This window comes from Pongo pygmaeus, chromosome 12 (assembly GCF_028885625.2).
Source record: "Pongo pygmaeus isolate AG05252 chromosome 12, NHGRI_mPonPyg2-v2.0_pri, whole genome shotgun sequence".
NCBI classification, from domain to species: domain Eukaryota; kingdom Metazoa; phylum Chordata; class Mammalia; order Primates; family Hominidae; genus Pongo; species Pongo pygmaeus.
This window is the reverse complement of record NC_072385.2, coordinates 65,706,083-65,778,171: the sequence shown is the minus strand read 5'-3', so window position 1 is coordinate 65,778,171 and position 72,089 is coordinate 65,706,083.

Here is a 72,089-nt window from a genome sequence, read left to right as displayed (position 1 = left end):
ACATTTGAATCACTTGGGTGGGTAGCTTCGTGTTCTCAATCCACTAAGAAGGAACCTGGTCTCAGAATCAACTCTTGTCTCTAGCAGTAATTTCATTATTTGCACAAACCAATTAACGGTGTTACAGCAACCACCTTTAACACCTAACCATGTGAATCCAACTCTGAGACAATGAAATCCATTAAAATTCACTCAAAGGAAAAATACTTAGTACATTCACAAGTTGAGTTTTTGTTTAGCTTTATCTGTACAAGTTTGTTAATTTCGACAGGGACAGTAGCTGACATTTAGTTTTTACATAATACATAGATGTGCTAAAGCATTTCCAATAAACACATGAATTTATTTCTGTACCTTCCTCAAATCAAGCTAAAAATATAAAAGGAATACATTCGCAAGAAAAAAGTGAAAGGGAAAAGACAACAATGGGTAAGAGATGTCAACACATTTTTGGAAATTTTGAGAGGATAGAGGAATTGACTGAGAAATCAGACTGAGAAATGATGGAGAAGGATACAAGAGGAGTGTCATGGAATAACTCAGAGGCATTAAGTTATGTGATACACTTTACATTTAGGAGCTAAACTACATCAAAAATAAAAGCAAAAACAGAAATTATAAAAGAAAGAGAGGAGAGAAAAAATACTACATGGAGCCTAGAAATGGTGGATCTTGTTTGCACATTTGAGGGAGATAAACTGACAGCTGGCAGTTGGTAAAGAGGCAAAGTTGGACCAGCCCTACTAAATTATGCAGTAGGGCAGCTAAGGTATTTAAGAAAACAATCACAGTTGGTTACGGGCTCTCCAGAAGATCTTGAGTATTACCTGTGGAGTAAATGTGACTGGCTCTCTGATGGGTGCCCTTCACATAGCTCCACCACCACAGTTAAGACAGTTCTGCCCCATTTTCCTCATTAGGATTTCTCGGAAGTAAGTCAGTTTCCTCTGCAGAGCTGCGAAAGGAAAGAGTCTCTATGTTGCACACACACACACACACAAAAACGTTAAATAGAAGTTAGACTCCCAGATTTTCCCCATTATCCTCTGCATTGAGACAACTATCTCTCCCCAACCTCTGAAGAAATTTCCTCAGAGAGAACCCAGACTCAGAAACATAATAATAAATAAAAGTCCCTTTCACCACTTTTCTGTAAGAATGCTGGCCATCAGTCCCACACCACCATAACCTCCAGCAAAAGATTGATGGACTCCTCTCTAGAGAAACTTACCCATGTATAAGACCAATATTTACCGGCAGTTGGCATTTCCCCAACAAAATGGTCAGATCTTTCTGACCATTCTAAAGCAAAACCCATCAGTTGACCAAAAACAAACAAAAACTATAAACACACCAAGCAACCAATCAACTTGGTACTGACTCATTCCCGAGTGTGACTGGACACCAAAAACACCCAACGAGTAAGGAAAGCCTCTAAAGTGGAAAACACAGTTAATACAAATAAACACAATAACAGGAACTCAAAGAAGCAGACAATATGAGGAGCAGAAAAAAACTGAAAACAAAACTGTAATTGATATCCCCAGAGAAGCAAGATATATTCCATCCCACATATAAGAGAGGTACAATCAAACAATAAATGCAAGCTCCTGAAAGTGAAAAATAACAGTAGAAAATTTAAAAATTCAGTAGAAGGGGTGGAAGATCCATTTAAGGAAATCTTGTAGAAAGCAGAACAAAGACGAAAAGTGGAAAAGGACAGCCAAAAAAATTAGAGAATTGGGTTTGGATGCACAACAGTAAAATAATGAAGCAACAGAAAGAGAGAACAGGGAAAATGGAAGAAAGAAACTATCAAATAAGTAATAAAGAAAAAATTACCAGACAAAAAGATCCAATTTTCATACTGAAAGAGCCTGCTGCATGTTTGACAAAATCAATGAAAATGAACTCATTAAATCACATCGTCATGAACTATTAGAATACTGAAGACAATATTAAAATACTTTATAGAAGGGGGAAAGAGCATGTAAAAGAATTAAAACTGAGAATGACATTAGACTTCTCAACAACAACACGAGAAGTAAAGACAATAAAGAAATGCCTTCAAAATTCTGCAGGAAATTTACATCAAAGCTATAGCAAGACATCAAAGCTCTAGTAAAGGAAAGGCCTTCCCTTCTTGATTCCAAGGTGCCTCTTTCTATGACAGGGTTGAGGGGAGCATACAGAAGACCCACTGGCACTTACCCTTCAGCAAGTTTTCTCAGCATCCCAGTAGATAGCATCCTAGGCACCAGCTGCAACCCATGGCACCCAGTAAACTTCTCTGCCACCAGCAGGCCAGGCCACAGCCTTGTCTCCCATGAGATCTCAATCTGAGCCTTGGAGAGGGGAGTACCCTTCCAAATTCATTCCTTCCTTGGGTGCTCACCCTCAGCCCTAGAGGTAGCAGCTCCTCTCTATACTCTTTAGCTCTGTTATCCCTTTTTCAGTTAGGCATCTTTTACTTGGTAATATTTCTTTATATTAAATTTTTCCTGTTTGAAATACTGATGTGGTTCCTGTCTCCTGGCTAGACCCAGAATGATATACAGTCTCAACTAGTTAGCTCCCATGCATCCTTTCTCAGGAAACTTACAGAGGATGTATTCATGGAAAACAGGTAGAAAACCACAAAAGAAAATGGTAGCAGATTCAGGAAGCAGAGGCTCCAACACAAAAGAAAACTTAAGAGGTCTCAGGACAAGGCCAGGGGGGCCACCAGCCCAGAAGGAGCAGGGGCACAGAGCCCTCCAGGTTGTATGTCTCCAGGGAGGGAAAAATGGAACTGATACATCACCTACTGTGTTTGAAATAAGTGGCCGGGCACGGTGGCTCATGCCTGTAATCCCAGCACTTTGGGAGGCCAAGGCGGGTGGATCACGAGGTCAGGAGTTCAAGATCAGCCTGGCCAAGATGGTGAAACCCCATCTCTACTAAAAATACAAAAATTAGCCAGGCATGGTGGTGGGCACCTGTAGTCCCAGCTACCAGGGAGGCTGAGGCAGAGAATTGCTTAAACCCGGGAGGCGGAGGTTGCAGTGAGCCAAGATCAAGCCACTGCACTCCAGCCTAGGCGACAAAGCGAGACTCCGTCTAAAAAAAAGAAAGTATTAATTCTAGGAAATGGTACCAGAAAGGAAAACATAACTGAAATATAACTAACACATCATTTGGGTTAGCGATATACAATATTTACGTGGTCAAAATAACATAAACATTATTTTATTTATAGTGTTGATTTAAAATAAATTTTTACCTATTTTAAATTAAAATTAAATTTAAAACAAAATATTAGGATCAAAGTAAATACATAAAATTGATTTAAATTATACATACATTTTTCTTTATAATACTCTTGATTTAATTGAAAGCTTTGTTATAACTGTATTGAGATGCTTGTGGGAGAGGAAATGTGTGCAGGTGTGAGTGTGTTCAAGTGTGTATGAGAGTACAAAGGCTCTAAGAGACTTAAATCTTACATTAGTAGGAAGTCAGCAGGTAATGTCTACATTGGTAAATCAAAAATAGCCCCTAATGTATTATTCATCAATATGGTAATAAATACCAGCAATGACAGTTAAACAGTTGAAAGCAGTTTTCTCTGGAAAACGTGACTATAGGCCTGGAGTGGGAATTTGCTGCTTTTAATCATAAGTCTTGTATGACTATCTGACTTTTTAAATTATGTACATTATGACTTGCTTTTATTGAAAAAACAAGAGAGACTGAAGGATGCCTCAAAATCTGAACAGTGGCTACTTTGAGGTATAGGAATAATTTTTTTCTATTGTTATTCTGCATTTTTCAAGTATATATTATTCTGTAATTTAAAATAATATAATTAATATTTAAAATATTTTAAACAAATAAGGAGATAACATGACCATACGTGTCTGCTGCACACACACCTATACACATGTGTGCATATGTAAAAGCACATATACATATACACACATATAGACACATAAGTTTATCTCTTATATACAAGCATTTTAGATGTTTCCCCTATCATCTGGCTTGATGTTCATTAAAACAAATTTGAAACTTAGGAATATTTGTCCAAATAACTCCATTTTCTTTGCACACTTTCTCCTGGCATTCCAAGATGTATGCAAAAGGAAGGGTGTTAGAGGCAGGTGGCCCTCCTGGGAGAGATGCCCCATCCCTCACTGTGGCCCAACACTCAGCTGGACTAATAGTGGCCAGTTGTGAATTGTCTCTCCTCCCCTTTTCACCTCACTAAGACATGCACTTCAAAGACTCTTTGGTACATTTTACAGCCTAAAGCAGGTTGGACAGGAGGGAAGAACTGGAAATCAAAACCTTCTAAATGAGCCCCTTATGAGTCAAATTCAAATGTACTTTAAAGGCTCATATGATAGATAATAGATAGATAGATAGATAGATAGATAGATAGATAGATAGAAAGAAATAGATGGGTAGGGATAACTAGAGATAAAAAGATATCAGTATGACCCCTTTTTCCCAAGAACTGATTCCATATATGTTTTCTACTGCTCTGAGACAATACAGAAGGCCTATGGCTTCTATTCTCCTTCCAAATATGTCTCTGGCTATTCATGGGAGACACTGATCATTTTACTGAGATGCTGAGCAACCTGCCCAGAGATGAGTGGGGCAGGGTAGAGTGGTGGTGAGTGGTTTAGGGGTTGGTTTCAACAATCACTGTTGCCAGAATTAGTCATCCACACTCCCTGGTTCTGGGGCAGAGTAGGCACTGTGGGCAGAGTATTACACTCATCACCCTCTATGAAATGGGTTGTTTGGATTGGTATCCATCATACACACATTTCTCCCAGCATCATCCAGACTAGCATGCATAGGAATCAGAGAGAGGTATCACAAAACCACTGGAAGAAAGCTTGGTGATAAGGTCTTTCACATTCTAGTGTGTGGTTCAGAGCACATACTCTGGTTGTCTTAGCGTGAATCCAGTGCTCACTTTATTAGATGAACAATCTTTGTTGTATTAGGTAAGTTCAGTTTCCTCATTTATAGAACTTGCCTAATGGCATTGTTTGAGGATTGGATGAACAAATGTATCCAAGGTGCCTAAACAGCACTTGACACATGAGAAATATTCAATGAGTAATTGTTGTTATTTTATGTTATCCTTTGTATAAATCTATTTGGTTGTCAGAGTTGTCATAAATGCACAAGCTCAGCATGAAAGGCCTGAGATGTAGGCAATGAAAGTATTATTACCATCTCCATTTGACAGATGAGGAGTCAGAGGCTCATACCAGTAAATGAGTTGCTTGGCTTAGCACACCATAGAGCCAGAACTTGACCCCAGAGCTTCCAAGCCCACTGCCACACTTTTCCTGAAGCTGAAGAGGCACCTCTACTCCAACTTAACATGTCATGATATTGCTATCAAAACTTCTACTGATCCACGTGAAATTAAAATCACTAAGGATCTTTCCATTGACCAAAGTCCAGTCTTCTGACAAGCCTGAGTGTTGGAATTATGGCCCAAAAGCAGGTAAGCTGAAGTTGGGTCTAGCTCTGTCACTGTGGCCTTGGGCAAGCAACCTACCCTCTCTGGTCCTCAAGTTCCTAATCTGTAAGGTAGGGGATTTAGACTCAAAGTCCCTAGATAATGGTTAAGACTCCCTAGATAATGGTTAATCAGCTCTGAAATTCATGATTCTTTAACTTCTTTTTCCTCCTTTAAACAAGTTGGCCTTTGAAGGACAGAGATGCCCAGAATATATATCATCAAACCTAGGCAGTTGTTGTACCCTTTTACAGGCAGCAGAGTAGGGAGTAGGGAGCTAGTAACCAAATAGGATCAATGGCTATCCCTGGAAAGCACTGTGGATTTTCTGTTCAGAAAACCAAAACCCCAAAAGCAAGATAGCATCTATTCCTAAACTTGAAGAGTTTTCCTATTCAATATGAGAGAATCTTAAAGGAACTTAGGAATCAATCCAATCTCCTTTTACAGACCAGAGAACTGAGACAATGAGAATTTCATGCCTCACCCAAGATGACATAGTTAATTAACTACAGAGATGTGACTTGAACCCAAGGCTCCAGGCTCCTCTTCCGTGTTGCTTCCACCATATTGTGCTTCATCCTCCAGGTTTAGAAAATCTGCGTCAATGGTTCAGATGTCTCCTTGTCAGGAGACAAGCCATATTGGGATCAAAGCACATCTGTGAAGTTAATGACAGTCTAATTCACTATTGGCAGAAACATGGGAGATTTAGGGAGAAAATTGCAACAGACTGTTACAGACCATTCTGCAGCACATTGCTGAAAACAGAAAACACCTCTTAGATCACAAAGCATCATTGAGAAGGGGAGCCAACAATCCCTGCTCATTTCACATTCGGTTCCTTCTGATGGTTGGTGGGTCCCCCAAACCAGCATGCTCCAAATGCATATCTGCTTCCATGCTGGAGAAACAACAATCAGAGCTCTACTGAACTCACAATAAATTTATTTTTTCAAAAGCAGAGTTAAGAGCTTAACTGGATTAAAAAAAAAAAAAAAAAAAAAAGGAAAATCAAGTGAGTATGACGCAATCAGCCCTTTTGTGTTCCAAAAAACAGCCAAGGTCCCTGACATCTAGATAGCTATCTTTCCAGACTTTTCCCAGCCTTGCCAGCTGTCATTTGAGTTTAAACTCACTTCCTACAAAGGAAAAACACACCACTATTTCTCTTTCATTGACTGAATAAGTCTTCACTGAGCACTTTCTAGATGTCAAGAGTGTGGTAAATCATCTCAGGGGCTAATTTTATTGCAATTCTAGCTTCTAGACTAATTATCAAAGCCCCCAAAGACCTATTGACCAACAATAAACAGAATTCAGGTGTGGTGTCCAACAGCCCCAAGGGCCAAACCTGAAACTTCCCTCCCCTTCCTAGTTACAATACTTTATCCTCAGAGTATTAAAGACCACATAGTATATATTTTCCTTTAAAACACCATCATCTGAATTGGATACACACACACACACACACACACACACACACACACACAGTGTGAAATTTTTAAAAAGTTATATATATATAAATTTATATATATATACACACACAAAATTAAAAATTAAAAAAATTAATTTCAATTTCAGGTACTTCTTCTTATTTAAATTTTATTATGAGAATTTCAAACACAACAGTAGATAGACTAGTATAATAAAACCCCACATATCCATCATCCAGATTTGACAATTATTAACATTATTCTCTTGTTGTCTCTTCTATTTCCCTCTTATTTTAGGAAAAAAAAAAAAGTAAGCATTTCTTAATGATGCCATAATCTAGGGTAACCATACATTTCCATTTGCCTGGGATAATACTTCTTTGTATTAACTAATACCTATTAACTAATTTTATAGCCCCTTTTGTTTTTAAAAATGACCTGGTTTGTATAATAAATTCTGTGGTCACTTCACCTATAGCCGATATTACTAGTCTAAGGCACTGAAGAAAATGGCGATGTCTTATACTGTTTGTCATTACTCAGTACTATCCTGCTCTTCTAGGCTCTTCTCTGAACCTCAAGAACAGAAAGCCCGAGTACTACAATTCACAGATTCCCTGGCTAAATTCCACCACTGAAAGAAATTGACGTAAGCTTTAGAAGACAAAAGAGAAGAAAAGCATCTTCTCCAGCTTCAGCAGACACATAGGCTCTGGAAGCTAGCAGACAGCAGATGTGGACTTTTGCCCATGATTTACAAGGCTACAGGCAGCCCAGACCATAGCTGGTGGTTTCCAGCAATCCCTGAAATTTACATTTCTTGAAAGCATTCTCACCTTTGGTCCCCAGACTCCAATCTTTACATAGACCTCCAATCCCCCACATGAAACCTCTTCCATCTTGAAATACTTAAAATGTCTTCCATTTTCCTAACTAAATACTGACTAGAACAGTGACAAAGTGAATCCCTACTTTTCAGGTTTGCTTTGGCTCTGAGTATTGCCTGCAGGAACTCAGCAGCAAGCAAGGCCCTCCACGTTCTCAGCTCCATTCACACTCCAGCCCCAACTCCTGCCACTCTAGCCACGTCAAGAGCTGATAGCTTACCAGAACATCACACTAGGTCTCATTTCCATGTCTTCTCTCATTCTGCCTTATAGTTCCTTCTTCCTCTTACTCTCCCTTGGCTAACTCATGCTGCTTGTACAAAGAGCTACAAAAAACTTCTTTCCTTCTCAATGAAGTTTTCTCTGACCTTTCCCCACACTGTTTGTGTGTCCCCACTCTGTGCTCCCACAGCAATCCAATATCTCTATCATTGGACTCATCGCAGCGTATTTACGTTTTTAAATGTAGGCTTACATATGCTAATGTATGTATGTTCTCCTCGGGTGCAGAAACCTTGTTCTCTATCCCCAGTGCCTAGCACAGAGTAGAAAGCACGTAGTAGAAACTCACAGAATACTTGGTAAATAAACAAGTGAAAGAGCAATTCTTCCCAGCTTCAGCAGCTTAAGGATAAAGAATCTTGCATCTAAAGAGGACAAAGTCATTTCAGCATCTGACGCTATGTTCAGGTCTAGACCTGCACTGCCTAATACACAGTGGTCACTATCCCCATGTGGCTATTTTAATTTAAATTTAAATTAATTAACTAAAATTAAATGAATTTAAAATTTAATTTCTCAATTACATTGGCCACATTTTAAGTGCTTAACAGCCATAGATGGCTAATGGCTGCCATATTGGGCAGCCCATTTCCATCATTGCAAAATGTTCTACTGGACTGTGATGGTTTCTAGAATTAGTAGAACAGAAGAACCACTTTCCAAGGCAGAGCTAGTAAAAGTTCTCTCATCTGCATACATGTGTAGATGATACATTTTTACAGCTAACTCAGAGACAAAATGACCAGCCAGAAGACTCAGAGATAAACACTAAGGAAGTGGGTTCTAGCAAGGGAATAAGAATCTCAATGGTAGCTAACTTTTATTGGGCAGTTAGTGTGTAAAAACCCTTGTAATAAGTACTTCACACATACCTTATTTAAGAAGAATATAAGTAAATACAGATCTGCTATCCCTTATCTACAATTCCAAAATCCAAAAAGCCCTGAAAACTATTTACTTTTTAGATAAGTGTTGCCACAAACTCACTTGGCAGTAAAATCTGACCTGAATTTGAATTGCTGTGAGCCTATTCCTAATCTTTATTTAGCATGAATTGTCATTTTGCTGCAGAAATATTAATAGGTTACAGGATACCACCCAGACCTCACATTTGCTGGTGGTTTAATGTAAAATAGGGCATATGTGCTATTTCATTTATCTAAAATCTGAAAGAATCTCAATTCTAAAATACATTTTGCCCTAAGTGTTCAGAAAGCAATTTTGGACCTGTATTTTTATTTTCTTATTTTACAAATGAAAATACAAAACTCGGAGAAGTAAAGGTATTTGCCCCAATTCACAGAGACAGTAAGGGAGAAGCAGGGTCCGTCTATGCCCAAAGCCCAGCCCTTAACCACTAGTTAACACTGCCTCTCTCAGCTACAAATGCAACCAGTGTGCCTCTGCTACAAACGTATAGCAAAGGCCAAGCCACCAAATCTGGAATTAGGGTAAAAACTACACATTCCAGAGAGTACCTCAGGACCCTAACCAGGCCCTATAACCACAACCGAAACTGACTGAATTAGAGTCACCATTTGCCCAGCACAAATAGAGGCAATGTGGGTTTAGTATTTGTGGTATTTCAAAGGAAAATGAATCCCGATATCAAGTTCTCCAATATATTGCAGTAATTAAAATTTTCAGAATCTAGCTATTTAATTTAAAGCACCTCAGGGTAGGGGATCCTCAATAAAAGCGAAACAAAGGAAAAATTCCCCATCCGGAGAAGCACTGCTTTCTTAATCACAGCTGAGAGCAAAGGCTCCCTCGTGCTGAAAGAGGCCAACCCAGTTTCCTTTGTCATGATGATGCTAAAAAAGAGGACGCTAGGGAAACCCTCAGGGATCCCTAGAGGCCTGGCTGTCAGCTTCCAGAGGGCAAACTCTGGGGGCCCATCAAACCACTGGCATGAATCAGTAGCCACACCAGTGGCATGGCTCATAGGCAGATCAATGATCAACAATCCAGGATCCAGGCATCCTTGGGTTTTGTTAAGAAATCACTATAAACCTGGGGAAGAACACCAGTGACTTCAGCAATATAATGCAGCATGGGTAACTCTCTATTTGGAATTGTTTAATTAGTTAATGAGTTTGGGGAGCAGCTTTTCCTAGGGATAGTTAGTTAAGGTTTAACATATGAGACTGCAGAAAATTCTCATTAGTAGGAGTCAGCAGATTTCCCTTCTCTTTGATGGCCAAGCAGAAGCCCTTACAGCATGCTTACGAAGTGCCCTCCTCAATGCTCACTTTAGCAGTATGTTTCCAAATTCTCAGGCGATTAGACTCTGAGACAAAATGGGGAGTAAAAGCCCTTGCAATGGGGTTTAATGCATGAACCTAGGTAGGGGCTGGTTTTGGCTGAACTGTCTGGGAGTTAAACTCCATTTTCACTACTTACATCTTGGGCTTCCAGGGATGAGAGCACAGTAGACTCGTACTCCTTGACACCTACTACTGTAAAAGCATTGGAGAAAATTGTTGATCCACGCTTATCATAGAACAAAGGAAGTATGTCCCTGTGGCCTGGACAAAGAGAAAGGCTGCCTGATTCTCATTTAACCAGGTTGGTGCCATAATTCCAGGAAAAGATCCAAAAGCAATTGCTGCCGCCTCACACCATCTGGAATGTCCTTTACCCCAAAAAAGCATCGGGAAGACCCACAAATCACTCATATACATGCCCTTGGGTGCTCTGCAGAGGGAAATGACTTCAAAAGATTAGATCAGCTGATACTTCAGAAAGCCATTTGTTCCAGATAAATGCAAATTATCTACCCCACACAAAAGGTTCACACTCAGACATGAAGATAATAACCATGGTTAACTCCAAGGAAAGAAGCTGTATCTCTCACCTGTAAGGACTATCCTCTTATGGTCAACAGAAGTCAGTTCTGCATGATTCTGTACAAGGGCCTGTCTCAGAGAGCTGCCATCATCAGTGATTCTGCCTGGTGTCAGCCAAAGTGAGAGCCCCAGGAGAGAAAACCAAAGTCACTGCAATGAACTCATGCTTAACTGGCAATATCTTATTCTAAGCAAGGCGAAAATTTTTAAACAACACAAAAACTAAGGGATATGTACTTTTAGCCAATAACTTCTTTTTTGCGTACAAAGTTTTTGAACTTCTGACACCATACTGCTAAGATAAGAAAGGAGAAGTTGGAAGATGCTGGGGCTTTAAGGTTCAGATCATGTGGTCTATAGAGTGAGATGTCCCCCATTTCTATCCTTCCAGCCTTCCCAGTAACACCATAGACCCAGGTTGTAAGCTCTTTTGAGCCAAAACCAAAAATTTAGAAACATTCAGGTACATAGTGCTTGCAACTATGGCTTTCAAATGGTGGTGTATAGAATCTCCTGGTGTAGGAATCAGAATCCACTGAAGGATCATGGCAAGTCTCCCAAGCTCTCCAGGTCTCAGGTTCTTTATTACACAAGGAGTATGCATGATTAACAACACAAACTTTGCAGCCAAATTTCTTAGGCTCACATCTTGATTTTGTTACTTACTTTGTGACACTGGACATAGAACAGTGCCTGGTTCATAGGTAACTGCTATATATGTGTTGCTATTATTGTTATCAGTAAAATGAGAAGGAAAACATTGGTCCTTCCTATACTACAGAGAAGTAATAAAGGAAAAACAGAATGAGATGTTTGAAAAACAAGTTCAAAAGAGTGAAGAAATCACTACATAAGCAAATTTCTTATTATGTTTCTTTTTTATAACACATCCTACTATTATGGTATTTCATTGATTCTAAGACACAGATTTTTTGACATTTTAACATCTCTGAAGTTGGATGTACCTGACAATTAATGAGGGGACATAATTAATTGGCATTTTATAATTTTTGAATGATACATAAAATATGTTTTATAATTAATTGTATCTTAAGTTCAATAAAATATGATAGTATATTTCCAATAAATGTGAATCATTTGGTTATTTCTGGGTTCAGACATCCAATCCTGCTCTAATCATAATTTTACTTCTTCTTCAGATGCCCTTTTTAAATTTCAAGCTAATTTGGTCTAGGACTACTGGACTCTGAAGCAGAAGGACTGGGATCCAATCCCGATCAAAACAACCACAGGTGCAGGCTGGGGGACATGATAAAATAACAATGACAATAATAACAAAAACTTATTTTATGAAAAACACCTCTGAAAAAGAATAGTTCAAAATAAATTTAAGTATGCGTTAGGTGATAAAAATGGCGTTTTAAATCCTTGGTGAAAGAATGGACCTACCAATCAATAAACTGGTGTACAACAAAAGGCAGCAAATTAAAGGGGGTGGGGAGGGCACTTAGAGTTGAAGAACTACCTTACTCCTTACAGCAAAATCAATTTCAGGTGCAGAGGGAAAAAAAGTAAAGGGAACTGCGTCTTGCACTTTAAGTACCAGCACAGTCACAGGCGGGTAGAGCACTAACCAGGTTCTTGGGGCCCCCGATTCCAGGATTTCACTCTTAGATGGCATTTTTGGACCTCCCTGGGCCAGAGAAGAGCCCACTGCCATGAAGGATGAGTCCAGGCCAGGCAGCAGTCAGCACAAGCTGACTGAAGGGCCCTTGGGCCTTACAGGAACATCAGTAGTAGTCTGGCAGTGCTTTGTGGCGTAGGGGGCAAGGGCTATGGAGCAGGGCTCCTCTGACTTTGGAAAAGGGAGGAAAGAGTGGGAAAAACTGTGACCTGTGGTGTGAGTACCAGCTCAGCCACAGTACAGTAGAACACCAAGTAGACTTCTAAGGTTTTTCACTCGAGTCCCTGATTGCGGCACCTCTGGACCCACCTGGAACCTGGAGAACCTCACCACCCTAAAAGGAAGTTCACAGGCCTGGATGGCTTTGCCACCAGTTGATTGTAGAGCCCCAATACAATAATAGCTGGAGACTTCAACACTCCACTTGCAGCATTGGACAGATCAGATCGGAAGATTGTCTGGAAAGACGAAATTCAACAAAGAAACATTTGACTTAATCTGCACTATAGGCCAAATGGATCTAACAGATATTTACAGAACGTGTCATCCAATGGCTACGGAATACACATTCTTTTCTTCAGCACATGGATCATTTTCAAGGATAGACTATTACATTAGGTCACAAAACAAGTCTTAAAACATTTAAAAAATTGAAATAATATCATCCCAGCAATTTGGGAGGCCGAGGCGGGCAGATCACAAGGTCAGGAGATTGAGACCAAACTGGCTAACACAGTGAAACCCTGTCTCTACTAAAAAATAAAAATAAAAATAAAAAATACAAAAAATTAGCCAGGCGTGGTGGTGGGTGCCTGTAATCCCAGCTACTCTGGAGGCTGAGGCAGGAGAATGGCGTGAACCCCGGAGGCAGAGCTTGCAGTGAGCAGAGATCAGGCCACTGCACTCCAGCTGGGTGACAGAGCAAGACTCTGTCTCAAAAAAAAAAAAAAAAAAAAAAATTGAAATATCAAGCATCTTCTCTGACCACAATGGAATAAAACTAGAAATTAATAACCAGATAAATTTTGGAAACTACATAAATACATGAAAAACAATATGCTCCTCAGTGACCAGTGGGTGAATGAAGAAATTAAGAAGGAAATTGAAAAAATTATTGAAACAAGTGATAATGGAAACACAACATACCAGAACCTATGGGACACAGCAAAAGCAGTACTAAGAGGGAAGCTTATAGCTAAAAGTGCCTACATCAAAAAAGAGGAAAAACTTCAAAGAAACAATCTAATGTTGTATCTTAAAAAACTAGAAAAGCAAGAGCAAACCAAACTCAAAATTAGTAGAAGAAAAGAAATAATAAACATCAGAACAGAAATAAATGAAATTGAAATGAAAATAATACAAAAGATCAGCCCGGGCACAGTGGCTCACTCCTGTAATCCCAGCACTTTGGGAGGCCGAGGCTGGGGGATTGCCTGAGCTCGGGAGTTCAAGACCAGCCTGGCCAACATGGCAAAACCCCGTCTCTACTAAAAATACAAAAAATTATCTAGGCATGGTGGCACATGCCTGTAATCCCAGCTACTTGGGAGGCTGAGGCAGGAGAATTCCTTGAACCCCAGAGGCAGAGGTTGCAGTGAGCCGAGATCATGCCACTGCACTCCAGCCTGGGTGACAGAGCAAGACTCTGTCTCAAAAAAAAAGAAAAGATCATTGAAACAAGAAGTTGGTTTTTTGAAAAGTTAAACAAAGCTGACAAATCTTTAGCCAAACTAAGAAAAAAAAAAGAAGATCCAAATATACCTTCAGTATTGAAAATGATGCAAAGATAAAATACCTAGCATAGCAAGTTGGCATTATATGTGAAGGAACAGAAGCCACACATGATTAAATTATTTGCCAGAGAAGATTTCTTGTATTTTGGGCTGGTGTTTTCACTATTATGATCTTCAGAACACTCACTGAACTTGTATTTGGAGAGTGGTTGTGGTCTACAAATTTTGTAAGTACATGCTGTCCATTTGGAAAACAAAACAAAACAATCACAAGCAAAGGAGATATAGAATGAAAAGAATTTGCAATTTTTGCAGGGCACGGTGACTTACACTTGTAAACTCACACTTGGGAGGCTGAGGCAGGTGGATCACTCGAGGTCAGGAGTTTGAGACCAACCTGGCCAACACAGTGAAGGCTGTCTCTACTAAAAATACAAAAATTAGCTGGGCGCAGTGGTGTGTGCCAGTGATCCCAGCTACTTGGGAGGCTGAGGCAGGAGAATTGCTTGAACGTGGGAGGCAGAAGTTGCAGAGAGCTGAGATTGTGCCACTGCACTCCATCCTGGGTGACAGAGGGAGACTCTGTCTTTAAAAAATTGCTATTTTTATAAGTCCTTTCTATGGGACATAAATACATTAAAGAAAACATTTTTCAAAAGAATCTTGGAATACAATAGACATTCCTAAGTATGACAAAAATGCACATATGCCATAAAGAAAAGAACTACTAAATTTAACTTCATTTATATTTTTACATTTCTGAATGAAAAAAAAATCAATAGATAAATAACAATGAAGGGTGGAGGTGGCAACATTTATAACAAATAGCTAATTTCCTTATAAGTACATGGTAGTTTTACAATTTTCAAAATCCAGCTCAGAAACAAGAAACAAGGCCAGGCACAGGAGCTTGTGCCTGTAATCCCAGCACTTTGGGAAGCCGAGGCGGGAGTATCACTTGTGGCCAGGAGTTCAAGACCAGCCTGAGCAACGTAGTAAGACCCCCATCTCTACAAAAAAATTAAAATATTAGTGAGGATGGTGGTGCACACCTGGGGTCCTAGCTGCTTGGGAGGCTGAGGTAGGAGGATCACTTGAGTCCAGGAGGTTGAGGCTGCAGTGAGCCATGATTGCACATCCAGCCTGGGCAATAGAGTGAGACTCTGTCAAAAAAAAAAAAAAAGAAAGAAAGAAAAAGAAAAGAGAAACAAGATTTCAGCTCTGACACTGACTAGCTTTGTGATGGTGGGTAAGTAGGTAAGAAGCTAGGGTTCCACTTCTGCTAGTGAGAGCTGGGCAAGATTGTCCACAGAGTCTTCCCAGTTCCCATACTGTGTGATTGTCCGCAAATCTCCAGGTTTGAAAAAGAGGAAAATTATGCATGTAAATGAAATGGAATTTTATAAAGGATACAACACAAAACAGATTAAAAGACAGATTATTTGGCTTGAATTCCTAAACAATTACACTGCAAAGTACAAAATGAGACTTCTTGTAACTTAAAATTTTTAAAGAACTTTTATGGATGAAAAGTACCAGAGAATCTCATGATTAGCCTGTTCACAAGCTAACAAATTATAAAATGTCTGCCTCCTTTTCTAGAGAGAAATAAAGGATCATTCAGGGACTACCAGCCCTAGAGTTAAAATTAATTTCCAGTAAATCTGAAAGGAGAGCAACATGTCCACTGAGTGATCCCAACACCTACAAAAACCACAGAGGAAGTGAGAGCAGACAACAGTTTTCCTTCAGAACAGTGGGGTTGTGAGGTCTTGGTAGGTTTGCTGTGCACAGAGCGCCCATCACCTTCCCACTGAGCCTGATTCACAACTTAAGTGACACTGGAGGACTGAGCAAGGAAGTAGATTGGTCCCAGCTGGCTCCTAATAGTTCACAAATCTCTGATGCTCTGCTTAACCCAGAGTCTGTCATTTTTTTTCACTCCCAGGCTTTTCTGCAGACGCCAAACTCTAGGAGAATCTCTTTTCTCCCACTGCCCCACAGCCTTGCTAACCCATGACATCATTCCCACAGCCTTCTATGGCTCCCTATAGCTGCTCCTGTAATCTGCTAACCCCACCGTTCCAGAACAGTGGCACATCAATAAAACCCAGCAGTTCTGTTATTTGGGTTTCATTAAGCTTTTCAGGAAAATCTTTTGTGGTGGACAGTTAGTAAAGGAAACAGAACAAAGAAATAAAGCACCAGCTCATTAGACCTGAAGCGGAGCATAGAACCAAACTCTACTCACTTGGAAAGTGTTGGCTAGGGGGTCTTAGAAGTCTGCAGGCTCTATAAAAAGGAATGTTGCTCTTCAGACACTGAGCAGGGAAATTTGTTGGTGGCATTTAGTGGTCTATTCCAAGCCCCAGGATATGGAATTTAGGACAGAACAAAATTGTTCTAGGGATGTGAGCGCCTCCTTACCTGAAAACAATCCAAACCCCAGGGACTGACTTGCTCACTTGAGGCTGGCTGCTTTCCAAGCCCAGAACCTCATCCAGCTTGCCTTCCCCTTTCTCCAAGAAATTCTTCCTTGAAAGGAGATACACTTAAGCGTAATAACTCTTTAGACAGATATTTATCAAGGGTCTATTCCTCACCAGGTATCATGTACAATGCTTTGGTGTCCTCTACCCTATTCCACAGGGATCTACTTAGAGGCAGAAGCAGAGAATTTGCTGAGACCTTACAAGAGGCTGCAGAGAAGCCTCTGAGATGGGAGGTCCCAATTTTACAAGTTGGGGCTCAGAGCAAGAGGACTCATCCTGTTCAGGACTTCTTTAAGGGAAGATCGTGTTAAAACGCAGACTCTCATTCTACACATCTGGAATTGGGCTTGAGATTCTTCATTTCTAACAAGTTCCTGGACCACTCTTTGAGCAGCAAGGCCCTGACTCCTGGAGAAGATGCCACCTCCTACGGGTCATCCCTGCTTTGGTTCTGGTGGGAAGGGTAGGGCATTGAGGGAAAGGGTGTGACTGCTGGAAATGGCTGGTGCTCTTAGAGGATCCTGAGTGAACACATCCAGCCCCCTACTTTTTCCCAATTCAATCTCCTAAAGAGATTTTTTTCCTTTTTAATAAACCCAGTGGTTAACAACTAGCTTGTGAGTTAAAGGCCTGAGGGACACAGAGGGAGGCTCATGCCCTACTACTCAGTTCATTAACGGGAGTAACAACCAATTTCAAGGTGATTATTGCTATTATAAGCTCTGATCAATTTTTTAAACATGTTTCCAGGTTTTAAACCTAAAGCGGGAATATTAGAGCTCAGAGAGCAGCCGTATTGAGAATTAGTCATATCCCCAGATTAATATCTGATCTCTCCATCAAAGAGAATACAGGACACATTTAGTTAGGGTTCTAATTGTACCTCCAATAAACCTCCACCACAGTGAAATATGAGTGCCCATAATTTTTAGTTTCAACTTCCTATACATAATCCATCTGACTGGATGGTCTCGAGCAGAGGCAGTTAAAGCAATTTGTTTCACTTATATAAAGAAATAAATCAGTGCTTAATTATGTGAGGTTTATTATTAACAGTGCTGGCAATCTGACCATATGCCATGACTTCATCTTTTTACATCAAGAAAAAATATGAGAATATACTGATTGCTTTTTTGATGGCTGTGCCCACTCCAGAGTGACACTTGTGGCACACAATGTGACCCAATGAGGAGGAGGAGGTTCTACGTGTTCACACTGTTCTCAGTACCCAGCTGTGGGCCTATGATGCATGCATAATGGTCAATGAAGAGTTGCCACTGAGAAGAGGCAGGAAAACTTCACGTCATCCTTAGTACTGCTTCCCATCATGAGAACAAGTCCATCAAATCTTTTTTTCTCCAGAATCTCAATGTCTTCCCTAGACCAGCATTAAATCACCAGCATGCAACAGAAGAGATGTCGCAGATTTGGTGTCAGAAATGTGAGTCCAAATCCCCACTCTTACTAGCTGTGTGACTTGAATAAGTGATCTAACCCCTCTGACTTCCTGTTTATTTCCCTAGCATGGGATATTGATGCCTCCCATGCCAGTTCACATGAGGATTAGACATTATGGATGAGTAACACCTGGCCCATATTAAGTGCACAGTAAAAGGTAGCTATTACTTTGGAAACTCCTATTCTAGGGATAAATTGGATAACTAAAACTTAAGCATGTCTACATCCTATGGTTGTTGATGAACTGATGACATCAGTGACAATATTTCAAATTGGGCTTTTAGTTTGCTCTTGCCTTTGATGTCTGTTTCTAGTGGGCCAATTTCCAATTTCTATTTAGATTGCTGTGTATCCAATAGCAAACTAGTGAGCATTCTGAGCTTCATCTGTTTTATAGATGATCCAGTTTTTAGGGAGTTAAAGCCTTCAGGATGGGAGCTGTGACAGGCAGGCTTGCACTCAGGAAATACTTCACAATGGCCCCTCCTGCTGTGGCACACAGCTGGTTACCCAGTCAACATGCATTCTCCTGTATTCCTTGGTAAAAGAATCCAGCTGTAGACGCCCAGCTAAAATATGTCTGCAGGTCAGGATGGCCAACGATACACAAATGGAAATTGTTGAAGCAGATTTCCAGGAAACCTCCTTGAGGGAGGCACAGACAGCTGGCATCTCCTCCTGTCACCCTTTCCTCTTCCCTGTACTCCATTCCTGAGTATGGAAGTGATATTGGAACCCCAGCAATCAGATGGAACCATAAGGCAGCCCTAGGGATGAAAGCCATGTGCTGAGGATGAAGGGACAGGAAGATGGAAAGAACCTGGGACCCTGATGACACCATATTAGCCTAGAGACTGCTTTTCTCTGGTCTTCTATTGCATGAGGGGCAAAAAAAAAAAAAAATGTAAGTTATGTAAGTCACTGTTATTACCAATCTATGTTACTAGTAGCCAAATGCAACTATTTTTTGCATTTTTATACACATCCCAAGTAGACTTGCACTATGCACAAAGGACCCTGGAAGGACAGTATTCCAGATCTGTGCTAAAAATGCAAAGGACTAAGCTTTATCTACCCCAAATAAACCAGTATGTTACTCATACATGGCTGAAAATGTGGATATTCCTTCCAGAGACAATAATTTATTTAATTTTATAATATTCTGAACTTGCAGTAAATACCCCAAAGGCATACTTTCTACAAGGTCTCTAGCTTAATTGGGTCCATGTTCTGAAGCTTATGAAGTCACCAGTCCTAAAATAGCTCTGCTTTTCATCCCTCACCAAGACAGTCTTAAACTCTTTACTAGACACTGTAGCAAAATAATGTGCTTGAAAACATTAAGGGCTGATGAACTGGCTTGGATTTTCTCCAATCCTCTAGACTTTCTCTCCTTCCCATAGCTCTAAAAAAAAGTCCAGCCACTTTGAAATGAAGACATTTGATTTGGGGCCACCACACATTGATTTATCTAGCAGAAGGTGCTTGCATTTTTCAAGCCAGAGCAAAGAGCTTCCATACCACTCTACTATCCCTTTGGTGAGGTATGATAATTCTTGGCTGCCAGATTAAATAGAAATACAGTGTCCCATTTCTGGTTCCCATGAAGAGGCAACTGAGATGGGCTGACCTGAGAAAAGAACCATTCTGCAATAGAGAAATATATTAACCAAGAGAAATTCAAATCCCACTTTCCCTCACCATATCTCATTTTAGGTACCTAGAATGGAAAAAAAAAAAAGAATTCATCTCTTTTTTGGGGGGAGGAGGCACTGTCTTGCTCTGTCATGCAGGTTGGAGCATAGTGGCTCAATCATAGCTCACTGCAGCATCGACCTCCTGGGCTCAAAGGATCCTCCCACCTCAGCCTCACCAGTAGCTAGGACTACAGGTTTGCACCACTATGCCTGGCTTTTGTTTTTTTTTTTTATTTTTTTGTAGAGATGGAATCTCATTGGGTTACCCAAACTGGTCTCAAACTCCTGGCCTCAAGTGATCCTCCTGTCTCAGCCTCCCAAAATGCTGAGATTACAAGTGTGAGCCACCATGCCCAGCCTCACCTAAACTTTAATGAAATATTTGATACCATTCTACACAGCATTTCTGTCTTAACTTTGCTTACCTTATATTGCTGACATAACATGGATTGACTAACACTTAACAAGTGGAAATTAATTGTTCAACAACCCTCAAGATAGTAAACAGGCTAGTCTTCTGAAGTTTGTTCTCATGTTATTTAAAATCTTTATAAAATAATAAATGAATAATTGATATTTTACATATATAGATGCAATCGATGGGTTGGAATTGTTCATATCAAAAAAAGTAGAAATAAAATGTAAATGCCTTCATTTAATTAGTAAATATGGCTCATTTGAGCACAGGTTGGTATTTAACAGAGAACGTGCAAAGAAATGCACAAAATAAAGACACTGACAGAAAAGAAACACTTGGTTGGAGGGAGAGGGAAAGGGGACTATTAGCTTCTCTGAATTCTCCAAAGATAATATAAGATTATGGTAAATGAACTCCACCAGCTAGCTAGCAATCCTTTCCCAGCAAAAGTGACAGGTTAATCATTCTATTTAATATCAAAAGCCCACTCTGAAAGCTCAAAGTTCCGAATCTGGGAGTGAGCAATGCAGAACTCCATTTCCTAGCTCTAGAACACCAAAAGGTAATCCGTGGGACTAAGTAGACCACTAGCAAAGAATCCCAATCCTGCCTGCCACAGTCTCCAGCCAGGACTTAACGGGGCATGAATTTTCACCACAAAGTAAATTTCTTCATTAAATAGCTAATTAAGCTCTTTTGAAAAGTTACTTTCAACAGAGCTGATAAATTCAACCCAAATTGGAGCATTAACTAATCAAAGCAAGAGACTTCTGCTCAAAAGTACAAACTGAAAGGCTTACAATTCCCACCTCCTCACATACCTTCATTCATTCATAGATAGACCGATGATAGATAGATAGATGGAGAGAGAGAGAGAGAGAGAGAGAGAGACAGACAGACAGACAGACAGATAGACAGACAGTTAACCTGTTCCTAAATGTGATTAAATAAGGACTTGGAACCTGAAATCATGAATTTAGGAGAAGCTATCTCAGTCCAATTCACATCGGAGAGTATGGAAAGAACCCAGCCAACCTCTGCTTCCTGGGCTGAGTCCATTTCCAGGTCAGCTTAGCACCTTGTTAAGTTGTCTAGTTCTTGATATTCATGGGATCAGTAAATTAGTAACCCCCTGCCTTCACTTAGAAATCACAAAGTAGGACTTCCATTATATTCATCTTTGTGTTCCTTAGAAATCCTGGATTTTCCAAAACTGTAATTACGTGTTCAATCATATGCTCAGAAATGACAGCAAAGGCTGGGCGTGTGGCTCACACCTGTAATCCCAGCACTTTGGGAGGCCGAGGCAGGCGGATCACCTGAGGTCGGGAGTTCAAGACCACCCTGACCAACATGGAGTCTCTACCAAAAATATAAAATTAGCCAGGTGTGGTGGCACATGCCTGTAATCCCAGCTACTATTGAGGCTGAGGCAGGAGAATCACTTGAACTCGGGAGGCAGAGGTTGCAGTGAGCTGAGATCACTCCATTGCACTACAGCCTGGGCAATAAGAGCAAAACTCTGTCTCAAAAAAAAAAAAAAGAAATGACAGCAACAATTTGAAATGATGTATTTTCTAGCACTAGATTCTTAGCCCTGTCCCTACACACAAGCATATTATGTCTTACCAAACTACATAGAAAATAGGCAGTCTACCTTTTAACACCATTTTGTTTTAGATTACATATTTTGTGCATATAATTTCAAATTTTATGAAAATTATAGAAATAATTTGCAAATTATCGGAAAACATACAACAAAGGAAAAAAAAAACACAATTCCCTTGATCAGAGAGCTAGACCCTAGACCCTATTAATATTTTGGTGTTTCTTTTGTCAGTCATGTTAGAAACGGTATGGACATACATAATTTTTAGAAAAAATGTATACTACTTTGTAGCTCACTTAAAAAAAAAACAGTTTCACTCTTGTCACCCAGACTGGAGTGTAATGGCGCAATCTCAGCTCACTGCAACCTCTGCTTCCTGGGTTCAAGTGATTCTCCTGCCTCAGCCTCCCAAGTAGCTGGGATTACAGAGGCCCACCGCCACACCCAGCTAATTTTTGTATTTTGGGTAGAGACAGGGTTTCACCATATTGGCCAGGCTGGTCTCGAACTCCTGACCTCAGGTGATCCACACACCTCAGCCTCTCAAAGTACTAGGATTACAGGCATGAGCCACCATGCCCAGCCTATAGCTTGCTTTTTCACTAAGGAATACATACTGAACATTATTCATGGCACTAAATATTCTACAAACTAATTTTGAGTAACTGAATAATATTCCATCAAATATGTTTACTCTAGCCAATCTTCTATTATTGAATATTCAGGTTGTTTCTAATTTTTACCAGTAAAACATTGCTTCAGCAGGCCGTGGTGGCTCACACCCATAATCCCAGAACTTTGGGAGGTTGAGGTGGGAGGATTGCTTGAGTCCAGGAGTTCGAGACCATCCTGGGTAACATGGCAAGACCCTGTCTCTAAAAAAACTAAAAAGATATTAGCCTGGCATGGTCATGTGTGCCTGTGGTCCCAGCTACTCAGGAGGTTGAGGTGGGAGGATCACTTGAACCCAGAAGGTTAAAGCTGCAGTCAGCCATGTTCATGCCACTGCACTCCAGCCTGGGTGACAAAGCAAGACCCTGTCTCAAAAACAAATTAAAAACAAGCAAACAAAAACAAAACAAAACAAAACATTGCTTCAATGCCTGCCCTCAGAGAGAAGTCATTGCTCACATTCATATTTTCTGGGACAAATTGCTAGACACAGAATTGTTGGGACAATGGATGTGAACAAATTTTAAATGCTCATACGTGTTGACACATTGTCCTGCAAACAAATTGCACCAATCACAGTCTACCAGTAATATATGTAAATGCCCCAAGGTATGGTCACTTTCCTTACATCCTCACTAACTTTAGTATCATTTTTTCTCTTTGCCAACTTAAAAGACCAAACAAAGGCATATCAATTTGATTTTAATTTCTCTTATTGCTAGTGAGATTGAACCTGTTTTCATTTGTTTATCATCCATTTGTGTTTCATCTTTCAAATTATTTATTCATGGTCTTTATCCATTTTTCTATTAGGATATTTGTCTATTTGATTAGCAAGAATATTGTATGCATTAGGGATATGCACCTTTTAGGTGACATATAGATTATATATGTTTTTCCCAACTGTTTGTCTTTTAACTTCCCTCATAGTGTTGACATATAGAAATTTTAGAAGGTTTTTATAGCCAAATCTATCCCTCTTCTCTCATATTTTTATTCCTCTTATAAAGCCCTTCCCTGCCTCGAGTTATCGTTTATTCAACATTTTCTCCCATTACATTTATTGTTTTGTGTTTTGCTTTTGTCACTAACCTACACATTTAATATATCTGAAATTTATTTTGCCATGACAATAGGAAAGAACCCTCCAACTTTTTGTAAATAGTTAACTCTGAGCCGCAACTTATGCCATTGATATGGTATACATTCACAACATTCTTATGCACTATATTTGGTCTGTAATTTTAGCATTGTGGTTAAGAGCTTTGGTTTGGGAGTCAGACTTGATTCAAACTCACCATTCCTACCTTTGTGACCTTGGACCAGTTATTCAACCTGGTTAAGCTTCAATTCTCTCACCTGCAAAGCACTTAGCAAAGGGTCTTGCATATAGTAAGTGCTCAATCAATATTAGGCATTAGCAACCTTTTCAATTAGATCTCAGAATGACCACACAAATTCTACATCTGCACCTGATTTGCTGTCACTGCAATATTAAGGAATAGTCTGGAAAATTTCCTCAGTAGCCTGAACCTAGCTCATGAGGCAACCTTCCTCCCTTCAACCAGACTATGTAGAGCCCACTGACAATTAGGGGAATGAATCAGATCACGGCTTTTCTCCACAAAGCTTCTAGCCTCCTTTTAACCCATTCCTATTAATATAAGCCACCACAAGCCAGCAGCAGAGGGAGAGGAATCCACAACCACAGGTCAACATCATTGTCTTCCCCACATGCAGAACACACACTCTGCTCCAGCTTCCTCCCTAACTCACAGAAGATGACTCACTTTACTCCATGGCTTAAGGTATTTATTTTCCCTTAAGGAAGAACTAGTGTTGTTATACTTGGAGGTCCTGATAGTTTGGGATTCAGGAGAAAAGGACAGTGGAGGAAAGAATTCCAGGGTAAGATACTCAGAGAGTTTTCAATGGTTGTGCAATTAATTTAACAAACTGTCCCAATCTCAGATAACTTCTAAAGACTGAAAAAAAAATACTACCTGGTTAAAAAGCCAAGCAGTTAAATCGGAGGCATAAATTGGGTCTTTATTACCAAGTTCTCCACCTCTCTCTTAAATCATTACATTCACTCTAATATTTCTTTATTAGAAATATTATAGGGGTAGAAGGCAGTTTGATGTATAATGGAAAGGACTCAGTATTTGGAGTTAGACATAACTTCTAAGATACATCATCAGATACCTGCAAAACCCTATCTTCTAGCCTAGTTCAGTTCAGCCTGTATCTTAGCAGTTACTATATGCCATAGGATAGGGGTAAAATAAAGAAGTCTCTTGACTGGGATAGCTCAAATTCCATTTCCTCTCTGGTATCCACTCTTCCCCACTGTATCACAAACTTCCCAATTAGGAAGACTAGGTCTGCTACCACCTTTTAGAAACTCAGGAGCCAAAGTCCAATGATGCATTCAATAGCTGTCCCAATACATTTTGGAAGGAAGAACTGAGACGTGCTGTTACTGTTTCATATCATTATGCTCCAGATGAAGAAAATCATTTTCCCAAGTAAACCAGGGACCACGCTATACCTTGCCTTATCCTCTAGGGCACCATTCTCTTCTTGGCTTCAGTCCAGCCCCCACAAAAGTAACAGTAAAAGAATCAGACCTGGGTCTTCCAGGTCTCTCATCATGCCATCTCCTCTGTTTCTCTCCACTGATCTAGAAAAATGCAGTATATACTGTAGGGCAGCTGGCTCTTTGAGTAGCAGGCCAGAGTCTCATGAATGCATGCCGTTTCTGGGTCCCAGTGGCATGAGGGCACTATAATTAAGTGCTTTGACTTTATTACCTCTTCTTCCTGAGCCTTCCCTGCTCCATCATTTTTATCCATCAGTCCTTAGATTTCATACCTAGGCATTTGCTTTCAGTATCTCTATGTCTGCTGCACTATGAATTAATGGCTGCAAAGAATTCCCTAGAATCCAAGCCTTCCTGGCCATGTACCCTGGGGTCCAAATGGCTCCTTCATTTTGGCAGATTGTTTCCATGACTTCTTGGGTCTTCTAGTCAGGATCAAGGATATTGCAAGCCACTTCCAAATTGTTTTACTCTCAGTATGCAATATTCCAGTCTTCTTCCTCTGGCTATGGTTGAGAGAGCTAGGGAGTGAGGTCTCTCTGCCTCTGAAGAGGATCTACCTCTGCACATAGCCATAATTTGATTCCCCTCTCTGGGATTCATACAGGGAGTTATTGAGCCAAGAGTTTATTATTGAGCTTAGCATGAATATACAGTGAGGAGAGCTGAGTGCAAAACCAAATGTTCCAAGTGTTCTTAAATCTATGTGTTTTGAAGTGCCTGAAGCAGGAATTTTATGGAAGAGGGAGAGTCTTCCCTGGTGGTAAATTAAGGCTACTTCTTTTTAGCCCTGGATCACGATCAGGTCTTTAGCAGTCAACTAATCCCATTCTGTCTTTATTTTCTAATTGTATTCTTACCAACACAGCTCAGCTTTTTTTCACAGTAGAGTAAGCCTTGCTAAAAAAAAAAAAAAAAAAAAAAAAAAAGCTTCTCTGTTCCGAGGCTCCCTGTAAAACATGTCTTCGCTTCCAAGGGTAATGAACTCTTTTATAATAAACGCCTCACTTTAATGCACGCTCTCTTTGGTTTCCAGGAACTGCCTTATAATTACGCCGCTCAGTATTGCATGTCAGAGGTTTGCTTCGCCTTTAATATTTTATGAAGAAATTCAGATTTTGACAGTAAAAATATTTAACCCAGAGGACCCAAAACCCAGACTATTATTTTGTAAAGTAGGCATCTAGCTGCACACTTGTGCACCACTGCCTTCCCCAGTGCATACTCACACTCTTTGATACTCTCTGAGCAGGCCCAACCACATGCTGTCCAGATGGAAACCTGGCTATATCATTACATTATATTGAAATAACCCAATACCACCTGTTTCTGTTGGGGTTCCTGCCAACATTTTCCCATAAAGCATTTGTTTTGCTAATATTTTAGTTGGTCACCACAGAAGGACACTTGAAGTTAAAGATTTACCATGTGTTACCACCACTCGGAGCCAAAAGAGGCAAAAAATAAAATAAAAAGCCCTTTGAAACCAGGCAGCAGAGTTTGAGAAGAGCAAATGTCTATCTATTGTTTCCAGAGGTGGATGCCTCACCTGGCATGATGTAATCATGGGCACAGGGATTTCAAAACAAGTTTTTCTTGGCAATCTTCACAGAATGAATTACTATCATGTCTCTGGTGCTCATCTTTGGATCGTAAAATATTTTCAGCTTTGTGAGAAGATTTTCCTGCTCCTTGGCAAATTTTCTCCCTCCAAAAATGTTGCATTTTGTAAATAAGTTCATGGAGATAAGGAAGTAATTAGATGAATTTGATTTATAGATACACATGCATATATTATTTGTATTCCATGAAGAACAGGATGGGTGAGGGGGAATCAATGTCACATATTAGGAAATGACCCTGCACAAGATGTTCAAAGTCACTGGATGCCCTTGGGGATAGAAGCAATGCATTTCTCTTCAGGATTGAACATCCAATGGAACGCTTTGGTCAAGTGACATAATGCAACATAATTGTCAAGTGTTTTGTTTCTTTTTTTCTACCCTTTGCAACTACTTCACTATTTCTTGTTATGAAATACAAAGTTAAAGCCAAACTAGCCCAAAAACCAGAAGGCCATTGGAATAGTTTGCCAAAGGTGTCATTTGGAGTTGGATTTGGGAAGGAAGAACTGTTGGCACCTGGTTGCCCCTTCACCACCTACCTCATGTGCCACTGTAGCTGGACCCAGCTTCCCTGCTATATTTTAAGCTTACACCTACATTACAGTCTTAATTTTCTCCTGCACACGGAACCCCCTCTCAACAATAAACCCTAGAGGATGGGGGAAACAAACAGAGGCTAATGGCATTTGGCTGCTGCACATCCTTAACGTCTCCAGTCTTTTGGCTCTCCTGGCTCCTGGGATCTCCATCGATTTTCCTGGAATTCTCATGCGCTACAAGAAGGTCTTTCTTTCTATTATTATACTTGGTGATTCACGTGCAAAGGTTAACTACATGGCCTTTTTCCTGGCCCTAGTTAATTAGGAGGATGGGTCTTCCCCCAACCTCCCTTCTTGACTGGCTTATTGCTAAAAACCAGAGGAAGGGAAAGGAATGATGTTAGCCTGGAGCCCCATTCATGTAATGTGTCCATTTTTCAGCCAAAGGAGCTCTTTTACACCAATATGGCTACTTTGCATTGTAAAAGTAATTTATATTTTAGATATTTGTTTTAAAAGTCAACTTGTAACCTGTAATGGCTATAGATATAGATTAAGGATCACAAGTAAAGCAATGTACCTCTCCTGGCGGCTTCCATTCACGTTCACATATCCTCCCTAAAGACAGATAATCATATAATGAAGCAATCCATTTCTCAGCATATATGTGCTGTACAGAAGACAGTGATACAGTGAATTCTGGTGTGTGCTTTGGTTCAAAGTATGAAATACTGAATAATCACCTTTTTTATGAAAGCACTTGACCTTTAAATTGATATTTCCACCCAACAGATTTTAATTATTGTTCAAAGAGGTGTTGAATGCAGCACAGCTAATCTAAAGGTGGCCCGTCTATTACTCAACGGTTACGGCTTGTGTCCAACTGATAATATTAGCTGATGGCCATAAAAAGGGCAGAAAGGGTCACTTTTGGCTTCTTGTCAATACCAGCCTTGATTTTTTTTTCCTTCTCTAAGATCGTGAATCTGAATTCTTAAGGTCAACCTAAATTCATAAATATCACCTGCAGATTTGCATCTTTCTACCTAGAGAATGTCAACATTCTGGATGGAGCAAAGCAACACAAGTGGTAACTGACTCTTGAGTGTTGATCAAGGCTGCTTCTGAAACAAAAGCTCCCCCTTAAGTCGAGTTGCCAAATTTAGCAAATAAAAAATACAGGATGCCCAGTTCAATTTGAATTTCAAAAGGATAAGTATGTCCCATACAGCAAATTATGCATTATCTGAAATTCAAATTTAACTGGGCATCCTGTTATTTTATCTGGCAGCTCTACCCTGGAGCACTCAATCTCTGATTCTGATGTGCCCTAATTATCTGTATTTTTCTCTTTTCTACAGAAGAAACATCAAATATGGACAGCTACAGCAAACAACATACTCAGGTCACTGATGGCTCAAACCAGGAGCACTAAGAAGTCAATATCCATTATCCTTTCTGTTGTTTATTTTTATTAGTTACTGATTGGACCATTTCCCTTTTCATGATTAAACAACTCTCTTAATCATCGCCTCAATTCCTGGAATCCTTTATCAAGGGCAAGGACAACACTGTCCCGGCTGAACAAGGAAAAATGTGAAATATATGCTGATATTTAAAAGCTTATTGTTTACTCTGCCAGCATCTATCAAGGTAAGCACATTGTGTGAATTTATCATCAGACATGCACAAGGAGATGCAGTAGTTTCTGACACAGTCAAATCTGTTCTGGTTAAGCTCTGGGAATGGGCCCTATCCTTCCCCTAAAGTGTCTTCCCGGCACGCCAAGCTCAGGCCTAGACCCAGAAGAAGAGCCGGAGCCACCATGGTGAGCAGAAGGCAGAGAGGAGGGCTGGCTCTACAGACACCCACAGTATGGCTATCAGGCCAAAAGAGCAACCTGGCTCACATCAGCAGACTTCTCCCTCACCACTGGCTATCCTGCCCTTGACTAGCTAGAAGGAAGGATCATGGATATAAGGAAATCGCATCCTTATAAAATTGTACTGAATCCAAGGCTCAGGGAGATAAATCTCCCTGGGCTTCCCCTGCATTCCCTCTTCCTTCATGCCATAAAGGGGCCACTACCATAAACTAAATCTGAAATCACAGCATATCAGAAGAAAGCAAAACTAAAAATCCATATCAAAGCAGAAAATCAAGAGTGGAGACTGAAAACATGATTCTTATCTTTATTGACCATTGCATTGATGAGAATCAATAACAATTGTAAATGTTTCCATTTCACATTTAGAATGTTTTATATTAGTCTAGAAGTTTAGAGTTCAAAGAGCATGTTCATTTACCTCATTTTATATCGCAGTGATTTGTTGTACAAAAGGAACTTAAGAGCCCTTTGATCAATCTGTAACAGACATAGTTTTCCTAACCAAGTGTTTCTCCAAGTATGGTTCTCAAAACTGGTCCATGCCAGCAGCATCAGCACCACCGGGGACCTGTTAGAGATGCAGATACTTGAGCTCCATCCCCAGACCTGCTGAATCAGAAACCCTGGGAGTAGACCTAGCAATCTTTGTTGTCACAAGTCCTCCAGGGAATTTCTGTACACCCTATCATTTGAGAACCACTGCCCTGGCCTCCTAGAGACTGCCAGGCCTTCCTGAGTTCCTCTTTACCATCTGAACCAAACAGTGGCATTTTTCAAGCACTATTTGTAGAGTGTTTGTCTGTCTTTGCCAATAGTAAGGTCGGGTCTTCAGATTTCTGTGCCAGATTTAACAAAAGACAGTAAGGCAGTAGTTTTCAATATTAAGAAAACAGTTGCCATTTTTTCTTCATACCCTCTCCCCATCACACACACATACACACACACACATGCACACACACATACACATATGTATACACATGCTGCCCCTGCCTATTTCAGAGTGTCTCCCCCATCTCCTCAGACCCCTATTCTGGGACATTCTGCACTCCCTTCCCACACCCTCTTCTATAAAATGCACTTTTTAAAATCTTAGCCTCTAGCCTGTATCACCTCTCGCCTCCATATTCACCCATTCCCCATTACCCCTCTTCAGCCTCTATCTTTTTGCAGCTTCCAAAGTTTTTGCGTTTACAGCCTCACCCTAGGCACTTTCACCCAACACCTTGTGTCCATTTCCGAAACCCTGTCTCCCCGCCCCCCTCCTTCCACTCCTGCCCTATGCACATTTTCTCTCCCACACGAGTACTAGCTCCTTTCCCACAGGTCAGCCAGACTCCCTCATTTGCTGCCCATCCCTAGTCCCCACTGTTTTCCTGATGATTTTTGTTCTCATCCCCTAGAACAGAGATGACCAGCCCCACATGCCATCTTCTCTGGGTCTCCTCCCCTCCTCTGACATCCTCTCCCCTCCTCTGACATCACCAGTCTTTGGCTTTTATTTCTGCTACAATAGAAATATTTTTTCTCTGAGGCCATAGTCTTCTCCAACTTTCATACTTATCTTTTGTTACCTATGCACTAGTTTCTTTTTTAAATATATTGAAGTGAATAGTTGATTTGAAGGAAAAAATATTACATAAAAAATTGTTCAGGTAATAAGAGGATGAACCAAAAATTGCGGAGGTGGTCACAGAACAAATGATGGTATCAAATGCTGATGCAGCAGGAGGGGGTGGACATGTCGAAAAGCAGAATATGTTAAATATCGTGAGAAAAGACCCTGAGGTAGAGATGAGCATGTGGCTACAGGCAGCAGTGGGATTCCAGCGCGAGAAGGGTGGAAGGAAGGTTCAGGTAAGACAAGATGTTTATCCTTTCTAGGTCAAAGCCCATGTTGAAAATCTAATGAAATCTAACAAGTCCTCATAGTAAAATGCCCAAGCAAGCAAAAGTTTGCATTTATTTTCGGCACATGGAAGAATTCATGAAGCCTAAAGGAGATGACATCCAGAGACCTCAGGTAGAGAAACATGCTGGGTTTGGGTGCCAGTCCAAAAGGCTTCAATGCCAGAAAATGCAACAAAACTTGGGCTTCATCCAAGTGGCAAGGTGGTATGTGTTTTAGGATGTTCAACTTTGTGTACTTTATATTTTGTGTACACATCTCATGCCCAACCTTTAGCAAGACTTTGTGAAATTAATGTTTTGATTCCAGGAACTTCAGGCCAGCAACATTGGCTTGATGCCAGAAAAACCAGCCACTAACATATTTTGAAAATGATGTCGTAGATAGAGTACAGGAAACGATTATCACTGGGCAGATAAAAGGAAAACATCTTAAAAGAGAATATAAATTTTTTAACCTACTCTAGAGGCAACATGTAAAAACGTCTGTGCACCAGAGAAAGAAAATTCAGTGATATGTGTGAAGAGTGGTTTGCATGTGTGTGACGTTAGAGAAAAAGGCACACGTGGATTGCAAATGTATTCGTTTTATCTACTGAGTGCTATTCTGCCAATCCTGAACCAAGAAGATTACCATTTTTGTGTTTTCAGTGTAATAGTATCAGGGAACACAGATTCATTGGTTGCTACATGCCAAGCACCTCATGTGCATTGTTTCATTTAAACCCCTCCTTTACCCTATGAGGCAGACACTCATACAAATGAAGGGCTGAGGCCCAAAGAGCTTATGCAAAGAATGGCTAAGTCGCTCTTCTAGAACCTGAAGCTGGGATGAACTAGACCAAGATTAAACAAGATGGCCTGACTGTGTCAGAGCCTTGCTTCTTAACACCATCCTGGATCCAACAATAGTTCTCTCTCCCCAAAACTGACATGGCTCAAAATCTGAATTCCCCTGTTGGCCCAGTTTCCAACCAGATCCACAAACTGTAATTGGATTATGCAGCTGGAATCTGAGAAACAGGAAAGTGCAAATAGCCAAAATAATGAGCACTCGTTAAACTCCTTGGAAAGAACCACACCGCTTCAAGGCAGTGCCTACAAGCAAGTTTTGCTTGAAGAAAATAACTAAAACATAATCATTACTTTTAGAGATCTTGGTTGATTTCACCCACTATCCATTCTTCTGCTTGTTTTCCCAGAGAAAATGCGTAGGTGCTCTCTTATTAAAAATAAACTTGCATCCCAGTCTACCCCAGAGCGAGATCAAATGGCTACCACAGGGAGTGATATGAAAATGGAGTCATTTCTCTGAAATTCCCAAGGGTGCTTTTTTGCTTTTAAGAGCAATGAAGTCACTTTATGATAGTAATTTATTATTTCCACCAGTTATTCAAATATTTGTCTACATGTTGAAAAATTAGTCCTTATTCAAACAAGTTTTTGCTTTCAGAGCAAAGGCATTCTAAATGTTCAGTAAAACTGGATTCTAGCAAAGGGATACATATAAAGTAATTAAAGGCACATGCTCGCTTTCTTCTTAGATAAGCAAACTAAAAATACAAAAAAAAAAAAAAAAAAAAAAAAGGCCTACACCCTTCTTCAATAGACATTGGGTTTCCCAGATTGGACTGGAGGCCTAAGCTCAAAAAATGAGGTTGGCTTCATCCAAACATCACCTGTTTTGCCATTTCCCTGGGCTTGCATGCTAAACAGGTTCAGTCATTTCTGAAAATCATGGTTCAGGCTGGTCTTTCTTTTGTCCTTGGCATTCTTAGCCTCAGCCAATAGCAGTAAGAAGACATTAACCTTACTAAACATAGATTGTGGCTGGTGTTATTGGAAAGAAGTTTAGTTTGTTGTTCACCCATTATCACATTATAGATGACTTTTATCGTTATAGTGGTCATGTGTATGTGGGTAATTGCCCCCTTTCCATCCAAATAAGTACCATTAGGCAGGAAGAAAAAGGAAATGGGAAGGAGAGAATAGAGTGCGTAATAGGAGGAAAGGACTATTTCCTAAATGCTTCCTGACTTACTGTAGGGAACAAATGAATTATTGCACCCTTCTAAAACTTCAGTGCCCTTGGTAAAAGCGGACAGAGACAGAAGAAAGGGTAAGCAGTTTGTCTTTCTGGAAAAAAGGGCAAATTATATTATATATATATAATTTTTTTCCCCAAATACTGCTCACTAAACTAAGTATTCCCATACTGTTCCCAGCAAGCAGGGAAAAGCATATGGAAGGAGGGAGAGAGAGATCATATATAACTTCTTCAGAATTGAGGGAGGGTCAGGAAAATACTCAAAGGAATAAACTGTGTAAATAAATACAGTAACTAATCCTAACACCCTCTGAAACCTCACTTAAGGCATAGATGGTGCCTGGAAGCCAAAGTTCCCACTCAGTCAGCAATAGCATTCAAACACATCATCATTTAGGGAGTTGCTTTTTCTCATGATCTGTTTATCCTCAACTGCCCTCATTGTTCAGCACAGTGAGTGCTCAGTAATTACCTTTTGAATGTATAGGAAATCACCTCATTGAGTATCTACCATATACAAAGGATTCTTTTTAATAATTATTAAGTTTCAGATATGTTAAAGTTAGGAAAAAAAATCTGGTTTGGGTCAGCAAGTTCAGTAAATCGGTCTCATAAAAGAAGTTTGAGTAGAGCATTTTCCATTGACCTTTTCTTCACATTTAAAGTGTCTCTGAATTTGACAGTAGGTATCAAGAGATTTGGAAAAGGTCATGCCTCTTGCCCAAGTAGCTCAACTTCCAGTTATCTGCCCCCAAGGAAGTCATAAGAGGTATGAACAAGAATTTATGGTGGAGATGTTCATCACAGCACTATTTAGAATATCAGTATCCATGGATACACATGTCCAGGCACAGGGTCAAGTTTAAATTAAGCTGGAATCAAAGTCAAGTCATGCAATGGCCTCCCAGTGACCATTACATGTGATTTTTTTAAAGTTTCTTTAATGGCATGGAAGATATTTGATGATATACTGATAAATGAAAAAAGCAGGATGCAATGCACTTGACACAGGATGATCAAAATCTACATCAGAGAAAGAGCTACAGGAAGAGAGAGAGACACACATAAAGAGAAAATCAAAAGTTAACATTCCAAGTTACGACGAGGAGTTATCCCTTAGTTATGAAGGTTATGAGGTTACAAATGATTTCTTTCATCTTTTTAAAATTTCCTGTTATTATATATTCCCAGTTTGCTTTTATAGTCAGAAAAAAATAAACTTTTTGTCATAGAATTGTTAATTGTTTAAACCAGGTTAGGAAGTCTAATCATAGGGAAAACGATATATTCTAAATTCTGACAGCTTCAATTGCCAGAATTCAATTGCCGTAAGTTTTTTGTGTGTTTTTGTTGTTGTTGTTGTTGTTCGTTTGTTTTCTTAGACAGGGTCTTGCTCTGTCACCCAAACTGGAGTGCAGCGGCACAATTACGGCTCACTGCAGCCTCCCCATTCTGGGCTCAGGCGGTCCTCCTGCCTCAGTCTTCTGCTACCAGATGATCTCTACAGTTTCCTATGGTTTCTTGAAGACTTCTGTGCATTTTCCCTGATAGCCAACTACTTATGATCTGTGAGTCTGCAGGAGCCAATAATTACAAGAATTTTCTCAGGAAAGGAAGATGGAAAGGGGAGTTCAGGAGAGTCCGACTCAAGCCATAGGTTGCCATTGGCTTGTTGGCAAGTCACTTAAACTCTTGAGGCCTCCTTTGTGTCATAGACCAGGTAATTTTTAAGCTCCCTTGTAGTTTTAAATCCAAAAAATAATTATCTTTTCTATGCTGTCCTAGGAGGTCACCACCAAATAATTTGCATTTGGAGCATGTAGACTTCAATTGTTCTTGAGTGAAAGAATGGCCTTCCAGTCACTCTGGAGGATGACAGAGGCCAGTCACTCACACTTGGGCCATTGAATAGCCTTCCTCTCACATCATCTCCTGGTTTCTGGGCTTCACCACCAGGATCCTCTTAGAGTTCTGCTCGTCCCACAAGGTATGATTTTTAACATGCCAAATGCACTTGTATCATCAACAAAGCCTACTGTGCTGGGAAAACAGTGGCCCTCAGCCTTTTCTGGGACGCAGCTGCCTTTCAGAAACTGTGGGAAACATTGACCTCTCCTCAGAAAAATGGTCTTTCATGTCAAAATTTGGCTGACCATTTCATGGAGTCACAGACTTGCAGCCCAAAGCCCTTGGATGCCAGGTTAAAAATCCCTGGTGAGGATAGTATTTATCTATTCAACAGAGCCCCAGATGATCTTAAAGCATGCTTCTTTTTCATGAGTAAGATGATCATGATGACTAGAAATCATGTAATGAAGGGGGCCTGCCCAGGCCCTGTGAGTCAGGAAGAAGGGAACCCAGAGCTGTATCCTTCAGTGCAACCCAGGAACAGCAAGCCTCAGGACAGCGGTGAGGACCACAGGAAAGGGGGCACATCTCGGAAACCGCTCCCTGCTCCAGAGCCCATCTACAAGTGACAGAGCTGCAACCGCCACCAGTGCAGCCTTCTCCCTGACGAGAATTAGGACTCGGGTTTACAATGCCCCAGGCATTATCTCACTGATCCTCACCACAACTCACTGTGCTACTATTGAGCTTGGTTGTACATGGTACACAACATCTCCATTTTGTAGATGAGGAAACTGAGTATCAGGGAGGATAAGAAGTTTTTCCAAAGTCACAGAGCCAGCAAATGTCAGGGGCATGATTCAGGCTCTGCCTGACTCTATTCCACCCAAGTCAGGCTAATTATTATCAGGCAAGCCCCCATGCTCAGCTCAGCCACAGGATTGTGTTTCTCAGGAAACATTGCCATAAGTTGAACACAAGTGACACAAAGGAGATTCACGGAAAATTAGTAGCAAGTGGTAGCTAAATAGCAGGTTTTTTTTTTTTTTTTTTTGAGACAGGATTTCACTGTCTCCCAGGGTAGAGTGCAGTGGCATGATCATGGCTCCCTGCAACCTCCACTTCCTGGGCTCAGGCAATCCTCCTGCCTCAACATCCCAAGTAGCTGAGACTATAGACATGGGCCACCATGCCTGGCTAATTTTTTCAATTTTTTGTAGAGATGGAGTCTCATTATGTTGCCCAGACTGGTCTTGAACTCTTGGCCTCAAGCAATCCTGCATTGGCCTCCCAATGTGCTGGGATTACAGGTGTGAGCCACCATGCCTGGCTGGCAGTAATGTCTTAATGCCCGATGCCTCTCAAAGTTGTTTGAGGGAGGAAGTAAGAAGGAAGACAGCCTAGGAGCTTCTTTAAAAAAAAGTAGCATCTTTGTTTTTTTCATTTGCAGAGTCATCATTTCTCTGTGTGCCCAATGCTGTGAGTGACCAGCTACAGCCAGGGAAACTCTGTAGCTCTAGAAAATGGCCAAGGCCTTTGCTGAAATCCCAGAGCCAGGGAACCACACAGAACTGCATAGCAAGCCTGGCTCTATGTTCCAGGGGACTGGCTACTTCTCTTAATAAAACAGACTCCCTCTGTCCCCTCAACTAAGAATCATAGAACTTTAAAAATGGAAGGAACCTCAAATATTACTTGGTTTAATGGCTTCCTCTTTTTCATCACTCCCACCCTTCCTTCCTACCTTTACCATAGACCTTATTTTGCCAAAGAAGAAATTCAAAACCAGAGAAAAGAAGTTGCTTGTTTAAGACTCTACAGGTCATTGTTAGAGGGTAGAAGTTGAACATAGGTCTATTATGGACCAGGAAGTATGTCACATAATTTACAAATAGCATCTCATTTAAACTTACAGTTATTCACTGAAGTAGATCTTATTATACTCATTTTATAGATGGAGAAACTAATGTTCAGGAAAATAAATAATTCACCATGGTCAAACAAAAAAAATCATTTGAACATAAATAGCCCTAACCCATAAAGCCAATGCCTTTTTCAAAAAACTCTATAGACCATTAGAGATGAGCCAGAAGTTACCCTGATAATGCTCCTGTGAAGTGGTGGTCAGTGTGTTTAGGTTCCCCTGCACTCCTTTCACCTATGGTACTCTGCCTCTCCCTCTCAGTCTGGAGAATGAACAGCAGACATGGTGATGGATACAAAAGGGAGACCCCTCTGATGGGTGCAGTGGTGACAGCAAAGACCAGATCCAAGAAAGTACCATCTTGGATGGGATATGTGCCAGAGTGGATGGATGACATGACCAAGGGTCAGAAGAGATACGTGACATTTCAAAGCTAACAGAATAGTAACAAAATAGATGAGTTTTTAAAAAATAAATAAATAAATAAAAACATTTTTTTTCTAACAACCTCAGAGTGTCAGCTGCCGACATACAACCTATTATAAATGCTGAGGAAAGAAGGCGACAAAAGAAAGACAATCCAAGTTCGACAATAAAGGAAAAAGGCGACAAGATTAAGCTTTCTTCATCAGGCATAATATATAGAAGCTCAAAGTCAGGACAAAGTGAGTTATAGAAAAATAAAGATGACATTTTTCACAGCAATAATCAGTTTCACAGTTATCATTTGTATTAAACTGGTTATTCTATCATGCTACCAATTCAGAAATGCTCCATAAAAATTATACAATTATTTCATTTGAAATAAGCTTTAAGTCGATTTTAGGGAAAGGAAAAAAGAAGGACCCCAAACCATGTACCCATTTCCCATGTGAAACTCATCAGCCCTCCTGCCACTACTTGTTATTACAGATTTGAGGAAAGGTGGAAGAGACAGAAGACAAGAAAAAGACCCGTTCCAGAGTAATCCAATATGGGGGGAATGGGGGTAGTGGGGCGGGTAGTGAGAATAAAGCTGTCAAAAGACAAGACAGATTATAGGCCGGGCATGGTGGCTCACAACTGTAATCTCAGCACTTTGGGAGGCCGAGGCGGGCAGATCATGAGGTCAGGAGATCAAGACCATCCTGGCTAACACGGTGAAACCCCGTCTCTACTAAAAATACAAAAAATTAGCTGGGCGTGGTGGTGGGTGCCTGTAGTCCCGGCTACTGAATGGAGTGAACCCGGGAGGCGGAGCTTGCAGTGAGCCAAGATGGCGCCACTACTCTCCAGTCTGGGTGACAGAGAAAGAATCCGTCTCAAAAAAAAAAGAAAAGACAGATTATACTTCCCTGTGCCCTTCAAAAACTGATTCAGTTCAGAAATAAGGATTCTCAGAATTCTTGATCAAGAAGTCATCTAGCTTTTCTCTGTCATCTTCAGGAAAACCAATGGCTACAGAGACATGAGCCCAGGGAAGTGAGACGTTTCCCAGAGGAAGCGATTCTAAACTGCCCTCACAGTCACAACCCTGCATTAGGACTAAATAAAGCTGATCAGCATTTATCAATCCGTACCTGTGTGATAGATTCATTATGTCAGTCTCCCCATTGAAAAACAAGTTTCCACAAGGGCAGACTGTGACAGTGTTACAATGTATCAACATACTCTTCAAAACTAGCACAGTCCCTGACATAGAATTCATCCTACATTAATTTTGTTGAACAAATGAAATAAAAAAAGTCTACATCCCAGGAATTGGAAATACTCTGTTATGATTAGATATCTGCACTATACATGAAGGTAGTGCTATTTGAAAATGGAATTAGATTAGTAAGTAAGTTTATATTGCAAATATAGGGCAAGTGTAAAAACACACTTGAAAGTATCCTTGGTATGCAAAAAGAGGAAAAAAATTATATAAAATTCTCAACTAAAATGAAAGAAAGCAGAAAAATGGGGGAAAAGAAAAAGTGATGAAAAGTTATAAATAAAGTAGATATTAATCCAATTGTGTCAATAATCACTTTAAATATAAAGACCTAAACATAACAATGAAAAGTCAGAGATTGTCAGAATGGATACACAATAAGACACAACTATGTGTTGTCTACAAAAACCCATTTTAAATATAAAAATACGTTAAATACTACATCACAATCTTCCTTCTCTCCTATCTCTACCCTCATGTACACGCACACACAAACGCACACACACACACACACAGGGTTTTAGTTAAAAAAAATATTTTGGCTGAGTGCGGTGGCTCACACCTGTAATCTCAGCACTTTGGGAGGCTGAGGCGGGCGGATCACAAGGTCAGGTGTTTGAAACCAGCCTGGCCAATATGGTGAAACCCCCTCTCTACCAAAAATATAAAAATTAGCTGGGCATGGTGGCACGTGCCTGTAATCCTAGCTACTCGGGAGGCTGAGGCAGGAGAATCACTCAAACCCGGGAGGCAGAGGTTGCAGTGAGCCACGATCATGCCACTGCACTCCAGCCTGGGCAACAGAGCAAGACTCTGTCTAAAAAAAAAAAATTAGAGAGCTAAGAATGAGTTACTTCCTATTCTCAGTATACTAGATCCTGTCAATGTATTAATCAAGACATTTACACAAAAGGATTGAGACTTCTCATGGTTTCACACCTTCTGTAAACAGTTCCCACTATTCTGGAGCAAAACTGAAGGAGGCACTTAACAAACTTGCTGAAGTCTTGCTCTTACATACACAGACAGGCTTTAACGTATAGCTGAAAATCAGTTACAGTTTCTCAGAACAGTGATGAAAGAAAACATGCAAATGTAACCCATATGTTAACTTTGATATTTGTCCCCTAGCCCTGTCAGGTTAACATTTCACACTTGGAAAAATGACAACTTCTCTTGTTATATTGCTTAAAGAAAATCAAAGTTTTGCTTACCTAAATGAAAATAAGGTTGTTTCTACCTTATGATGTCCAAATGGGACTTAGTCTCTTCCCTAAACCTATTACTCCTAATAATTTTCACTTTTTCCTGAAGAAAAAACTGAAATTCAACTTTCTGAACCAAATCAGTCACTAATTGAAATAAATGCTCAGAGGAGAGCATATAAGCTTTTTTAATTCAAACAACAAATACCATATGATTAATAAAGTGTCATTCAACTTTCTGCTAAACTATCTAAGCCTTGATCTTTTCAGTTGTATGTTGATTATATGATTCCATTTCAAAAGGTCTGCATGAGAATAACTCTGCTTATAGGAAAACTAGCAAACACAAACTTCTTATTTGGTCTACCTATGTTCTCTTGCCTCAACTATTCTTTAAAAAAAAATAGGTTTAGTTGATAGCATATTCAAAATGAGAGATTTCAAATACATACTCTGATTTCCAGACATCTCTTGAAAACTAGATCTGTCTATTAAACTTAGGCTTATTAGTTCATCTGGCAACAATCAGCTTGCCTAATAACAACTGCTCCCTTTAGACAAGGCATGTGCTTTCCAGTTTGCCAGTTGCCAACATTCCATATTGATTCCCTGACACTGAGACCCAGTGCCAGTTGCCATTTACCATCAGGCTTCTGCTGCTGTTTTTCTTATAATAGAGAACTATTCCTCTGTTATTTGTGTCATTATGAAAAGTGGGGAGATAGACCAAGAGAATATCAAGTGTATTATACACACTGCATGCTTCCATCATGTACATTCACTGACCCATCATTTAAACATTTCAGTTTGAAACCTATGCCCTATAGAACAGTGATGAGATAGTTATTCGCTCTGAAAGTCAAGAGGTGCCAGCCAGCTACAAACTAGGGTTTGTAGAGGTTTGTTCATGTAATAAGTGTAATCAAGATGACACTACACATAGGAAGAATAAAAAGGAACTCCAAGTCATCAAAAATTTTCTGAAAAATCAAGACTTTCCATGTGATGGTGAATATTGAGTGTCAATTTGACTGGATTGAAGGATGCAAAGCATTGTTCCTGGGTGTGTCTGTGAGGGTGTTGCCAAAGGAGATTAACATTTGACTCAGGACCAGGAAAGACAGACCCACCCTCAGTCTGGGTGGGCACCATCTAATCAGCTGCCAGCATGGCCAGAATAAAAGCAGGCAGAAGAACATGGAAAGATTAGACTGGCTTGGTCTTCTGACCTACATCTTTCTCCCACGTTGGATGCTTCCTGCCCTCTAACATCAGACTCCAAGTTATTCGAATTTGGGGTTCTTTTTCCTCCTCCTCCTCCTCCTCCCCTTCTTCTTCCTCCTCCTTCTCTTCTTCCTCCTCTTCTCCCTTCTCCTTCTCCTCCTCTTCCTTCTCCTTCTCCTCCTCTTCCTTCTTCTTCTTCTTTTTCCTCCTCCTCCTCCCCCTTCTTCTTCTTCTTCTTCCCTTTCTTCCTCCTCCTCCACTTGTTCCTCTTCTTCTTCCTCTCTTATTATTCTCCTTCCCCATTTTTTTCACTTCTCATCCTCCTCCTCTTCCTCCTCCTTCTTCATTCACTTCTTCTTCTTCGTTCGCTGCTTCTTCTTCCTCCTCCTCCTTCTTCCTCCTCTTCCATTTCTTCTTTTTCCTCTTCTTCCTCCTGCTTCTTTTTCCTCCTCCTCTCCCCCATTCTAGAATTCCAGATATACATATGTTTAAATGTTTGATATTGTCACAGAACTCTTGAATAGTCTGTTATGATGTTTTTGTTTTGTTTCCATTTTTTCTCTTTGTATTTTAGTCTGAATAATTTCTGTAGACCTAGTTTTAAATTCACTGATTTTTTCCTCAGCTATGTCAAGTCTATTGATGAGCCCAACACAGGCATTCTTCATCTCTTTTATTGTGTTTTTTATTTCTGGTATTTCTATGTGATGATTTTTGTAGTTTTCATTTCCCTGCTGAGATTATCTGTCTGCTCTTGCATGTTGTTTACTTTTTCCATTAGATCCTTTAAAGTATTAGTTATGCTTATTTTAAATCCCTGTCAGTTAATTCCAACATTTGTGCCATATTTTATTCTGGTCTGATGATTGCTTTGTCTTTGAAGGTGTATTATTTTTTCTTGCTTTTTCATATGCTTCCTAACTTTTTCTACATCCTGAGCATGAGTCTAACATAACTTTGATATCAAAATGTAAAAGGTTCATTCAAGGAAAGAGCACTGCATGCATTACTAAGCATAGTTTTGGAAAACAAAACAGTGTATAAAAAGAATAATATATCATGATTAAGTTTGGTTTAACACTAAAAATGTTAGTTAACATAATCCAACACATTAGGGATTAAAAGAGAAAAATCATGTGATTATCACAGTAACTGCATTAAAAAGCATTTGATAGAGTTTTAATCCTTTAATAATTTAAAGTAAAAACTGTTAGGAAAAATAGGAGATGGAAACATTCTTAACTAATTTTTAAATTAATAATTTCAAAAATACATAAGCAGAGAGAGAGAGATCATCATGGCAGATGGGAGGCAGGACTACATTGCAGCTCCAGATAAAATAGCTTACGGAAGCTCACAGTGTGAATTTTAGCTCCAGATTGACTGCAAGAACAAACCAGCAATCCTGAGAGGACCCACAGACCCTCTGAAGGAAGCAGCCTGCTCCTGCAGGACCCAGGAAACATCCCAAATACTGTGAGTGCCCCAACTGCAGAGGTGGGAAAGGGAGACCCTCCATTCCCAAACACATACTCCCATGGGAGAAGTTGAAGGTCTGTTTGTGGGAGAAGTTTCCAACCTTACCTGCAGCTGAGCCAATTTAGAGAATCAAGTGAAATACAGGGGTAGAGGAAGCAGCAGAAAGGCCCTGGGAGCTTGCTGGGTCCCCTAGCTGGCTATTCCTGCCTGGCACCACAGGGTTCCATTCAGTGGGTGACCACAGGAGCAGGGGGTACAACTCCACAGGGAGAAGGAAATCTCTAGTTGAACTCTGTAACAATTTGAATGGGGCAAGAAGCCTTCTGGCCAGAACTCAGGGGAGGGCGCAAATCTGGCATGCAGACTCCACAGGCAGGGGAAGAACCAAGCCCTTTTCTCTGGCAGCTGGGAGGTGGAAAGCCTGGGGAGGTTTTCAATCCCCTCATGCCCTCCACCTGGAAACAGACCAGGGCTGTTTGCGGGGAGCACAGTGGGAATGAGACCACCCCTTTGTTTTGCATGGGAGCTGGGTGAGGCCTGTGACTGCCAGCTTTTCCCCATTTCCCTGACAACCTGCATGACTCAGCAGACAGACATAACCCTCCTAGGTATACAACTCCAGTGACCTGGGAACATCACCCCCATCTGCCACAGCAGCCACAGCAAGACCCACCCAAGGACCAAGGAGAATCTGAGTTCAGACATGCCTAGCCCTGCCCTGACCTGATGGTCCTTCCCTATCTACCCTGGTAGCGGAAGACCAAGGGCATATAATCTTGGGAGTTCTAGGGCCCCATCCACCATCAGTCCCTCTCTATACTACTAAAACTGATGCTTTCTGGAAAGCCCCACCTCCTGACAGGAGGCCAACCAGCATAAAAATAGAGCATTAAACCACCAAAGCTAAGAACCCTCATTGAGTCCACTGCATGCCCCCTGCCACCTCCACCAGAACAGGCACTAGTATCCACAGCTGAGAGACCCATAGATGGTTCACATCACAGGACCCTGTGCAAACAACCCCCACTACCAGCCCAGAGCTGGATAGACTTGCTGGGTGGCTAGACTCAGAAGACAGACGACAATCACTGCAGTTCGGCTCACAGGAAGCCACATCCATAGGAAACGGGGGAGAGTACTATAACAAGGGAACACCCTGTGGGACAAAAGAATCTGAACAGCAGCCTTCAGCCCTAGACCTTCCCTCTGACAGAGCCTACCCAAATGAGAAGGAAACCAACCCTGGTAATATGACAAAAACAGGTTCTTCAAATACATGGAAATTAAATAACCTGCTCCTGAATTAGCAATGGGTCAAAAACAAAATCAAGATAGAAATTTAAAAATTCTTTGAACTGAATGACAATAATGACACAACCTATCAAAACCTCTTTGATACAGCAAAGGTGATGCTAAGAGGAAAGTTCACAGCCCTAAGTACCTACATCAAAAAGACCTGACAAATTGACATTCTAAGGTCACACCTCAAGGAACTGGAGAAAGAAAAACAAATCAAACCCAAGCCCAGCAGAAGAAAGGAAATTACTAAGATCAGAGCAGAACTAAATGAAATAAAAACAAAAAATATATATTTACAAAAAGATAAATGAAACAAAAAGCTGGTTCTTTGAAGAGATAAATAAAATTGATAGACCACTAACAAGATTAACCAAGAAAAGAAGAGAGAAAATCCAAATAACCTCACTAAGAAACGAAATAGGAGATATTACAACTGACACCACTGAAATACAAGAGATCATTCATGGCTACTATGAACACCTTTACACACATAAACTAGAAAACCTAGAAGAGGTGGAAAAATACCTGGAAAAATACAACCCTCCTAGCTTAAATCAGGAAGAATTAAACACCCCCTGCAGACAGTAACAAGCAGAGAGATTGAAATGGTAATTTAAAAATTACCAACAAAAAAAAGGTCCAGGACCAGACAGATTCACGGAAGAATTCTACCAGACATTCAAAGAAGAACTGGTACCAATCCTTCTGACACTATTCCATAAGATAAAGACAGAAGGAACCCTCCCTCATTCATTTTATGAAGCCAGCATCACCCTAATAACAAAACCAGGAAAGAGCATAATCAAAAAAGAAAACTATAGTTCAATATCCTTGATGAACATTGAGGCTAAAATTGTTAACAAAATACTTGCTAACTGAATCCAACAACATATCAAAAAGATAATCCACCATGATCAAGTGGGTTTCATATCAGGGATACAGGGATGGTTTAACATACACAAGTCAGTAAATGTGATACACCACACAAACACAATTAAAAACAAAAATCATATGATCATCTCAATAGATGCAGAAGAAACATTCAACAAGATACAGCATCCTTTTATGATTAAAACTCTCAGCAAAAATCAGTATACAAGGGACATACATTAATATAATAAAAGTCATCTAAGACAAACCCACAGCCAACATAATATTGAATGAGGAAAAGTTGAAAGCATTCCCTCTGAGAATGGGAACAAGATAAGGGTGCCCACTTTCACCACTCCTCTTCAATATAGTACTGGAAGCCCTAGCCAGAGCAATCAGACAAGAAAAAGAAATAAAGGGCATCCAAATCGGCAAAGAGGAAGTCAAAATGTCACTGTTTGTTGATGATACGATCGTTTACCTCGAAAACCCTAAGAAATCCTCCAGAAAGCTCCTAGAACTGATAAAGCAATTCAGCAAATTTCCAATACAAGATTAATGTACACAACTCAGTAGCTCTTCTACACACCAGCAGCAACCAAGCAGAGAATCAAATCAAGAACTCAACCCCTTTTACAATAGCTACAAAAAACAAACAAAAATACTTAGGAATATACCTAACCAAGGAGTCGAAAGACCTCTACAAGGAAAACTATAAAACACAACTGAAAGAAATCATAGACAACACAAACAAATGGAAACACATCCCATGCTCATGGATGCGTAGAATCAATACTGTGAAAATGACCATACTGCCAAAAGCAACCTACAAATTCAAGGCAATACCCATCAAAATACCACCATCATTCTTCACAGCATTAGAAAAACAATTCTAAAATTCATATGGAACCAAAAAAGAGCCTGCATAGCCAAAGGAAGACTAAACAAAAAGAACAAATCTGGTGGCATCACACTACCTGATTTCAAACCATACTATAAGGCCATAGTCACCAAAACAGCATGGTACTGGTATAGAAATAGGCATATAGACTAAGGAAACAGAATAGAGAACCTAGAAATAAACCAAATAAACCAAAGCCAACTGATCTTCAATAAAGCAAACAAAAACATAAAGTGGGGAAAGAACACCCTTTTCAACAGATGGTGCTGGGATAATTGGCTAGCCACATGTAGAAGAATGAAACTGGATCCTCATCTCTTATCTTATACAAAAATCAACTCCAGATGGATTAAGCACTTAACCTAAGACCTGAAACTATAAAAATTCTGGCAGATAACATTGGAAAAACCTTTCTAAACATTGGTTTAGGCAAGGATTTCATGACCAAGAACACAAAAGCAAATATGCAATAAAAACCAAGAAAAATATTTGGGACCTAATTAAACTAAAGAACTTTTAAACAGCAAAAGGAACAGTCAACAGAGTAAACAGACAACCCACAAAGTGGGAGAAAATCTTCACAATCTACACATCTGACCAAGGACTAATACCCAGAATCTACAACAAACACAAACAAATCAGCAAGGAAAAAAACAAACAATCCCAAAAAAAGTGGGTGAAGGACATGAATAGACAATTCTCAAAAGAGGATATACAAATGGCCAACAAACATTTTAAAATGCCCAACATCGCTAATGATCTGGGAAATGCAAATCAAAACCACCTTACTCCTGCAAGAATGGCCATAATCAAAAAATAAAAAAAAACAGTAGATGTTGGCATGAATGTGGTGAACAGGGAACACTTCTACACTGCTGGTGGGAATGTAAACTAGTACAGCCGCTATGGAAAACAGTGTGGAGATTCCTTAAAGAACTAAAAGTAGAACTACCATTTGATCCAGCAATCCCACTACCAGGTATCTACCCAGAGGAAAACAAGTCATTACTCAAAAAAGATACTTGGACACGCATGTTTATAGTTGCACAATTCACAATAGCAAAATCGTGGAACCAACCCAAATGCTCACCAATCAACAAGTGGATAAAGAAACTGTGAGAGAGAGAGAGAGAGATATACATATATATATTTATATAACACACATATATTATACATATATAATATATAATACATACATATATACATATATGTGTGTATATATACATATATACATATATTATACATATATATTATACATACATATATTATATATATGTATGTATAATGGAATACTATGCAGCCATAAAAAGGATTGTATTAACAGCATTTGCAGTGACCCAGATGAAACTGCAGACTATTATTCTAAGTGAAGTAACTCAGGAATGAAAAACCAAACATTGTATGTTCTCACTGATATGTGGGAGCTAAGCTATGAGGATGCAAAGGCAGAAGAATGATACAATGGGCTTTGGGGACTTGGGGGGAAGCATGAGGGGGAATGAGGGATAAAAGACTACAAATGTGGTGCAATGTATACTGCTCAGGTGATGGGTGCACCAAAATCTCACAAATCACCACAAAGAATTTATTCATGTAACCAAATACCACCTACACCCCAATAACTTATGGGGAAAATAAATTTTTTTAAAAATACATAATCATATATATATATAATGTATACATTAAGTCCCATTTTTAAGAGTAAAATATTAAAAGTATTCCCTTTGTGATTACAAATGAGACAAAAATATCCACTATCACTAATTTTATTCAACACTATACTGGAGATCCTAGACAATACTGTAAAGAAATAAAAAGGATAAAGATTTGGAAAAAATAAAATAAAACTGTTGTTCAGATACATAATAGGAATTAGTTTACCAAGAATGTTTGATATAAAATTACATACAAAAGCTATTACATTTTTATATACCAGCAACAATTACCTAGAAGGTGAAATTTTTAAAACATCATTTGTAAAATATGGATTATCTAGGAATAAATTTAATAAAATAATAAAAAAACCTCTATGGAAAAAATAATACTGCTTTTAAAGATTTGTAATGTAAATAAATAGAAAGTAGACTTTATGGGATCAAAAGTCTCCAGTAATAAAGACATCCATTCTCCCTAAATTGATCTATATATTCAATAGAATAAATACCAAAATCTCAACAGTTTGTTGCGTGTGAATGGGGCAGGGAGGGTGAAGAGAGAGAGAGAAGTGAGAAACAAATGTGCATGTACGTATATGTTTGTTTTGAAACTTGAAAGCTGATTCTAAAATTCATGTGAAACTATTAAAGTATTGGCTATTCTTGAACAAGATAAGCATGAAGAAGAAAACTGGGGGGAGGGGACCTTGTTCTACTAATTATTAAAAATTATTATAAAGCTACTATTATTAAAACAGCCTGGTATAGGCTAAAAGGCAGAAACAGAGAAAATCAAACAAAACAGAGAACCCAGAAACTCAACAATACTTACCAGGACTACTGATATATAATTGAGTTAGCATTGTAGTTCAGTGGAAAAAGAACAAAATTTCAAAAGAAAATTGTGCTGTTATAATCAGGTATTCTTTAGAGAAAAATTAAAATTTACCTTTACCTACATATACATACAGGTAATCAATCCAGTTATTTAATCCTAAACACCTATATGTGAAAAGTAAAGATATAATATTTTAGGTAATATCTTCGTGGTATGTAAGAGTTTTTAAATAAGACACAAAAAGTAAACTTTGTAATAAATAAAAGGAAAACAGACTATATGAAAATTAAGAAGTTGTGTTCATCAAAAGACACCATAAAGATAGTGGGAAGATAACAATATTTGCAACTCATGTAATTAAAGAAGAATGGCAATCCAGATTATAGTATAATTCCTGCAAATTGCTAAAAAAAAAAAAAAAAAAAAAGAACATGAAGAAGGAAAAAAAGAGGAGGAAAGAAGAAAGAGAAGCAAGAAAAAGAAATGAACAAAAGACTTGAATTTAAAAAATGAAATTTGAGGCCCAGCACAGTGGCTCGCACCTGTTATCCCAGAATTTTGAAAGGCCCAAGTGGGTGGATCACAAGGTCAGGAGTTCAAGACAAGCCTGGCCACCAAAGTGAAATCCCATTTCTACCAAAAATACAAAAGTTAGCCGGGCATGGCGGTGTGCACCTGTAGTCCCAGCTACTTGAGAGGCTGAGACAGGATAATCGCTTGAACCCGGGAGGCGGAGGTTGCAGTGAGCCAAGATAGTGCACTGCACTCCAGCACTCCAGCCTGGGCAACAGAACAAGACTCCGTCCCAAAAAATAAAAATAAATTAATCAATTAATTAATTATAAAAAGGAAATTTGAATAGTCAATAAACATGAAAAGGTTCTTGACCTTACTGATCATCAAAGAAATGCAAATTAAAAAAACAATTAGCAATTACTATACTGGCACGAGATTTAAAAAAATTATATTTTACAATACCAAGTGCTGGTGAGGATGTGGATGATATGTCAAGTTCAAACACTGTTAGTGGAGGTATATATTTGCAAAACTCCTTTGGAAAAAATTTGGCCGCGCCTAAAAAAGTTGAACCCATACATGCATTGTGACCAAGCAATTCTAGATATATACACCAGAGAAACTCATGCCTCAGAAGGTTTGTACCAGTTGTTCATAGGAACATTGCCTAAAATTGGACACATCCCAAATGTACATCAACAGTAGAATGGAAAAAATAAAGTGTAGCATATTTAAAGTAGAATAACATACCACAATAAAATTAAGTACATATCAATAATACGTGTCAATGAATTTCACAAACAGAAATGACGATAAGAAGCAAGTGACAAAAGAATATTTACAGTGTTATTCCATTTGTATTAAGTTCAAAAAGAAAAGGAAATGCAATGCAATTTACTGACAAGCATTAGTGGTAACAGTATAAAGTAAACAAGAGAAATGATTACCACAGAAGAGCAGTATGTAGTTATGTTTGAAGGGTAGAGGGAATTATGTCAGAAAGAAACATAAAGGAAATTTCTAAAAACTAGGAATGTTCCATTTTATAACCTGGGGGCAGGGATTATTTGCTTTAATATTATGTTATTTCAATTGACATATTAGTCACCATTCTGAATGATTAATATTGGTTACAAGTTGTTTTTTTAAATCAAATATTCAGTAGTCCATAACTACTTATTGGTCGGAAAGGTAGCAAAACTAAAGACAGGAAGTTGTTAAATGAATTAAAATATATTCATATGGATAAGCTAGATACTATATAGTACACTATATAGTATATCTATATATCCATATTCATGTTAATATACTATGCAGAAGTTTAAAAGAATAAGGTATATTTATTTAAACTCATAAGGCAATATATCACAGATGTACACTAAGTGAAAATGACAAGTTGTACAAATTTCATTTATACAAAAATGTTCAAATCTCAAAAAATATAAAACCATAGTATATTCCTATTTAAACACATATAAATTTGTAAATGTATTGAATGAGTTCAGAAAAAAAGAAAAAAAAAACCCCACCAAACTGGTAATAGTAGTTACTTCTACAGAAAGGACTGATGTAGGGTAGAGGTGACATTCGATGGGGAAAGGTGAAGAAATCTAGAGGGAAGTGCATTCAACCAGTATTATTTGCCTTTGTTTTTTTTAAAATAAGGAATGTATTTGTGCATCAATTGCTTCCTTTGTTAAAAGTCTAGGACTTTCACTTCTACCAATGAAGAATTAACTGCTATGGGAAATGTCTCTGTAAACAACTGAAAATCAGACAAAATATATGAAATAGTATTCAGACATGTGTAGCAGATATCATGGGACTATGATCTGTGAGAGAAAGGAAACAAATGAGATGAGCAGTAAAACTAACCCAGATCACTGCCTAGAGAGTTTCCAGGCCTCAGTACAGGAGGGAGAACTCAAACAGGAAGGGAATCCAGTTGACTTTTTCTCACTAAGTTTAGGAAGCAAAGATAGGGAGGCCAAGGTGTCTAGAATTTGCAGACAAGAGTAAGTGGGGCTGCACAGAGGGTTCCAGAGAACTGCAGAGGGATGCCCTCAAGTCTTTGAGAAATAATCTGTACATAATATGGGGTGAAACTTTGGAAAGCAATAGATCAAATAATTTTCATAGTTCACATATGGCTAGAAAGAGTTTATGTTCAAATTCCAAACCACCACAGAAAAGGGATCTCATGACACACAGGAAACTGAATAGAGAGTCCTCAGAATGGGGGTGGTTTCATAGTGAAGCTAAATGATCAGTAGAATAAAGGCTGTGCTGCACAGGCCGTAACAAAACTTAAAAGCAAGCCTGGAAATGATAAGACTAATAGTAAAGTAACATGACTATATGCAGAACAAATTCAACATGCTTTAAAGAATACAACAAAACCCAGCATGAATGAACATAAAGTTCATAATGACTAGAATCCAATTAAAAGTTATAAGCATGTAAAAATAAAAAAAGCAGAAAAATATGACCTATAACTAGAGGAAAATTCAACCAGTCGAAAGTAACCCAGAAACAACAGAAATAATTAAATTATTAGAGAAGTCTTAAAAATACTATTAAATATATATTCCATATATTCAAGGATATTTTTAAAACATAAATGTGATGAGAAAAAAAGTGGAAGATATAAAAAAGAACCATGTGAACTTCTAGGAATATGTATTGATAAATACACTGGATAAAATTAACAGCATATTAAACATTGCAAAAACAAAAAGTGAATTTGAAAGCATAGCAATAAAAATTCTCTGTAAACCACAGAGAGAAAAAAAAGAATTTAAAAAATGAACAGAGCAAAACAAAACTTCAGTGAATTTGGGGAAATATCAGCCAGTCTAACCTACATTTAATTGAAGTTTTGAAAGGAAAAGAGGACTAGGATTGAGACAGAAAAAAAAAAAAAACATTTGAAGAAATGATGGCCAAAAAACTTTAAATTTGATGAAACCTGTAAATCCACAAATCCAAGAAGCTCAACAAACTTCAGGCAAAATAGACATAGAAAATCACACCAAGGCAAATTATCATAAAAGTGCCAAAAATGCCAAAAAAAAGAAAATCTTAAAAGCAGTCAAATAAAAAATGACACATTTAATACAAATAAACAAAAATAAGAATGTCAGCAGACTTCTCCAAAAATATGCATGACAAGACAATGGAGAGACATGTTTAAAATACTAAAAGAAAACACTGTCAATGTAGAGTTTTATACTCAGCATACTTATCTTTCAAAACTGAAGACAAGATAAAGATGTTTTGGAAAAACAAATGCTTAAATAATTCTTTGTCAGCAAACATGCATCACAAAAATGTTAAAATTCCTCGGGCAGAAGGAAAATATCGGATGGAAATTTAGATCTTCACAAACGAATGAAGAGCAATGGAAATGGCAAGTATAAAAGACTTTCATCTGATTTTTTAATGCCTTTAAAAGATAGTTGACTATCTAAAACAGTAAGAAAATGGTATTGTGGAGTTTTAACATATATGGAGATAAGACTGAATGCTTTCTCCCTAAAATCAGGAACGAGGTCAGGATCTCCGCTCACACCACTTCTATTTAACATTGTGCTGATGTTCTACCAGTGCAATAAGGGAAGAAAAAAAATTAAAATCATAGAGAGTTAAAATAATGAAGTAAAACTGTCTCTATTTGCAGATGGCCCAATTGTCCATATGAAAAATCCCAAGGAATATACAAATAGCTACCAGAACTAAAAAGTGAGGTTAGCAAGATCACAGGATACAAGATGAATATACAAAAATCAATTGCATTTATATATATTAGCAACAAATAATTGGACATTTACTTTTAAAATATAAATATACCATTTGCAATCATGTCAAAAAATATGAAGAGTTAGAGACTTGTCTAAATATATGTAATACTGACATACTAAAAACTACAAAATAAAGTATTGCTAAAAGAAATTAAAGAAGATCTGAATAAATAGACATGCTATGTTCATGAATGAAAGACTCAAAATTATTAATGTACCAACTTTCCCATATAGATGTAAGGGTTTAATACGATCCCAATCAAAATCACAGCAATCTTTTTGTAGAAACTGGTAAGCTGATTCTAAATTTTATAGGAAAATGAAATGACCCAAAATTGCTAAAATAAATTTGAAAAAGAAAAACAAAGTTAGAAAGTGTTCACTACCTGATTCAAGACTTACTGTAAAGCTATAATAATTAAGTCTATATGTTTATGAGGATAAACATATAGATCAGTGGAACAAAAAAGAGTCCAGAAATAGATCTACTCAAAGATGTCAAGGTTATTCCATGGGGAAAGATAGTTTTTTCCAACAAATAGTGCTGGAACAATTGGATATCCTTTTGGAAAAATAACAAGCCTAGACACTAACCTTTCACAATACATAAAAATTAACTCAAGAAGCATCACAGGTCTAAATATAAGAGCTAAAACTATAAAACTTCAAAAAAAACCCATAAGAAAAAATATCTGTGACCTTGGGTTAGGAAAATACTGCAAAAATAGACACAGAAAATACAAAGAAAAACATGATAAATTAGACTTTATCAAATTAAAAACTTTTGATCTTTAAAATTGACCATTAATAAGAATACAAGCCACAAAATGCGTGAGAGAAAATATTTGCAAAATTTGTACCTGATGAAAGACTTGAATCCAAAACATGTTTAAAAACACAATTCAATAATAATAAGACAACTTGATTTTTTAGATGAGTAAAAGATTTGAAGAAAATATGAATGGCAAACAAGCACATAAAAAGATGTTCAACGTCATTAATCATTAGAGAAATACAAATTAAAACCACAATGAAATACCACTATACTCTCTCTGAAAAAGCTAGAATTAAAAAGACTGACAATACCTAGGATTGATGAGAATATGGAGCAACTGAAACTCATACATTGCTGGTGGGAATATAAAATTATACAGCCATTTTGGAAACCATTTTGGCATACGCTTATCATATCACACAGCAATTCTACTCATAGTATTTACCCAAGAAATGGAAACATATTTCTGCACAATGTTTTGTGTGCAAATGTTCATAGTCACTATTAGTAACAGTCAACAACTGCAAATAACCCAAATGTCTATCAACTGTGAATAAACAAGCATATTATGGTATATCTACACATTGGGGTACTACTCAGCAATATAAAGGAAATAGTTCGTCCTACATAAAACAACATGGGTGAATCTTGAAAGCAGTTTGCTAAGTGAAAGAAACCCAAGACATAAAACTGCCTAACTGTATGATTCAATTTATAAGAAATATGGGGAAAGGCAAAACTAAAATGATAGAAAGCCCAACAGTGATTGCCAGGGACTGGAAGGAGGCAGAGGTGATTAAAGGGAAAGAAGCATGCAGTGGATTCTGGGGTGACGGGAATATTCTTTATCGTGAGTATAATGAGGCAGTGATGATAAGTATTTGCCAAAACTTATTGAACTGAACACTTAAAAGGGTGAATATAATTATATGTAAATCACACCTGGGGGAAAAAGCTGATTAAAAAAAAAGTTTAAGGAGATAAACAGGAAAATGAGGCCAATGGTTATAATGTAAATGTCTAATGCAGCAGGAGTAGGTAGCTTTTAGAATCTTTCAACCCTTCTTCTACCTGCTGCAGCTGCTGAATTGGATCATTGGATCTGTTACCAATTAAAGAAGCTTAAAAATGCTGAGAAGATATTCTGTAGATGAAAGCACCACCTTTCCCTATGTAAGGCTACTGGGGAACCTTTAGAAATCTTCTACTCTTGCTCATTGGCCAGGTATGGATTTGCTGAGGTGGGGAGGGTGTAAACTTGCAGGTGATACTGTGCTTTGATGTCTTTCATCTTGTTAAACTCTCACAACAATCTGAAGGTAAATAGTTATTCCCACTTTGCAGATAAAAAATGGAAAAGGCCTAGAGAAAAGAATTTGGGTTTTTAACTTTGAAACGGATCACATCCATATCCAGACACATTCTCATGAATTTTTGGAACAGCAAATCACAGAAAAAAATCCCAAAAGCATCTAGAAGAAAAAAAAAATCAGCTACCTCTAAGAAACAAGATTCTGCCAATAAATGCTCAAGGAGTTTTTAAGAAGAGTCTTTCGTGGGTTTCCCAAAGCTGCATCAGGTAGGACTGAGAGGAAATGGATAGCATCCCCTTTAGGACTGGTAAAGGAAACCAGAAACTTCATAAACAATAGCATGGCAAAGAAACCAAGGAATGTCAAGGGAAGGCCCAGAAGCCAGTGTGACTACAGCAGGACTGAGAAATAGGCCTGGAAGGCCAAATTCGTGTCACACTGCAGAAAACTTTATGGTTGAGAAGAAAGAGTAATGATTCTCCCTGCAGCTCTCTGTCCCATGCCTCATCTTTCTATGACCTTTGAATTTCCTACTCTCTCCCCAGAGACCTATTGATCCTCCTAACTAGAGAGTCTAGCGTTGGGAAAAGGAAAAGAGTCCCAAGTATATCCACAACCACTAGTCTGGTAGAAAAGAACAAAGAATCCTCAAGAAGATAATATTGCAAAGGAGAAAAGACAAGGTGTATACAGAGAAAGCACAGGAATTTGTGAAGAATAAATAACAGAGCTAATATCTGCTGGCCTCTGTTTGACTGTCCTGTGCTAATGTCTATGAGGCTTCAGGATTCACAGATGATGGTACACTTCTTCCACTCTCCCCTAAACCCTCCTACCCTAGTTTGGATTAGAAACTCTTTCTTGTTTTGATCTTCATGTACACCCTAAGAATACCACCATCACTACAAGTATAAATAAGTAAAGGCTAGCTGAACTACCCAAATTTTCTGACATTCCTTCTCCTAGTTTCTTTGCTCCAGAAGTCCCAGACTTTTCCATTCCTGAGATTAATTCTCTTCCTTTAGCTTTGGTGCATCCCTGATCTTGCAAGGTTCAAAGCCTGCCACGTGTTGTAGTCTAAGCTCTTCTCTCCCTCTTTTGCTTCTAGAGGAAAGACAAGGGGAACTTTGGACCCCAGGAGTTGAGGGAGTGGAGGTGGCCCACACTCTGGCTCAGCTTGCTCTTTATTTCTTTTGTTCTCCTCAAGTGCCTAAAAACAGTTTCAGATGCATCTCCCACTGGCATGGGAGATCAATCTCCTGCCAATAACTGCCCCATTAGGTCTAGACAACAGATTCATGCCCAACTGCACCCTTGGCTAGTGTCTGACATAATTTTACTTTATAATCCTAAAAGAAAATTTGCCCCTTCCCAACCTTAAGTCACATTACAAACTCTCTCTACCTTGACATTACAATTAGCTCTATTATCCTCTCCCAATTCCTGGAGTTCCCTGTGTAAACAAAGAGATGGGAAAATGAAATTCTGCCATACATCTAACACTTCACCAACTTCTGGTTTATTTTAATGCATTCCCAGAAAGCCTCTAGAGGGCAAGCACCAAGCCTTGTTTGTTGTTGTACTCTGCATGTCTGGCACAGTACTTGCTACATGGTAGATGCTGAATAAATGAAAAAACGAATGCCTCATAGTTTGCTTAAACTGGAAGAATTATGCAAGATTCCTTCATGCACAAACCTGCAGGCAAGTCCATGAAAAGATGGCTGTCTGTCTAACTTTCAGCATGCCATCCACTTCAAACATGGCTCCAGGTACCAAAAATGCCCTCATATTTTGGTGCAATGCAGAATCCATACTGGAGGGATGGGCTTTGGTTTTCATGATAGGATTTAATGTGTGGGTTAGCCTGTCGAAAAAGGAAAGGAAGGCTGGGCACAGTGGCTCACCCCTGTAATCCCAGCACTTTGGGAGGCCAACGCAGGCAGATCACCTGAAGTTGGGAGTTCGAGACCAGCCTGACCAACATGGAGAAACCCCGTCTCTACTAAAAATACAAAATTAGCCGGGTGTGGTGGCGCATGCCTGTAATCCCAGCTACTCGGGAGCTGAGGCAGGAAAATCACTTGAACCTGGGAAGCGGAGGTTACAGTGAGCTGCACTCCATTGCACTCCATTGCACGCCATTGCACTCCAGCCTGGGTAACAAGAGCGAAACTCCATCAAAAAAAAAAAAAAGAAAAGAAAAGAAAAGAAAGAGAGAAAGAGGAAGGAAGGAAGGAAGGAAGGAAGGAAGGAAATGAGGCAACAATGAGAAACGTTACCTACAAGATGGCAGAAGACCAGAGGGGATGGTAGAGAGCCACAGGGATGATAAAAAGAACTAATAACCTGCACTCTCCATGTCTCCCACTCTCACAGCTATCTAGACTTTGATCCACTGGAGAAGCAGCTTGGTTTCTGCCCTTCCTGAGTTCACGGGCTCAGTCTCCTTGAGCTCCTACCTTTTCAAGTGTTCATTTCCCTGGCAGACAGACCAGCAAAGTTCTACCATGGTTCTATTTCTGTCGCCCCCCTGCAACAAATACCTTCCAGCCTTTTTCTACACCATATGGATTAAAAGCACATCAGTGAGAAAATTAACTGGAAGGAATAAAATTTCATGGCCATTTGGCAACCTCATGGTTCAGCAATACCAGTGGTCCCTCACCTTTGGCTTCAGGCGCCGTGCACAAGCCGGCTCCCGTGAGCCACCAGCCATCACCCACAGTGCTCTTCACAGTCATGGCCTTGGTAGAATGATCAGACCACTACAGCCGCAAGGAGGGAAATCCAGGTCACCAAATGCCTTCCCTCTCCTCTCCACTCCTCTAGCCTATTTCCTTCTACTCAAAATCTCCAGCTATCAGTGCCATCTCATCCCACAAATCTTTTCTCAGGGAAGATGAGAGGAAGGCACCCTCCCCACCCGTCTCCACTTTTGAAATGACTCCAGGAGTGCCAGCTGTACAGACTTTTCCAGAAGGGTGTTGGAGGAGAGCGTGGCGCATTCAGAGCACCAAGGCTCCCTGATTATGCAAGGCATACAAGAGCCCCTCTATTCATCACCTCAAGGTAGACTATTAAATCTCTGGAAGCCTTCCACACAGTTTAGTAACGGAGATCCATTATGCCCTCCCTCAGGTTCCATTGAACACCAGCAAACAAACATATGGTGAGTAAGTTCTAATGGAATTCCACACCACATGCAGGCTCTGCGCAGAGCTCTGTGCTGGAGGGAAGCTGGCCCCAAGCAGCCTTTGAAGGCAGCTCCTCCAAGTGGTTTCTGCAACAGGATTTTCCTGCTTTCACCATGTAAGGATATGAGGCGTGAAGAATTTATTTCTGTTTTCTAGTAAAGCATTTTGTGAGGAGTGTGGACATCTTCTTATGTCCCCAGCTTGCAGAGGAGCTTATTAGCTGACTTTGGGTAGGTCACTTGGCCCCCCAAACCTTTGGTGCCTGTCTGTGTAAAATAGCCGCAAACGATACCTGTTGTCTATTTCACAGGTGTTGTAATAATGAAACAGCTCAATGGACATAGGATGTTTTGGAAAGCATTTCAGATTTGTATCATTATCACAACCCGCCCCCGGATTTCCCGCCTCCAGCCCATGTCTATAGGCTTCATTCCATACAAGAGCCAACTGCATTATCCATAGGAGAGTTAAAAATAAAACAACAAATCTAGAGTATTGATATTGATAACAAGAAAATGTGTTTTCTACAACTCAGTAGCTTTACAGTTCCTTTTTGAAAACTATACCTTTAAAAATAGAGACCTGTCTTCCCTCTTTGTCCTCCCCCTCTCCAACCTCCCCCCTCCTCCCCCTTCCCCACCAAAAAGTGATTATGGAGTGAGAGCCATACTGATTATTTTGACTGATCAACTGGAGAAATTTAGATAAATTTGGCTTTTCATTAACTGCAGCTGTTGTTTCTTTCAGTGCTTAAATGCAATTTATCATTTGAATGTGCCGGCTGAGGAACATTGCTTGAGTTTTCCTTTGCTTTCAATCATTAGTCCTAACAGTATGAATCCAATTTCTATAGTTAGCTTTTAAAAAGGGTCCCATTTTCTGTCCTTTATGGTTGTTCTTATTGAAATATTAAGTTTTAGGATCACTTCTCTATCACACACACTACTATCAACGTACTACTATTCAAACCCAAATCCAGCTTCCATGCCCTGAAATCACAAGTGCGAAAGCCCAAAACCTCTCAAGGCAGCTCTCCGTCTCCCCACCTCAGCCCCAGCCCATCACCATCCCCACCCACCCGCTTACTTAGAACAATGTTTAATTTGGTCACCAGATTCAAATATGCAGAAGTAAGGCCTCCCAAACTCAACGAGATTTCCAGCTCCAGTGCACAAAAAGAAAGTTGTGTAGTTCCACATGACCTGACTGTGAATGAGAGCTGTGAAGTGATAAACGACCTCCAAACAATATTGGCTTATTTAAGTTAAACTATTATTCATTTATACAGGATGATGACTCATGATTATCTGGACAGGAAGAGAAAAAAAAATGAAGTAGGAGGAGATAGCCTCAGAACTTGTTTCCTGTTAATGTTCTAAGAGTAATATCATGCTAGTCTTTATGTGGTTTCTCATTATTCTTAGAACTTTAGTTACCATCTTAATTATTCGATTGTTTCTCTTGGAAGAGGAGGAGGAGTAGACAGGCTACATTTTCTTTTTTTTTCACACCATGATGGATTAAACGTCAAGAATAATTAAATGCCACAGGTTGCTAGCCAACAATTGAACGCTGACATTTTTAGGAGAACCCACCCAGGAAAGAAGAAAACAGAAACATCTTAACATCTCAGTGTCTTTCCTGACTTCATTTACGTAGGCAGGGATCCCAACATCTTAAACTAAATGGAAAAAAAAAAAAAAAAGAACAGAGCCTCTCCAAGCTAATAATTATTCTATGCTTGGAATGAGAGTGTTCAGAAGAACCAGACATTTATGTCAAAACGTTTTCCAAAGTAGGAGAAGTGGGGGTTTGCTCCTGTGCACGCTGGCAAATGAAAACAACAAAGAATGTGTATCATCCCAGAGACTTTAGAAACAACATGGGGCCATTTCAAAGGTTCTGATTCTGAGATTTTGAGGGCAAGGAAACAAAGGAAATGTTATTGGTTAATTTATCAGTAATTGATAGACTAGGCTGTACTTCCAGTTCCATTTAAGAGCCAACTACAAATAAAATTGTCAGCACGTGGCTGAGTAAGAACTATCTGGGGTGGATGAAACTGAGAAATATTCACTGAAGTGTTAATATTTCATGAAGACCAGAAGACCAAGGTCAGTTTTGTTATGAAGGACCCTGAGGTTCCAGTTCACTTTGAAATGCTGAAGCCAGGCAATTTCAGGACATTCTATTCATTCTGGCAAGTAAAGACATCTTCCAAACACACAGCAGTGACTTTATTCGAGCACAAAAGTTGGCCCCTCTGGGAGTAGCAAAATCGAGACAAATGATACTCTAGATAATGTGTTCTTCTCTACAAGCACCCAAGTTTTTGTGAAGAACAGCTTAACTTTTCGTGTGTTTACCACAAGAAGACTCTCAACTCTCCACATGGCTTGAGTGATAACTGATATCTCTACAATATTACGGCCACACACATCCCATCTCTTGTTTGATATTTTTGGATCTCCTCTTTCCCCAAAGCCCAGTCTTCCTTAATATGAAGACGTTGGTCTTGAATCTGCATTCTCTGGTTCATATCCCTTTAGTATCACTCATTTTGGGTGGCCAGTCACTCACTTACGGGGCACAGACAAAGTAACAGACAAACCAAAAGCCCTTCCAAACCAAACAACAAGGGCCAGGCGAGAAACTATCAGCTCTTCCTAGGTAGCTGAGACGCAGTGCCCTGAGTGATGATGGAGCCTGACAGGAAGAGAGAGCACAGCCCACTCATCCTAGCTACAAACTATCAAATTCTTAAACAGCAACACCAGATCTTCCTTTTCTTTCTCTATCAAGAGTCACTGGTTTAAACACTTGACCACATGATGTGGCCTGACTACACTAAAATCTCAGAATTTAACACTATATAATTCATCCATGTAACTAAAAACCACTCTTACCCTAAAAGCTATTGAAATTTTAAAAATAACAAATAAATTTAAATGTAAAAAAAATTGAAATTAAAAAAGACATGCCCTGAAAGCCTAGAGCTCTACAACATCCCTGAAATATAACACTTCTCCAAGACCCCAGGGATGTCAAAAAAGGAGAGCTAGAACGTAACTGTATTACTCCGTTTTCACACTGCTGATAAAGACATACCTGAGACTGGGCAATTTACAAAAGAAAGAGATTTATTTAATGGACCTACAGTTCACTTGCCTGGGGAGGCCTCACAATCATGGCTGAAGGCAAGGAAGAGCAAGTCACGTCTTAGATGGAGGGCAGCAGGCAAAGACAGAAAGAGAGCTTCTGAATGGAAACTCCCATTTTTAAAACCATCAGATCTCATGAGACTTATCCACTATCATGAGAACAGCACAGGAAAGACCCGCCCCTATGATTCAATTACCTCACACCAGGTTCCTCCCATGACACATGGGAATTGTGGGAGTTACAATTCAAGATGAGATTTGGGTGGCAAGACAGCCAAACTATATCAGTGGCTCTTGTTAAAGACCCTGAAGACTGTTCTGAATGGCTTGGGTGCGGGGCCGGTGCTCCCATTCTCCTTAAAGTGTCAGAATTCTTTCCCTTTACTCCCCATGTGAGAACCTATTATCCCACAGACTCCACCCTGCAAAACAAAATGTGGCAGCCCACAAGTTGAGTTCTAAGAGAGATGCACTCCAGAACCTTCCACCCCAATCACCCACTTTCCACCCCTGCTCTGTGCCCTCCCCATCCTGAGTGAGGGTGAAAAGGTAGCACAGAGAAGACAGGACCAAATAATCAGTTCTTACTCTCTTACAAACGGTAACTTGTTGAGTGAGCATTGCTACCACTCCACACACGAAAATAAATAAAACAAATGTGAACAGTATATATCTCTTACCACCTGAGACCATGTACTTATGGCTCTCATCCCAGTTCCTTGCTGTGAAATACCTACTCAACATTACTGTCTATGAGTCTGCTACAAATAATTATTTGAATATCTACTACCACAGACATAAAATGCTTTGCAGCACCAGTTCAGATTCAGGGCCATAAGTTCAAATTCCTGAGCTACAAACAATATTTGCAAAGGGACCATCCCTCAGACTACTTTCCTTGGACATTTCACCCATCCAAGAGAGGAAGGCCTCTACCCACACTACTATCTTACTAGAGAGTGATTAAGAACTTTCCACACTATTATCCACCTTCTCAGTGAGAAGAACTAGAGTGCAGATAAAGAGAGTGCGTGCTCAGCAAATATTTATTGAGTCCTCACTGTGTGCTAGGCACTCTGTAGGCACAAGAATGTAATACAGGTTGAGTATTCCTTATCCAAAGATACAAAAGACAAAATGCTCCAGTGAGCATTTCCTTTGAGCATCATGGCAGCGCTCAAAAAGTTTCAGATTTTGGAGCATTACAGATTTTAGGAGGGGTGCGCAACCAGTAAGTACATAATGCAAATATTCCAAAATCCAAAACACTTCTGGTCCCAAGTATTACAGACAATGGATACTCACCCTGTAGTAAACCAGATGACCAAGCAGCCTTCCCTCATGTGCTTTACCATCTAATCCTCACAGAGTCTCATGAAATCTCTAGCAACATCATTTAATCAATGAAGAGAGGCAAAGAGAGCCCCAGATAGAAAAGGACAGAGGTGGGATTGAAAACCAGTTTGTTCTCTCCAAACCACTGCTCTTTCCAGGAGATTACACTGCCCCCAAGTTAATGGGGAAACAAGAACTGTTGGTTTGCTCTTCTTGGCCTATTATTTTAAAAATGGAAGGAAATGGGCTTGGGGGTCAATCGGGCCCACTCCCCATTCATTCCAGGGCTGGGGATTGTCACTGGGAAAGACAACCTCCAGCTGGACTCATTGATGGCTCATGGCTATGTGTTCATGCTAGATGGCCAAATGGGTCCAGTTGGCCTCTAGGCCCATGCTTAAGGCAACAGCAATGTCGAGGAAGAGTGTGAGAAAACAATTTTTGAAGAATGGTTTCTTTTTTCAAAAAAAAAAAAAGGAAAAAACACCAAAGTAATCAGATAAGAATTCTATTACATTTATTTATATTTACACTATAGCTTAGTATTATTTTATTCTGAATTATATATGAGAAGGGAGATGCTGAAGCCTTTTTGTGCTTAAAATTGGTGAAGATCTTAATCTGACCCAAGAAAATTCTGTTCTTATGCCCCAGGGAGAAGCCACAATACCTGCCCTTCCTGCCAAGGTCACACAGAGGAGGAGGCCACTAGTAGCCCATAAGCTGAGGTCTTCTGCCTGTGCCTGCACTGTTCTGTGCCTTCCTTCCCAGGAGATGTGAGGATAAAATGTCATCAAGAGCATAGAAACTGGTGAGAGACTGTCAACTTACCAACATACGTGAGGTGTTTTGTCTCTATAAACCCTGAAGCATCACATATCCTTTTTTCATATTTATCATACAACTCCTCCAGTGAAGAACTGAACACAGTCACCCACTCAATCCCTGGGCCAATGCTGACTTCAAGAGATCACCTTCCTGCACAGCTGTGCTGTGCTCCTCCTTCAAGATTCATCACACATCGTACGAAATCCTAAGGCTGCTAAGGTTTGGCCCCTGTATGCTCCTCAGTCTTAGTCATGACCTCTTCCACTCTCCCTGATCATTTCTACCTCTCTCGAGAGGTATCAACAGGGCAATGATACTTCCTGGGTACCAGAACATTCTATACCAGAACGTTGTAAAGCTGTGGCTGACCCAAGCCTTTGGTGGGTATCTTTTCCTTGTCTACTTTTTATTACAATAATTATTCAGCTTGTGGGCTTAAAGTAAGCTAGCACCCTCAGTAATAGTGTGCACCAGACCCTCCTGGCTTCTCTGTCTGCCCAAGAGAGGCCTCAAGGTTGTAAACCTCTAGGGAAAGTAGCCATAATCACAGGCCCCTCCCATCTGCTCATCTGAAATGGCCATCTCTCACTTCTCTTTTAGACCAAGACCCTTGACTTTGACATGAAAACACCTTGGGGAGCTTTCAGAAGCACCATGCCCAGACTCTACCCAGAGATTCTGATTCATTTACTCTGTTGAGGCCCAGCATTCATGCTTTTTTCTTCTTCTTCTTCTTTTTTTCCTTTGAGACAGAGTTTCGCTCTTGTTGCCTAGGCTGGAGTGCAATGGTGCAATCTCGGCTCACTCCAACCTCCACCTCCTAGGTTCAAGCAATTCTCCTGCCTCAGCCTCCCAAGTAGCTGGGATTACAAGCATGCACCACCAGACCCAGTTAATTTTGTATTTTAATAGAGACAGGGTTTCGCCATGTTGGTCAGGGTGGTCTCGAACTCCTGACCTCAAGTGATCCACCTGCCTTGGCTTCCCAAAGTGCTGGAATTACAGGCATGAGCCACCATGCCCAGCCATTCATGCTTTTTAAAATCTCACCCAGTGATGCAAAGTTGAGAACCACTGCTCTACCTAGATCATATTCCAACACACAATGACAGTTTCTCTTTTTCTCTTCCAAAAGCTAAGATGTTTACATTTCAAGTGAACTGACTGTCTGTGAATCTCAGAGTTGAGAGAAGCTCTGAAGCTTCTCAATGCAGTAGGTGTCTCAAGATTCTGAGATCATTTACAACCAGCTAACACAAGGCACGCTACGTCCAGCCCTCCTTCTCTTTTGCTTTATTCTTGCTAGTCCAGGTCTCTTGGCATGAACTCCTGAGAAAGTTTATCTGTGGGAGAAGCTCTGGCTTACGTTTGAATTCAGAGATAAAAATTTCCCTTCTTAGGAGCCTTCAGCAGAAATGAAATGAAAGTGAATGATTCTAGGGGGCCCAGGATACTTGGAAAAGATCTATGGTCCAAACAGGGGTTAGGACAGCTGAAGACCAAGCTAACCTACATCACCCTCTCAACCAGCACCTAAGCCTTCAAAAAGAAAATGAAGAAACTTGGACAAAGAGCCAGTAGATCCCAAACATAACACCCATCAGGAATGGTGTCCTTGTCCCTGGACAGGGACTCTGAGACACCCATTTTTTATTTTATTTTATTTATTTTATTATTTTATTTTTCAGAGACAAGGTCTCTCCCTGTGGCCCAGGCTGGAGTATAGTGGGTGATCATAGCTCACTGCAGCCTCAAACTACTGAGCTCAAGCACTCCTCTCACCCTTAGCCTCCCAAGTAGCTGGGATTACAGGAGTGTGCCACCATGCCAGGCTAATTTTGGTTTGGTTTTGTTGGTTGGTTTTTTTTTTTTGGTAGAGATGGGGGTCTCATTGTTGTTGCCTGGGCTGGTCTCAAACTTCTGGACTCAAGCGATCCTCCCACCTCAGCCTCTCAAACATCTGGGAGTATAGATGCACACCATCACGCCCAGCTAATTTTTTAACTTTTTTGTAGAGATGGGGTCTTACCATGCTGCCAAGGCTGGTGTCAAACTTCTTGGCTCAAGCCATCTTCCCACCTGTCTCCCAAAACACTGAGATTATAGGGGTGAGCCACCATACCTGGCCCCTGGCCTCTTCTCTGTTTCATATAAAAACACCTAAATGAGCACTTTGGAAGGCCAAGACGGGTGGATCACTTGAGGTCAGGAGTTCGAACCAGCCTGGCCAACATGGTGAAACCCCATCTCTACTAAAAATACAAAAAATTAGCCAGGCGTGGTGGCATGCGCCTATAGTCCCAGCTACTCAGGAGTCTGAGGCATGAAAATCACCTGAACCCAGGAGGCAGAGGTCTCAGTGAGCTGAGATTGTACCACTGCACTCCAGCCTAGGTGACAGAGTAAGACTGTCTCAAAACACACACACACACACACACACACACACACACACACACACACACACACAACCACCCAAATGATGTATTTAATGCATTTGGGATATTGGATGTAAGACATTTCCCAAGAAGAGGTAGTATTAATTACATATTTCACATTTGTACGAAATAGAAAGAAATATTATGGGGGGGAGGAATCAAAATGTGGGGAAATGGGCCTGTTCTGTGTTACCGTAATTTTAGGACTTAATATAATATCATATGCTAAATATGGGCACAACATGAAAACAAGTAACCAGAGGTCACAGAGTAGTCATTAGCATAAAGTTTAGCCAACAGAGGAGATCAGGAAATCTTTCTGAGATGGATAGAGGATAGATGGATAGATGATTAGATGATGAAGGAATGGATGGATGGATGGATGGATGGAGTATCTTGTGAACATCCTTCAAGCTAGTAGTCATGAGACTATTGATAAATAAGAAGGAACGGCACTCTCCATGGCATATTATTGATCTGAGCCCACCACTACCTTCCATCTATCATTGCAGTTGAACCAGAAAGGTCTGCCTCAGCAACAGGAGACCTTCTTTAAAGCATGTTTTCATTAGGGCTTTCTCAGTTGCAAATGACAGATCCCTACTTGTAATGGCTTAAGCCACAAACAACAAGTGTTGAAAGGATATTGGAATATCTCAGGGAATACAAGGATAGATGCAATTCAGTCTCAGAAACCATCTAGAACAAGAACTAGAATCATGTAGGGAACCAGATTTTTCTTCTTTCTGTGCATCTGATTTTTTCCAGTGTATCTACTCCATTTTCCTCTGCCATATTGTAGAGTCATTTTTCCTATTTGCCAGAAAACATTTTTTATAGCAGAAAACATTTTCTCAATGCTTCCTGAGTTCTGCATGATCCAAATCCTGGTACCAAGAAAGAGTCAAAATTGACTCTTAAGACCCATTCCAAATTCCTAGGAAAAGAGCACATTGGCCCAAGTTGGGTCAGCTCTCCACTGCTGGGCCAATCAACTATGGCAAGGAGTTAGAATTATGCTGTGTGCTCTCTTGGCAACCATGAGAATGGGAGGGGAAAGGAAAACATTCTAGAAAAATAGATGAGCTGATCAACCAAATCCCTACAAATAGATTGGCACCACTGGCAAAATTCTTGAGCAGCCCTGGACTGCTCTTCTTCATCTTCCATTATTTCTGCACCCACTCGCAGCCCACACACAAACCTCTGCCATCAAGCATCCAAGGATTTCAAGCAATCCAAAGCCCCTTTACTTTGAGACCCAATCCACCCCCACCCAAACTCCAGCTTTTCCTTCACAACGTAGAGTTTTCAGGATTCAACTAAAGCTTCAGTTACCTCGTTGGCCCCCCAGGAACTTTGAAAATAATCTCAGCATGCAGGCCTGATGGATAAAGAGGAAGTAGGGTCCAGCATGCATGGGGGAGACAGGAGCCAGAGGTCACTCTGTGTTCAAGATATAGACATAACTCACGCCCACAGAAGACAGTCTTCACAGGGTCCTTCTCTAATGTTCCGTCATTAAAATGAGTCAGCTTCCCTGTGTATGCGTCTCTGTGTTTCTTTAGATTTTTCCACTTCTGCTCCTAAACCACTGCCCACCTCTCCTGTTTAAATTCCTGATCGACCCAATATCCCTTTGTAACCAGAGGTCAGCTTACACACTGGCTGGATTGGAGTCATGGGATCAGCCCCTGCAGTCCAGTTAGCTATGTTCAAAAGACAGAGTCATGCGCTATAAACTTTTGCTACTCCAGATGTGTTTGTAGACCAGCAGCATCCACATCACCTGAAAGTTTATTAGAAATGCAGATTCTCAGGTCCCATGCAGAACCTACTGATTCAGAAACTACATTTTAGAAGTTCCCCTAGGTCATTTGTAGATTCATCAAAGCTTGCAAAGTGATGGTTTAGAATATGTCCCTTCAAGTTGGAAACTGCCTGAGCTGCTTCACAAGCATGGAGCCAGGAACAGTGCTAAAATCCCTGCCTCTTGTCAAGTCCTAGTCCACTAATCCCATTGATAATGGTATGGTCTACTCCTCCTTTTAGAGCCATTTATACCTTTTTTATAATTAAACTCTAGAAAATCACAAAATCTGCAAAAAGGGAAGGATCTATTGGTGATATTTCAGGCACTGTTAATGGGGTAAAAAAGTGAGAATTGTTCATTTGTTTTGGAAAAGATTGTGGGGGTGTTATGTTTTGTTTTGTTTTAAAATACAGTCCTTTGCCAGCCTGGGCAACATGGCTAAACCCCATCTCTACACAAACTACAAAAAATTAGCCAGGCATGATGGTGCAAGCCTGTGGTCCCAGCTACTCAGGAGGCTGAGGTCGGAGGATCACTTGAGCCTGGGAGGCGGAGATTGTGGTGAGCCAAGATGGCACGCCAGCACACCAGACTGGGTGAGAGAGTGAGACCTTATTCTAAAAATAATAATAATAATAATACAGTCTTTGTCATCCATTAAAGCCTCAAGAGAGGCTACTTATTCTGCTTACTAATCTGTCTCTATGTAAAAACAGTCTTGCCCAAGGAAATAGTTCAGATTTCTGCTATGATAATCAGTTTCTTTTCTTTTTTTTTTTTTTTTTTCCCGCTCTGTCGCCCGGGCTGGAGTGCAGTGGTGCAATCTCAGCTCACTGCAACCTCCGCCTCCTGGGTTCAAGCGATTCTCCTGCCTCAGCCTCCTGAGTAGCTGAGATTACAGGCACATGCCATCATGCCCAGCTAACTTTTGGATTTTTAGTAGAGACGGGGTTTCACCATGTTGGTCAAGCTGGTCTCAAACTCCTGACCTCTTGATCCACCCGCCTCGGCCTCCCAAAGTGCTGGGATTAGAGGGATGAGCCACCGTGCACACCGCCTGCAATCAGTGTCTTACCTTAAAACATTATTGCCAATTCCCTGCCGTAAGAGTCTTCTAAGGTCTTCTGTCCAACATCCTCATTTTACAGATGTGGGAAACTAAGGCCAGAAGAGAGAGATACTGACAAAAGTTCAAAGAGGTGATTTAAGCTTCAGCTGATGCCAGATCCCAGGGATCCTGGCTTCTATTTGAGGGTTTCCTTCACTAAATAGAGCTTCCAGAGGAGGGTCACTCCTGCATGTGCACCTGTTGGGCTGAGGCGGGAGGGCACAGGGCAAGTACTTCTGAGACAACATGTTGCTGGTGAGAAGTGGAGACAAATATTTGCCAAATTTTGGATGAGGGCCTGGAATCCAAGCAGTCTTTCATAATATGGATGCCATAGGACCTTCCGGAACATTCTGAAAAAGCTTTTCAGGAAACAGCAACTACAAAACATGAAAATAACTGCCCCCAGCTGCTCCTGGGGTCACTGTATTCTGACTGCAGCTGTGGAGAATTGTTGAATTCCATTCTCCATGTTGCCCTAAAAGCATTTCCAAGAGGTTCAGAGAAAGCTGGGTGCGCTTTGGTAAACTGAAAACTATTTGTGACAAACCATCCATCACCACCTCTCCACATTTACCATCAGAAAGAGGCAGGGGCCATAGGGGCAGAAGGCCAGACCCAAGTCAGAAGGGGACACTCCCATTTCCAGTTGCCCGTCTTTCTGGACAAACCTAGAATAATGCATGTCTCTTTGTGTCCTTACCAAGGATGTTTTAGAAGAGAAAAGAAAGATGAAAAAGCTGCAAACATTTCTGTTTGCCATACACCTGCTTCTCAAGAATTGTAAGAATCTGTGAAGTTAAAATAGAAAGTTCTTCCTGTGAACATTATTTCATAAATGCTAATTATGACACCGTATTTACTTTAATACCTGCCCACTATAATTACCTCCAAGCGGAGACATTTGTTAAGAATCATTGTTATTTGACTACTTTTTCTCTCATTATTCAGTCTTATAATGCAGAAATATTAATATTACTGCAATCCTTCCTCATATTTGTAGAACGCATTTCTTGGGAGAGGAGAGTAGTGAGGAAGAAAGGAAGATGATAATGTTTAACAACAAAAAAGCCAGAATTTATTACTCCATTAATATCAAGTTCAAAACTAGGCAAGACCAAAGTGTAATGTTTAGGGCTGACTGCTAAGGTGACAAGCCGGGAAGTGATTGCCACAAAGCTTAGGAGAGGGGTTAATTTTCCAATTTTCCAGGGAGCTGGAGAGGATAGTGATAGGTAGAAGCATGACACAGTAAATGAAACTTTGAAGTACAGGTCATGTTCTATTTCTTGACCTGGGTGGCAGTTATGTGAGCATTTATTTTGTGGTCCATTTTTGAATAATGAGATTTTGTTTTGTGCACCTTTTCATTTGTTAGTTTATTTCACAATAAATACCATTAAAAAAAATGGAAGGATGTATCTCAGCCACTAGCCCCTTCTCTTATATGAAACCGTATTTGATTGTTTCCCCTGTCAAGTTCCCAGTGACAGGGACAACTCAAAGAAAGGCATTCTGATGCCTATTTGCACAAGCTAGTCTCATGAAGTGCCCCCCAAGTATTTTTTAAAGCAAGAAGACCCTTCAAAGAGACACTTATAGGGAGGTAGCAGTATATAAAACACACAAGTGGAGCTATGCTGTTATAATCAATTGCAGGCCTGGGCCCACCCATCCTGGTTCCTCTTCCAACTCTACTGTATCCCCAAAGGCATTTTTGTGAGCTCTCTTGGGTTCTTTAGAATACAGTTTAAAACCCCAGATCTAACGAATACCCAGTCATTACCTACAAATAACCTAGAGGCCAGGAAAGCAGTCAGGGGAACTGGGACACGGGACAGATAAGTCTTAATGTGAGAATTAAGGTCAGGAACATTTATGTGTCAGGTGGTGAGGGACTTGGCGTGGGACTCAGGGCAGCTGGAGAGCACTGGGTGCCAGCCACTGGGTGAGGGCTGGCGTGCCGAACAGAGACCGATGCCTGAGTCTAAGCTGTGCAAATGAGCGTGAAAATGTGTCCAGTCAGTTAAAGTGAACACAGCTTCCAGAGGTCCCTGAGGAGTCCTGCTAATGGTGGGCGTGGCAGGCACCACAGAAGGCCTGTAGGGAAAAACCTGGGGTCACGCAGACCTTTTTGTAGCTTTCAAATAACAAGTAAACAATGTCTGTCCCATGTCTCAGTGAAACCAAAAAAACAAAATAGCTGTGAGTTTTCAGTAGGGGCACGTCCTAGAGAAGAAGGTCTGCCGTTACAGGTCGACACTCTCCTTCCCTCCCCTCTCCTTTACTGAAATGAAACTAAGAGAGATTTTTTAAAATGTATTAAGTGGTCTTCTACCATTCTCCAAGCAGAAAAGAAAGAGGAATGTTTCACGTTGGTCTTTGTTTCGGTCTGTTCAGGCTGCTACAGCAAAATACCATAGACTAGATAGCTTCTAAATAACAGAAATTTCTCACAGTTTTGGAGGCTGTAAGTCCAAGATCAAGGTGCCAGCATTTCTGGTGTCTATGAGGCCCATTGCCTGGTTCTCTCTGTGCCCTCACATGGCAGAAGGAGTGAGCTAGCACTCTGAGGTCTCTTTTATAAGGGGACTAATCCCATTCATGTGGGCTCTACCCTCAGGACCTAATTATCTCCCAACGGCCTCACCACCTAATACCATTACATTGGGGGTTAAGATTTCAACATATGAATTTGAGAGAGACACAGACATTCACACCACAGCAACCTTTAAGCTAGAAGGCTTTTCAAACCAGATATCTCCACACTGAAAATTCCTGTTGCTTTGGGCTGGGCTCAGTTTTGTGTTGTTTGGCTTTTCTCAAATCAAGAAAGGCCAAGCAGGAAAAGGTGAGCACATCTGCTCAGCTCTCCAGATCACAGGCAAGCATTTTTCCAGTCCATCCATCCCCAACTCCACACCACCCAACCAGTATACCTCTAATCAGCTCTGAGGGCAGGTGCCCTTTTCCATCTGCTAATAACTTCTGGTGGCTAAACGTAGGGTGGGCCCACGTACAGTATTTGGAAAACATAAGTGTTCAATAAATATTATGTAGCAGTAGTAACAGTAGTAGGAGTGGTATTTGTAAGGAGCCATTGAACTGCTAAGCTTCCCTGGAGCCCTCCAGCCTGCCCTATTAACAATGAGAATATGGGTAGGAATTGCTGCAATCCCTGGCAAACACAGTATTGAGAGCAGAGGACTTACTAAATCTGTAACTAAATCACTTGGTATTTGAGGATCCATAAAGTGTTACAGTTGATAAGTACCATGCTGGCCTCTGTCTGATGTGAAGCCAGTTAAGAATCAGAAGCCCCTGGCCAGGTGCAGTGGCTTACACCTGTAGTTCCAGCATTTTGGGAAGCCGAGGTAGGCAGATCATTTGAGGTTAGGAGTTCAAGACCAGCCTGGGCAACATGGCGAAACCTCATCTCTACTAAAAATACAAAAATTAGCCAGGTCTGGTGGCGGGTGCCTGTAATCCCAGCTACTGGGGAGGCTGAGGCAGGAGAATCTCTTGAACCTGGGAGGCCAGTGTTGCAGTGAGCCGAGATCA